Source organism: Megascapheus bottae, chromosome 19, assembly GCF_031878675.1.
Source record: "Megascapheus bottae isolate mThoBot1 chromosome 19, mThoBot2.hap1, whole genome shotgun sequence".
NCBI classification, from domain to species: domain Eukaryota; kingdom Metazoa; phylum Chordata; class Mammalia; order Rodentia; family Geomyidae; genus Megascapheus; species Megascapheus bottae.
In genome coordinates, this window is record NC_143527.1 from 38,316,565 (window position 1) to 38,388,653 (window position 72,089).

The 72,089-nt window shown below is 41.5% G+C and overlaps 1 protein-coding gene and 1 pseudogene across 1 annotated transcript; one reads left to right on the plus strand and one right to left on the minus strand.

Moving 5' to 3' along the window:
• Nucleotides 1–4,066: 4,066 nt before the first annotated feature.
• LOC150049868 (2-methoxy-6-polyprenyl-1,4-benzoquinol methylase, mitochondrial pseudogene) lies at nucleotides 4,067–21,768 on the minus strand (annotated as a pseudogene).
• Nucleotides 21,769–52,632: 30,864 nt separating this feature from the next.
• Nucleotides 52,633–58,506, plus strand: Adcyap1 (adenylate cyclase activating polypeptide 1). Its single transcript, XM_090353595.1, has 5 exons — nucleotides 52,633–53,260; nucleotides 53,597–53,707; nucleotides 55,770–55,889; nucleotides 56,319–56,417; nucleotides 57,527–58,506. Exons 2-5 carry the CDS (start codon nucleotides 53,598–53,600, stop codon nucleotides 57,714–57,716), a joined length of 519 nt encoding a protein of 172 aa, XP_090209721.1. The 5' UTR covers nucleotides 52,633–53,260; nucleotide 53,597; the 3' UTR covers nucleotides 57,717–58,506.
• Nucleotides 58,507–72,089: the final 13,583 nt, after the last annotated feature.

The window sequence follows — 72,089 nt, forward strand, 5'->3', positions numbered from 1 at the left end:
GCCAGGCCCCAGGGGCTCATGCCTATCATCCTAGCCACGTGGGGGGCTTAGTCCTGGAGGGTTATAATTTGAAGCCAATCCAGGCAGGAAAATCCACGAAACTCTCGCTGCAATAATAATAATAATGATGATGATGATGAGCCAGATTGGAGACAAAGGTCAATTGGGAAGGCCATGTACAAGGTGAACTAGAAGTGGAGCTGTGGTTCAAGTGGTAGAGCTCCTGCCTTAAGTGAGAAAACTAAGTGATAGCCCTGAGTTCAAGCACGCGCGCACGCATGCACACGCACACACGCACACACACATGCACGCACACACACACACACACACACACACACACACACACTGAGCTAAGAACAATAAGTTCCAGCCATGAAACCAGAAAAAAAAGTGGGGGAGGGGAAGAAAAATTTGTGACAAATATCTTTTAAAATTTATGCCAGCTAGAAAAAGTCTGAAATTCTAACATAAAGTTTCAAGGTGAGGAAAATGAAGATTAAGAACTAACCAAGGGCTGGGAATTTGGCCTAGTGGTAGAGTGCTTGCCTAGCATGCACAAAGACCCAGGTTTGATTTGTTGGTACCACATACATAGAAAAAGCTGGAAGTGGTACTGCAGCTCAAGTGGTAATGTGCTAGCCTTGAGAAAGCCCAAGGACAGTGCTCAGACCCTGAGTTCAAGCCTCAGGACTGGCAAAAAGAAAAGAAAAGAAAATAAAGAATGTAACCAAGCCCAATTCTGGTAGCTCACATCTAATCCAACCTACTTAGAAGGCTGAGATCCGAAGATTGTGATTCATAGCTAACCCAGGCAGGAAAGTTCAGGAGACCCATATGTCTAGTTGATCACCAAAAAGCTGGAACTGGAGCTGTGGCTCAAGTGGTAGAATGCTAACCTTAAGCCAATAGCTAAGGGAGAGGGCACAGGTCCTGAATATTGGTACCAGCCCCAATACTGGTATATGTGTATGCATACACACACATATGCACACACATACCACACACACAATGTAATAGCTGGGTGCTGCTGCTTATGCCTGTGTTCTTAACTATTCAGGAAGCTGAGATTTGTCTGAGGATCCCAGTTCAAAGATAATTGGGGAAAGAAATGTTTATTTTTATGCAGCAAAAAGCCAGAAGTGGTGTTTTGGCTCAAGAAGTAGAGCACCAGCCTTGAGTGAAAAAGCAAAAGGAGAGCACTTAAGGGTGGAGTTTAAGCCCTAGTCCCATCTCAAAAGAAAAGAAAAAAACCTTTTCTGGCAGCAATACATATAAATGGTTTTTTACAAGTATGGTAATATAGTCAGGTATAGATAAAGGGGAAGTTTTTGTCTCTGAAATTCTAAGGAAAACAACAACATCAATAATAACAAAAAATCACCAAAATCCCCAAATGAATACCAGGAAACAGAAGACAGTTGGGGGAGAAGAAGCAATAATAAGTGATAGGAAAACGAGCAGAGGCAGGCAGGGAAGCGTTCCATGGGAATAAAGGCAAACTTTGACCAGGAACCCAAAGGCCAGTGGGGGAGGGAAAGAGGGGGTGATGTCATGAGGACCACAATAGGGGAAGATAGTTTTGGCTGCAGCCTCTGAATAGACTTTGAAGAAAAAAATTAGAAAGAGGGGAAAACGGAAACGGGAAAAGGAAGTCTGCAGAGAACAGCAGCAGGCCATTTGGAGTGGGTGGGGAGCTTCCTGTAACAGCTTGATGCTGGGAACATCTGGTCACCTCTTAGAATAAGGAAACCTTAGAAACCTCAGCTCTTCCAAGTAACCTGGCTAGACAGCCTGGAGATTTCACTCCTGAGCAATCTTTGCTGGCAAATAGGAACAGCCAGGGAGAAAACAAAGCTAAGATTTTAGAAAGCAAAACATTTTCTTATATGGAGAACACCTTCCAACCATTTTTCCTTGTCAGTATTAATGTTTGTAAATATATGTTTTACATTTAGAATATTGCTGTCATATTAAGATGATACATCTGTTTTAATTGTTGGAAAAGGTATTCAAGTCACTTAGAAAGCAATTGTTTTCCAAGAGAATTATTTTCCATACGTATTTTCCTGTTGTCTTGTTTCCTGCAACTCAATTGTGCCCTCTAGTGTTTCTCAGTATTGAATGAAAGCTATATTTGAGTTTTTATTTATTTATTTTTGCCAGTCCTGGGGCTTGAACTTGGCTTGAGTGCTGTCCTTGTGCTTTCTCAAGGCTAGAGCTCTACCACTTGAGCCATAGCACCATTTACAGCTTTTTTTCTGTGTATATGGTACCCAGGAATTGAACCCGGGTCTTCGTGCATGCTAGGCAAGCACTCTACCACTAAGTCAAACTCCTGGCCCACGTTTGAGTTTTAAGTAGTGTTATACTTAGAACTGAATTCTTGAAGTAAGTTAGGAAGCTGATAATGATTCCCTCATTATCATTTGTCACTCATTGTATTGGTCAGTATAAGTGTGGTTATGTTCTTGTAACAAACTGAACTTCCAGAACTCAGGGGCTTAGGAAAACTTTGGGCTGGGAGCCTAGTTTAAGTGGTAGAGTACTTGCCTAGTAAACATGACATCCTGAATTCAAGACCCAGTACTGCAAAAATAAACTAGTAAATTGGCTGAAGTCAATGTTTCTTTTTCACAGAAAAAATTCAGTGAGGCTTACTCCACAAGTAGCCTTTCCAGGCTTCCAGTATTCTGTGATACCTAAGCATTTCTAACCTACCAAGGCCACAATGAAGTATAAGAAGAGATGGTTCTTAACCTGCTATAGCCTGAAGTTGACCTTTTTCTCTTTCTCTCTATTGGTGACAGGGTCTTGTAATGTTTAGGCTGGTCTTGAACTTTTGGGCTCAAATGATTCATCCAATTAGGACTATAGTCCTGTGCCACCACATCTAGATTATGGTAGTGTGTGTGTGTGTGTGTGTGTGTGTGTGTGTGTGTGTGTGTACCCCAGTCCTGGGGCTTGAAACTCAGTGCCCTAGGAACAAAAAAGCTCAAGGACAGTGCTCTCTCACTTGAGCCACATTTCTACTTCTAGTTCTTTAGTGGCTAATTGGAGACAAAATGTCTCATAAGCCAGGTACTAGGTGGCTCAGGCCTGTAATCCTGCTACTCAGGAGATTGAGATCTGAGGATCATGGTTCAGAGCCAACCTGAGCACAAAAGTCTGTGAGACTCCTATCACCAATTAATCACCAGAAAACTGGAAGTGACACTGTTGCTCAAGTGGTAGAGCGCTAGCCTTAAACTCAGGGATAGCCCAGGCCCAGAGTTCAAGCCCCATAGACCTTACTGCTTATGCTAGTTTTGAATTGTGATCCTCAGATCTCAGCCTCTTGAGTAACTAGGATTATAGGGAGGCATGAGCCACCAGCACTCAGTTTATGGTAGTTTTTGTTTTGTTGGTAAAAGTCTGAAAGAATGATGAAAACATTAATTTTCTCACCCAGGTCAAGAAAAAAAAGACAAATATTACCCCAAATATAGACTCATTTACTCAGTCAGTACACAATTTTTTTTCCAGTCCTAAGGCTTGAACGCAGGGCCTGAGCACTGTCCTTGGGCTTTCTCAAGGCTAGCACTTTTCCACTTGAGCCATAGCACCACTTCTGGCTTTTTCTGTGTATGTGGTACCAAGGAATCGAACCCAGGGCTTCATACATCTAGGCAAGCACTCTACTACTAGACCACTCTCCTGGCCCCCTACCCGCCTTTCCCCCACAATTCTTTTGTTATTATTTTGGTGCTAGTTTTTTTTTTTTCTTGTCGATTATGGGGCTTGAACTCTGGGCCTGTATGCTGTTCCTGAGCTCTTCAGCTCAAGGCTAATGCCCTACCCCTCGAGTTGCAGCCCCACTTCCCGTTTTCTAGTGATTAATTGAAAATAATAGTCTCATGTCCTTTAGTACCCAGGCTGGCTTTAGACTGTGATCCTTAATCTCAGCCTCCTGAATAGGATTACAGGCATGAGCCACTGTGCCTGGCTTTGGTGATAAGTTTTGAACCTAGCACCTTAAATGTGCTAGGCATTTGTTCTACCAGCAAGCTATATACACCAGCCTATAATTCTAGTATTGATTTAGCATCTGATGGGAAAGGAGTTGAAGTTTGAAGCCAGAATGAATGGCTACAATGCCTGAAGTTAGACTTTCATAAGTGACCTTCTGAAAACCTGAATCTTCAATCACCTCCTTGAACTCTTCCTGAGATGGAAACTTCTGGATGCTCTCCACAGGGTACTGATAGGACTTCCAGCCTCCTGCAATGACCTCTCCCAGGACAGGGATGACCTGGAAACTGTAGAGATCATAAAGCCTGGATACCAGGGGATTGTTCACTTGGCTAAACTCCAAACAAAGAAAACCCCTGGCTTCAGGACCTGATCAGCTTCCTGGAGTGTCCAATCTATGTGTGTGACATTCTGGCGATGGTGTAAATGTCAAATTTGTCATCATCAGAGCGTAGCTCTCTAGCATCTCCTAGGATCCAGGCAAGTCCAGTTTTGTAGGTCCAAGGCTTTCCTCTTCTCAACCTTCAGCATCCTCCTGTTGATGTTTCAAACCATGACATGGGAACCACCCCAGGAATCCTCTTCATTTTTGTACTTTTTGGCAATTTCTTCCCAGGATAAATTTTGCTAGGCCCTTAATTGTCTCTTCAGCTTTCTCTGATAAGGAGCCGGACCTGTGCCTCCAGCCACATGAAGCAGTTGGGTTCCTGGTAGTGGGTGCATCCTCGAGAGCAGCAAATCCTTCCAAATGCGATGGATGCCAATGCTCATCATTTCATTCATCACATTATAATTCTTGGTCACATGTTCAAACACCTGATAGACTTTGCCCTCCTTCTCCTCCTCCAACACTGTCTCAAACCTAAAGTGCATTTCCATTGCTGGCTTCTCTTAAGACAAGGGCCGAACACCTTGCAGACCCCAGGGCCAAGAGTTCGGAAGCACCGCGCCCCCCCCCCTCCCGCCTCGCCCCAGCTGCTGGAGAGGCTCAGAGCACAGTTCAAGGAGCGCTTATGGTAGTTTTTATATATTGATACACATTGAGCATTCATCCACTTTAAGTGGCATTAAGAATATGCATATTATTGTGCAATCATCACCATTATCCATCTCCAACATTATTTTTTTTCTGAGCTCTAACTCTTTGGCTGGAGGTGTGGGTCTGTGGTAGAGTACTTGTTGGCATGAGCCAGGGGATGGGCTCCAGCTCCATCCCCACCCCATAGCCATTCTGTAATAAGTTTTGTTTCTCTTCCAGCCCCTAGCAATCTCCATTCTATTTTCTGTCTTTGTGAATGTGATTAGGTTACCTGCCTGAAATAAATAGAATTTTTTTTTTTTTTTGGTCAGTCGTTGGGCTTGAACTCAGCCTGGGTGCTGAGCTCTTCAGCTCGAGGTTAGTGCTCTACCACTTGAGCCACAGTGCTACTTCTGGTTTTCTGGCATTTAATTGGAGATAAGAGTCTCATGGATTTTAGTGCCCCAGCTGGCTTTGAACCTCAGTCCTCAGATCTCAGCCTCCTGAGTAGCTAGGATTACAGGCATGAGCCACTGGTGCCTGGCGATAGGATTTTTTCCCCCAGTATTTAGCCTTTGCTGTCTTATTTATTTCATTTAACAACATCAAAACTTTTTCATGCATGGTACTGGAAATATAAACACAACTACATAGACATAAAAACTTATGACTCTATAGACATAATGTTTTATTACATAGATTAATATGTATATATGACATACAAACCCTCAGCCTAATTTTAATTAGGTTCTAAAATCTAAGTGCCAGTGATTGTATATAGAGATTCCCTTGTTGAATACTTGTTTGTCATTTGAAATATGGTGTAAAAATCAATGTTAATAAATATTTAATAAAAAAACACACCTATTCATGCAGCACATACCAGAATTCCCTTCCTTTTGAAGATTGAATAATATTCCATGGTATCTATTCATAATGGCTTGTCTTTGACAATGTCATATTTTTTTAAAAAATAGTCAAGTGATAATGCATAGATTAAGTGCTTTGTATAAGTCTGTAACACATCTTGATGAGGGGGGCAGAAAGTTGTTCACCATGTAGTCATTGTATCCTTAGATTACAGCCTATATATATATATTTTTTTTTTTTTGCCAGTCCTGGGCTTGAACTCAGGGCCTGAGCATTGTCCTTGGACTTTCTCAAGGCTAGAGCTCTTCCACTTGAGCCTTAGTACCACTTTTGGCTTTTTTTTTTCTATGTATGTGATACCGAGGAATCGAACCTGGGTCCTCGTGCATGCTAGGCAAGCACTTTAACCACTAGGCCAAACTCCCGGCCAACAGCCTATATATCTTATACATCTTGCCATTCCTACCTTACACCTTGCAAAGCTCCACTAGACCTAGTGTTCTGAATAATATAGACTTCAATACCAGCATGCTCCTAAACTTGGCCTTTTCTACCTTGAATTTTTTGTTCCAGTTCTGGGGCTTGAATTCAGGGCCTGAGCACTGTCCCTGAGCTGTTTTTTGCTCAAGGCTAGTACTCTATTCACTTGAGCCACAGTGCCACTTTTGGTTTTTTCTGTTTTTGTGGTACTGAGGAATTGAATGCAGGGCTTCGTGCATGCTAGGCAAGCACTGTACTGCTAAGCCACATTACCAGACTCTACCTTGATTTTCAAGATTTTTAGAGTTGGAAGAACTTCACAGATTTTCCATGTGTCTGAAACTCCTTCTTATACTTTATTACTATAATCCTGTTGTTATTAGTATTATTCACCTTCACATAATAATGGCTTGTTTTATGTACTTGAGACACACAGTGCAAAATGGTGCTAGATTTCAAAACAGGAATCACAGGAGAAAAGCATGGTAGAAAATGTGAAAATTGACAATTTGAGTTTTGGATATGTTTGGTTTATGCCTGAGGGAAAGCAGGTGTTGCTAGGAAGACAGGTGGTGCTTGGTTTGAGTCTGAGCCAGAGTTCAGAGGGACCTCCAGGCTAGGGCAGAGATGACAATCAATAACAAGTAGGTGACAGCTAGAGCTAAGTCATCAAGAGAGAAGAGAAGGAGGAAAGAGTGTAGAAAAGGAAGGAAGAGGGAGAGGGACATGGGAGAGAGTAGGGGGAGAAGAATATGAATGCAGAGCATCCAGCCCAGTTGGGAGCTGAGTGCTAAAAGCCAGGGGACTTAGTCAGCCGGGAAGATGGGCTAAGGCAATGTTATTTCAGGGACAGATAACATAACCATTTTTTCTTCTGTCTTGTGAGTTTTGTTATTCTAGTCATCTCACATAAGTAGAATTACCCAATATTGATCTCTGTGTGTATGAATGTAGTGTACCTGTGTGTGTGTGTGTATATATATATATATATATATATATATATATGTATATATGTATACACATATTAGGGCTTGAACTTAGGGCCTGACTTTTTCACTAAGGCTGGCACTCTACCACTTGAGCTATGGCTCCACTTCTGGCTTTTTAGTGTTTAATTGGAGATAAGAGTCTCACTGTCTAGACTGGCAGAGGAGGAAAGGGAAGTTCTGTAGTAGGAGGAAGGGCAGTGGGCAGACTGGATGCCAGATGGTTTCTGCTTTTGTTTTTGTTTGCCAGTCCTGGGCTTCAGCTCAGGGCATGAGCACTGTCCTTGGGCTTTCTCAAAGTCAGAGCTCTACCACTTGAGCCATAGCACCACTTCTGGCTTTTTTTTTTTTTCTATGTATGTGGGACTGAGGAATCGAACTTGGGTCTTCGTGCATGCTAGGCAAGCACTCAACCGCTAGGCCAAACTCCCGGCCCCAAAATGAGTCAACTTTTCTTTTCCTTTTTTTTTTTTTTTTTTTTTTTTTTGCCAGTTGTGGGCTTGAGCTCAGGGCCTGAGCACTGTCCTTGGACTTTCTCAAGGTTAGAATTCTACCACTTGAGCCTCAGCACCATTTCTGGCTTTTTTCTATGCATGTGGTACCGAGGAATGGAACCCGGGTCTTCATGCATGCTAGGCAAGCACTCTACCACTAGGCCACACTCCTGGCCCCTACTTCTGGCTTTTTGTCTGTGTATGTGATACTGGGGAATCAAACCTGGGTCTTTGTGCATGCTAGGCAAGCACTCTACCACTAGGCTAACCTACTGGCCCCCCATTTTTGCTTTCTAACGGAAGCTCCAGGAACAGTCACCAGTGGTCATATGGATTTTAACTAAGAACACAGGCTTCGGGGCCAGCATTCCAGCTCTGTCATTTCTCAGCACTGATCTTTGAGGCCTCAGATTTTCATCTTCAAAATTGGGATTGTTTTCTTTTCCTACTCTTGTTGGACTGCAGTGAAGGTGACCTTGAGCTCCATTTTTTTTTTTTTAGAACAATAAAAGGCAGGCTACAAGGAAAACTAAGATGGGCTGGATGGCTAGACTACCTCTGTGGTGAATAGATAAGAAATTTACTTGCCTGCAAAGGAGTGCTGAGCCATGCACGGCCACTGGCTAACATTGAAAACCAGTTAGATGCAGTTAGATTTTTATGGCAGCAGGAGAAGCGAAGGCAAGCTATTAGACAGAGAGGAAGTAGGGCAGAAGACCATATGGCCAGCCAAGTTCAAGTGTTCCCAGGACTGGGACTAAGTGTGTGGACTGTAGTCCAGGGTGGAACTGGTAAAATAGGAGTCAGGAAGAACCCCAGCATCAATGAAGCTATGAGTGACGTGACAAGGGCAGGCTTAGCAGCTATGAGTTATGGCCAGGCAGAGAGAAACCAAATGCATTGTTCTGGGACCCTTAGTTCAGTTTATTCTATATAATTTTCCACACCCCCCGCTACCTGGGAATCATGTGCTTCTCCAGTGGTTCCTCAGGGACAATTCTTACAATCAGAGTAACTCCACTGTCATTTGTCTAGACCAGAGAGGAGGAGTGCTCAGGTGGTGGAAGAAGTAAATTCATTTGTAAAATTTCATTAGGTGAGAAAAGGTGTTTCATTGTTTACTATTTTCTTTTGGTTTAGAAACAAACCATTTGAAGGAATGAACTTGAATTTGGTAGTGAGAAGACTTATTTGGGTCTTGCAAAATAGTGTGTGTGTGTGTGTGTGTGTGTGTGTGTGTGTGTGTGTGTGTGTGTGTTGATACAAGGACCTTGCAGTATCAATTGCTAGGCTTTTCTGCTCATGGCTGGGACTCTACCTCTTGAACCATACAGGCTATTTGTTGGTTAATTATAAAAGAGTCCCAAGGATGTTTTTGCTCAGGTTGGCTTTGAACTCAGCTGTGTCTCCCCTCACTTCATGTATCTAGGAGTGCAGGTATGAGGCACTGACACCTGACTGATCCTGCAAAGTCTAGTCCTTCAAAATAGTGAGGTTTGGGCTAAGTCACTTGCCTTCTTGGGGGTCTCTGGGCTGGATCTTTTGCTAACATTCATTCTTTCTGGCTTGCAAAGGGATGGAATCAGCAATTTCTCCATAAAGTGCCAGAAAGGTTTTTATATGCCACCTTGTGTTCTAAGTGTATAGTGCTATCAGGAGGCTCAGGCAGGGGGAAGGGCAGCTTTTTATCCATATCTGGGAAAATTTTTTCCAAGGACATGAGGCCCTGTTCAGGGTAAGAGTACTCTATTGTTAGAATAAATTGAGGATGAATTAGATATGGCCCCATAGCCAGAATCTCATCATGACAACCAGCCTTATCTCATTGACACATATGAATAATTTATGGTGTGCTTAGCTTGTTGGAAAGAAAGTTGAGCATAGTAGCCAAAACTTGCTTGCAATCAGGCTACTTCAATTAGAGTTGGTCTTTCATTTTCAGGGATCTTGAAAATGACTCCATTTTCAGGTTCAGATCTAGCTTATGTTTCCCAGTATAGTTATAAAAGCACTCCAATGTCTGTGCTGCTTATTTAGCAGCACTACTTGTTCGCACAGAGAAGAGGTCAGAGGCACCCCTACAATGATCCACCATGGTTTCTTTTATCTCTCTAGGACTTTAAAAACTAGCAATGTAGGAGAGCCCGGTGTAGGATTCAGAAGGGTTTTCAGAAGAAAAGTGTCTGGAAATAGCCTTGAATTACGAATTACCTACCCTGCGCGTACAGGGTGTCAGCAACAATGGCTGTCACAAAACATGAACTAAAGTGATGACAGAACACAAGCCACAGGGAGTTGTTATTGTTTTGTACTTGTGTTCATTCTTAAACCCTTCAGGATATGGAGGCAAGGTCTCTCCTGGAACTTTACATACCCATTCCCTGGCTTAAATCCTTACTTTTATGTTTTTCTAGGACTTCAGACTAAAATTTCACCTTCCAAAAGATTAGTTTTAAAATTTGCCTGGAATAGCTAGTTGTGTGCTTGGCTCAAGTGGTAGAGCACTTGCCTAGCCAGTATGAGGCTTTGAGTCCCCAAACCACCAAAACAAATACATGGTGACAAACAAACAAAGCTGCTTAGAAGAGCATTGGTTCTTTTATATTTATAGGAAATTATTTAATCCAAGGTATCTAAGCATCTGTGTATCTATGCATCTATGTATGTGTGTATATGTGTGTATGTATCTAACTATGTATGTATCTCTACCTATCTATCTATTATCTATCTATCTATCTATCTATCTATCTATCTATCTATCTATCTATCTATCTATCTATCTATCTTCTAATCATTTTGTGGAGCTGGGCTTGAATCCAGGGCCTCACAAATACTGGCTAGGTACTCTACCACTGATTACATTGCCAGCCCCTGTTTATAGATTACATTCATGGATTAAAATATGGATTAAGGGGCTGGGAGTTTGGCCTAGTGGTTAAAGTGCTTGCCTAGCATGCATGAAGACCCAGGTTCAATTCTTCAGCACTACATACATAGAAAAAAGCCGGAAGTGGTGCTGAGGCTCAAGTGGTAGAGCTCTAGCCTTGAGAAAGTCCAAGGACAGTGCTCAGGCCCTGAGCTCAAGCCCAGGACTGGCAAAAAAAATATGAATTAAAAACTTATGGATGGGCTGGGAATGTGTCTTAGTGGTAGAGTGCTTGCCTAGCATGCATGAAACCCTGGGTACAATACCACATACACAGAAAAAGCCAAAAGTGGTGCTGTGGCTTAAGTAGTAGTGCACTAGCCTTGAGAAAAACCCAAGGACAGTGCCTAGAACCTGAGTTCAAGCTCTAGGACTGACAAATAAATAAATAAAATTGTAGTGCCATATATAGATATCTAGTATCATATATTTGTACAGATATCAAATATATACATGGGTACATATGTATATACTTATATTAAACTACCAAAACATATTATAATAGTGTGAACACTTTAAACTTTCTGCATTCTTTTCCTCTTTAGGTGGTCCTTGGGCTTTAAGATTGCAAGGCAGATGCTCTATCACTTGAATTATGTCCCTGGCACCTTTTGCTTTATATGGTTTTTGAATAGGGTCATGAAATTGTGCCTTAACTAGCCTGGACCATGAGCTTCCTGCTTATGTTTCCCAAATAGCTAGAATAACAGATCAGATACACCATGCCCAGCTTTGTATTGGTTGAGATGGAAGTCTCATCAGCTTTTTGCCTACATAACCCTCAAATCACACTTTTCCTGCTTTCTACTTCTTAAGTAGGTGGGGTTACAGAAAGAAGCCACAGTGGGTGCTTAGTTTCTACTTGTGTTCATGAATGTCTACCACATTTGAAGCCTATCACAAAAGACTAGCAAAGTCTGGCAATATGACTCACACTTATAATCCTTACTACTTAGGAAGCAGAGATCAGGATGATCGTAGTTTAAGCTTGGACAGACATTTGAAATCCTATATGAAAAAATTAAAGTAAAGGGACTGGCAATATGGCTCAAGTGCTTGCCTAGCAAGCTTGAGGCCTTGAGTTCAAATCTCATTTGTATTTCCATGCCATTTCAAAACAAAAGCATTTCTCCTATCTCCTGTGTTTTAGGCCCTACCCCTATGTATCTTCACGTTTATAAATCAATGGTAATTTCTCTTCTCTATTTCCAATGTGCCTTCTAGCACATAATGCTTTCCTTTTGGAGGTACCGAGTTTGAATTTAGAGTCTTGAACTTACTCAGCTTGCTTGCCTGGCTAGATTATATCATTTGAGCCATACTTCCAAGTCCCACATTTTTCTGATTAAAGTCTCAATGACTTTAAGTCTGGACTAGCTTTGAATTGAGGTTTGCTAAATCTCAACTTTTTGCATGGTTGTGATTACACATGTGAGCCATAGCACCCAGCTTGGTTTGATTGATTTCTTTTTTTTTTTTTCTTTTGCCTGTTCTGGGGGTTAAACGCAGGGCCTGAGCACTACCCTTGGGTTTTCTCAAGGCTAGACCTCTACCACTTGAACTATATCACCACTTCTGGCTTTTTCTATTTATGTGGTACAGAGGAATTGAACCCGTGTCTTTGTGCATGCTAGGCAAGCACTATTCCACTAGGCCAAACTCCCGGCTCTTAATTTGACATTTTTAAGGAGTAAAGTTGATCTAATTTTCACCTCTTATTATTGGTTTACTTAGTTCCCTGTCTGCCTGAGTTCTGTATCTCCATCCCCATATCTCATGATGATTCCCCAACTACCTTTCTACTAGAAAGGCCTCCAGCCCACACATACTCTGGGACTGCTCTTGCTAAAATTACCAGTGCTAAATCTAATGTACTTTTTTTTTGGCTCCTCTTATGTAACATCTTTGGGAGGCATTTAATATCACTGCCTCTTTTGCCAAATTTTAATCTCTTTGTTTAGCTTCTGTGACATTATTTGTTTCCTTCCTCTTTAGAAATGACTTCTCAGGAAACATCTAGCACCTGTCAGCATGCATGCACGCACTTGCGCAAATGCGTCTGTGTGCACATGCATGCACGCACACACTTGCGCATGTGCATGTCTGTGTCATTGTGCTTATCACTCTGTGAGTCCCTATGGAAGGACTTATCAGAGACTTCCACACTTGTGAATGGATCTTTTCATATAATCCTCATAATAGCCTTCTGAGATCAGGCCTTTGCATCCTTATGGGTCCTAGCATCCCAAGGGTCAGAAGACTAAATACCCTGCCCAGGTCACACAGCTGATGACCTGCTGTGTTGCAGAGATGCTGTGTTCAGAGTGCTGCCCCTACTCTGATGTGATATTGCCTCTTCTTTAACTTTGGAGCTGAGCCTCCCTGAAGTTACTATTATATCTCCATTTTTTTTCCTAGAGAAAAGTCTTGACCTGGAGACCAAGTGATTCTATTAATGTATTTTTTTTTTGTTTGTTTTGGTTTTTTGCCAGTCTTGGGCTTAAGCTCAGGGCCTGAGCACTGTCCTTGGACTTTCTCAAGGCTAGAGCTCTACCACTTGAGCCTCAGCACCACTTCTGGCTTTTTTCTATGTATGTGGTACCGAGGAATCGAACCCGGGTCTTCATGCATGCTAGGCAAGCACTTTAACCACTAGGCCAAACTCCCGGTCTATTAATGTATTTTTTAAAAGAATTTATTAATGTTGATTTTTACATCATATTTTAAATGACAAGTTTAACAAATAAGTGTTCAAGGAGGGAATCTCTATTTACAATCACTGGGACTTAGTATTTAGAACTTTATTAATGTATTTTTAACACTGGGTCTTGTTAAGTCACCCGGTTGACCTCAAACTTTTGATCCTCCTATCTCAGCCTCCTGAGTGCTGGGGTGGCAGGTGTGTACTACCACCTTGTCTCAATCTTTTTTGTTTGTTTTTGGTCAGTCTTAGGGTTTGAACTCAGGGCCTCGGTGCTGTCCCTGAGCTTTTTCATTCAAGACTAGTGCCCTATCACTTTGAGTCACAGTTCTATTTTTGATTTTCTGATGGTTGATTGGAGATAAGAGGCTCATGGAATTTCTTGCCCAGACTGGCTTTTAACCACAATCCTCAGATCTCAGCCTCCTCAGTGGCTAGGATTACAGGTATGAGCCACTGGTGTTCAGCTCAATGAATTTTATTTTGATAGTAATGGGGTTTGGAACTCAGAGCCTTATACCAGTCCTGGGGCTTGACCTCAGGGGCTGAGCATTGTCCTTGGGCTTTCTCAAGGCTAGAGTTCTACCACTGGAGCCATAGCACCACTTCTGTTTTTTTTTCTATGTACGTGGCATTGAGGAATTGAACCTGGGTCTTCGTGCATGCTAGGCAAGCACTGTCCCACTAGGCCAAACAACAGGCCCTTTAGTTAGAGTTTTACACATTTTGCCCATGCTGGCCTCAGACCACTGTCCTTCTATGACTGGGATCATAGGCATTTCTCTCCACAGTCAACATGTTCCTTGAGATGAAGTTAGCTCAAGTTAACCATGGACCTCAGTCTTCTTGTAATTTCTAAAGGAGCTGGATCTGCAGGCATTAGCCATCTCACTTGGCTCAATGAATGTTGTAATGAGGATACTCGGGAAGTTATTGTATGCATGGTAGTCCCAAACTGACTTCCCAGTAGTCCTCTTATGGTCCTATAGGATGGAAACTTGCATGCAGCTAGGATTGCAGGTATGAACCACGACACCTAACTTCTTAGAAAGTTTTCAGCATTTAGACAGCTTCAGCTCCACTCTGTAATCTACTCTAAGCTTCCTAGGTAGCTAGGATTACTGTGCAGGCATGAGCCACCAGTACCCTGCTTAAACTGGGCTTTTATTTTTGGTGTAGAGGGGAATTGAACTCAGGGCCTTATGCTTGCTATGCAGGTGCTCTACCACTTGAGCTATGGCTCCAGCTCCCAAATTCTTTATATGATCCATAATGCTGGGCACTGCTCACTTCCCGCCCAAGTCTGCAGCAGCTTCCTTCTTTATCATTCTCACCATTTCTTGGATGGCAAGTTGCTGCCGCTTCGACGCATTTCTCAGAAGACAGAGACCCCAGATACGTTTTGATAATCAAAACTCCATTACAAACCCTAAGTCTACTTAACCCAGGGGATGTGCTGTTTCCTGCTATGTCTCAATGGGTGTGAAGGAGCTATTTGTACCTGGAGACTTCACTGAAGATACTTGGAATGCCTACCGTTTCCTCTCTACTCACAAGTGGTATTTAGGAAAACTCTTCACCAGAAAACTTCCTGGTTATATTAGTAGCCACTTCCTAACAGTTCATGGGATCCAAACCAAAGTTACCAGGGAATGCTTCCTTGTCACTTTTCTTTCTTCTTCATCTCTCCTTCCCTCCCTTCCTCCCTCCCTCCCTCCCTCCTTTTCCTCTTCTGGCTCTCTGGCATTCTGGCTCTCTCTCTCTGTCTGTCTCTGTCTCTGTTTCAGTCTCTATCTCTGTCTCTCTCTGTGTCTGTCTGTCTGTCTGCCAGTCCTAGGGTTTGAACTCAGGGCCTAGGCACTATCCTTGAGCACTTTTACTCAGGGCCAACACTTGACCACTTGAGCCACAGCTCCACTTCCAGTTTTTTCTGTGTAGGTGGTACTGAGGAGTCAAACCCAGGGCTTCTTGCAGCCTAGGCAAGCACTCTACCACTAGGCCACACTACTGTCCCCCCTCTCTCTTCCTTTTTCTCTCTCTCTCTTTCTTTCTAGCACTTTTGGACAAAAGTTATCCTTTGTGCAACTTAACATTACTTTAACTATGAAGTTGGGTCAATAGGAACAAAATGTGTATACAAGATTGGTGTACTTGAGGCTTGAGGGATATTTAACTTATTTGTAATAGTATATAAATGTAGATTGTGTTAACATTTTGGTCCCATTATTAATATGGGGTAAAGTATGGTTTAATGCATTAAGCAGTGGAGTGACCATAAGGCAGGCAGCCCTGTTCATCCTGGGATCCTGGGATAGATATGAGCAGCAGCTTGTCATAACTTGGAGCATTATCCCTTTATGTTAAGATAGGATGGGTGAAATGTTGTGCTTCTTATTTTCAATAATCTGAGATGATTTATTAAAGAGGAAACACCTTTTTGTTTGGCTGAAAGCAACAATTTAGCAAACAACCACATGACGGTTTTTTTGGTGCCCGGGCAGAGGAAAATTTTAATGACTGTAAAATGACTCTGTTTTATGGTTTTAAGAAATTATAAATGGCAGGGTGCTGATGGCTCATGCCAGAATCCTAGCTACTCAGTAGCCTAAGATCTGAGGATCAAAATTCCAAGCCAGGCAGAAAAGTCCCAGTGAGATTCTTATTTCCAACTAACCACTCAAAACCTGGAAGTGGAGCTGTGACTCAGAGTGGCAGAGTGTTATCCTTGAGCAAAATTGTTCAGGGACAGCACCCAAGCCTTGAGTTTAAGCCCTACAACCAACTAAAAAATAGTTATAAATGAACTAAACTGGAAATGAAAAAAATAGTATTAAAGATTATTTTCTACTGGATGTGGTACCATACATTTAACACTAGAATTTGGGAGGTAGAAGCAGAAAGATAATATAGTTAAGGTCAGCTTGAACTAGTGAGACCCTGTATATAAAAAAGATTATTTCTCAATAAAAGGGCATATGAACAAGGATTTTAAAGAACTTAGACATTAGTCTTGATGATAATGATATATATATATACATATACATACATAATTATGGAATATATCAAAAGATGCATAAGAATAGAAATGAATGCCAATAATGTACCTACCTAATTGCCCACTAGCTTTTATAAAAAAAAATCAATGAACTTTACAAGAAAAGAAAAAAATGCTTCAAAATTAGATTTTCTTTTTTGCCAGTCCTGGGGCTTGAACTCAGGGCCTGGGCACTGTCCTTGGGCTCTTTCAAGGCTAGAACTCTACTATTTAAGCCACAGCACCACTTCTAGCTTTTTCTGTGTACGTGGTACCGAGATTCGATCCTGGGTGTTCATGCATGCTAGGCAAGCACTCTACCACTAGGCCAAACTCCTGGCCTCAAAATTAGATTTTATGATATAATAATAATATTATATAATGAACCTGTTGAAAATGCAGGTATTTGCTGATAATTTCTCCTGAAAACAAAGGAGAGAGGAATAATTTTTTGTGGGGGGCTTAGTCAACCTAATTTAAATAGGTCTCATCTCAACAAAGCTATTGTATGCAGATATTTCCAGGAGAAGTGATTTTCTTGACCAGTTTTTGAAGCTAAAATTAGTTTGTTGAACTTCATTGTGGCTCTGTCAGATTGCATGCACTCCTTTACTCCCAGATCTCATTTTTTTTTTTGGTAAAAGCAAGAAATCTGGCGTTTGTTTTATTAGAGATTTTCTGGTTTTTAATTGTGACTCCATTTTTATTCAGTCCTTTGGTACTTGAGAGGCTGAGGCATGAAGATCACTTGAACCTGGGCTTTTGAGGGCAACCTGGAAAATCTCTATCTCTTGAGAAAACAGTATGTATGTTTCCACCAGAGGAAATGTTTCTAATCCCAGAGGGGCTAGAAGAAGAGGAGGTTGCTCTGAGTTCTGATGGAATAGAAGGAAAGTCAGATCCACCATGTCTTGGCCTGCTCTCCCGTCCAATTTCTAACCTAAGACTATCTCTCAATTACACACGTCTGTAACTTTTATACTCTGAAGAATTGTTTTTCTGGTTTCCTACTAGTGACATGCCGTCGATGTGTTTCTTGATGAAGTTTGTATTTAATACACAAGCTCTGTGTGTGTTATTTCTTGTTTGTTTTTTTAATGCTCTTATCTTTCACGCTGACCCTGAGTACAGCCCCTCGCATGGGAACCATTGTAGCCTGTTGTTCTTCCATTTTTGACATTTTAGGCTTTTCAAAAATTATTTCTTAATTTATAGTCCAAATAACAAAATTCATCTAACGTGGACAAAGATAATTAGCTTTATGATTATATTTTCGCTGCTTTCCTTTACATTTTGTATGAAGTTCTTTCTTAGGCCATAGGCAAGCAAGCACTGAATGAAGCTGGCATTAGATGTAGAGTGCATTGTAGATTTTTAGGCAGGTAGGTAGTTTAGTGAACTCTATTTCTGGGTCTGTTTCTCTGGAAGCTGTATATAAAGTCTGCTACAGAAGGGGTGTGGCAATCCCAGCCATACAATAAAGGCTGCAGAATCTGACATTGTTCAGTTTGATTCCTTGGATTCTTGGAATTATTGTTAAAAATCTGGGTTTTGGATGCCACTTAAAAATGTAATATCATTTTAAAATGACACTCACCCTGAAAACCCAATATGAATTGAGCCGCCTCATTGGAAAATTCTCTTCAGTTTCCTGTCCTTCACCTTTTGTCAAGGTCCCTCGATTTCACATTCATGATGAAAATGTATCCTTAGCAACCAAGAGCCTCGGCTGGCTGCATGAAAGAGGACCCTAGCCCACCCTCACGTGAACAGATTCAGCTGATTGACTCAGAGTCTGCTGTTCCTTCCCAGAAATAATAAGCACACAGATGGCATTAGGGAAAAAGCGGGATATGCTTGAGGCTACAGGCTTGGTGGTCTCCCCTTCCCCCTTCTTACCTTTCAGCACCATCTCTTTCAACTAGGCTGCTCAAAAAAAGGAAATCTGGCACTTCATTATAGTTCTAGGGAAAATGAAGACCAAGTCACAATACTCCTAGAATAGTTAAAAAAGAAAACCCATCTCAGTGACAATGAGGATATTGAATTCTGCCTAAAGGCAATATGTATGATCTTACAAATTGCTATGATGGACAAAAGAATAATAATATAAATGATATAATAATAAGATAAAAACTAAAAAACAATAAGATAAATAATGATAATAAGATAAAAGAATGATTAGCCTCTTAAGTGATGATATTTTGGTATGGTTGAAGATGTTTTCTTCCACTCAAGACAATTCCACAGATTAGTTACCTGTGATTAAAAATAGGAGAGTAGGGTGTGGTGGTTCATGCCTGTAATCCTAGGTACTCAGAAGGCTGAGATCTGAGGATTGTGGTTCAAAGCCAGCCAGGCAATGAAGACTGTGAGACTCTTATTTCCAATTAACCACTAGAAAACCAGAAGTGGTGCTGTGGCTCAAGGGGTAGGATGGTAGCCTTGAGCTGAAGAGTTCAGGAACAGTGCCCAGGCTCAGAATCCAAGCCCTATAACTGACAAAAACAAACAAACAAACAGACATAGGAGAGGAAGATTAATAATAAAACAAAAAGCCTTTTTTTTTTGCTACTATTTTGTTTTTGTTTGTTTGTCTTGTCTTTTGACAGCTCCCAGCTTTGAACACAGCACCTTGCTTGTGGCTCATTTTGTTTTGAGAACCCCTCCCACAAAGTTCTGCCAGAGTTATTTCTTCTGCTCTTTAAAACTATAGAAACTGTTTTTAGAATTGGTCGTTTATGTTTATATTAGGGACCACTGCAATGAGAAGTTTGAGAATTTTTTCACCTTTTACTGACTAACTGAGGATTAAATAACATTTGTAATTCAGGCTCTACTTTGTGTTTTTCTTTCTTTTTTTTTTTCTTTTTTTGTGGGGAAGGGGCATGCCTGGAGTTTGAACTCTGGATCTTAAGCTTGTTAAGCAGGCATTCACACTACCACTGCATCATAACCCTAGTCCTTACACTTTGTATTTCTAACCATTTATTTGTTATTTGCTTTTTTTAGGCATTCTGTCTCTCTTCTTCTGATTCTTTCCTCCTTTTCTCTTTTCTTTTTTTCTTTTTCTTTGTGTTGGGATTTAACTCAGGACCTCACGCATGCTAAGTAAATGCTCTATCATTAAGTTACCCCTTATTCTATGTTTCATTGTACATGTATAATTATTGTGCAGAACGTGATATTTTGATATGCATGTGCATTGTATAATGTGCAGGGAGGATAATCTTTTACTATATTCTCAGTTAGTGCAGCCATTTTGCAAAGCAGTCTGCTGAGTGTAAGTCTGTCAGGAGGTCTGCCTGCACTTTCATGAGAGCCCTCCTCACAATAGTGAGACGTCAGTCACCTCCCACTTCTTAGGGAGTAGGAAGCCATTCTGAATGAAGTTGCCCCAGCTCTCTTATTTCACAGAAATGAAAAAGAGAGTAGAGTACAGGATGTGCAAAGAAGTTTACTGGATTTTCTTCTCCTGTTGAACTCGGGTTTTTTTGAATGGTATAAATCACAGAAATGTGTTATTGTTACTTTGAATGACTTTTGAAAAGCTATAATGTAGAGACAGCTCATATTTGGTGGTGAAAATATGCTCTGTCCTTGATACCAAGCATAATCAATGCTAAGATTATCCTTTCAAGGAAAATAATTCATAACTTTTCTCATTATTAAACTCATTTTGTGAGCTTCCACTTTATGAAAACTCACAGTAACTGTGTACACTTTAAGCATTGTGGAATTAAACATTGACAATTGTCTAAAAGACCCACATGTACCCAGAGAGTGGGCGATGGTCTTGCTACAGTAAAGTTTCTTGCATATACTGGGTATGATTTTTAACTTCAGGCACCACTCTGAGTTTCTTATTAATGAGTTGCTCTTAAGGTACTAACATAAGTTCTATTATTTTTGTCTGGAAAAAAATGAATTTATTGTAATATTACTCAAGTGAAAGGTTGTTACAAGTTCCTTTTATGATCTTTCTCAATGAGCCCACTATCTCTTTTTATGTGGGTGGAATTCAGCCCTAAGAGTTAGAACTTAAAGCCCAGAAGTTTGGCTCTGAGGTGAGGTCTATCATCCAGTAAAGATCCCTTGATCTTGATTCTACACGATCAGTACATAGGATGAGATCCCCCCCCCGCCCTGCCCTGCCTTACATCAAGAGATCAAGGGTCCAAGAAAACATATAGCATTAAAAGGAAAAGAAAACCCTGCACCACTTGGCATCTGTGTTTCATGCCTATAATCCTAGTGACTTAGGAGACTGAGATATGAGGACTGCAGTTACAAGCCAGCCCCAGCAGAATTAAACTCCAGAAAACTGGAAGTGACATTGTGACTCAAAGTGGTAGAGCTCTAGCCTTGAGCAGAAAAAGCTCAGGGCAGTGCCCACATCCTGAGTTCAAGCCCCACAACTGACAAAAGGAAGGAAGGAAGGAAGGAAGGAAGGAAGGAAGGAAGGAAGGAAGGAAGGAAGGAAGGAAGGAAAGAAGGGAGGGAGGGAGGGAGGGAGGGAGGGAGAGAGGGAAGGGGAGAGGAGGGAGGGAGGGGAGGGAGGGAGGGAGGGAGGAAGGGAGGAAGGGAAAGAGAAAGAGAAAGAGAGAAAGAAAAGGAACAAACCACATATATTGCTAAGTTCAAGATCTGAATTCTATGAACCCGGTAAAAGTATCTGATTTTCCTTCTTTCCTAATTATATTTAGAGATAATCGAATGCTTCTTTGTTACTAACTTTGGTATGTCCACACTGGTCAAATAAGTATCTTTTCCCATTTTACCTTTATGTTCTCTTTTCTGCTTCATGAAGGTTTCTGGAAATAGTGCAGTGAAAATTGCTACATTTCACTTGCCTTCTTTTTACATAGATGGCAACTAGAAAAGAATCACCGATGTGGTTTAAATAATGGAGATATTTATTTAAAGTGAAAGATGTAATTGAAGTTTCTGCTCAACAATATTAATTGTCTCTGGTCCCAGGTAGCTTTATAATAAATGAGCCAATTTTCTAGATGGATTGTAATATGTGAACCAGAGGATTTCTTGTGGGAAACTAGAAGTCATTTCAGGACTTCATACCTTGGTTCTGGATGCTTTGAAGTAGAACTGTCAAGTCTGAAAGGCTGACAGCTGAGATTTTGGTAGCAAGAAAAAGTGCTTCAAAATTGCCACTAGGTGGTGATGCTACACCGTGAGTGCTAGAGGATGCACCCTGTCCCACACTTCTGGTTAATCTACAGTCAGTGATCATTTTCCCGGGAACTGGTAGATTGGCCTAATCAGAGATGGTTGTTATACACTATGTATCTGTTAAGATTTTGTTGATGGTTATAATACGTTAAGCCCACAAACTATTGTTGTTTTTCTAAAGACTATGAGCTTTTTTTTGTTAATGGGAAAAAACTGTACAGATGAAATATAATTTTCGACCAGTCTATTGGCAAAATGTTGTTCTTAGCCTTAACCTGGGTTTTTCATTGGGTAGTTGAAATGTTTCTAAAACTGAAGATATAGAGCAGCTTAATGGAAAAGGGAAGAGCTGGTGAGGGGCAGAGGGCGTTGTCAGGTGACCCTATCTCCATCCTGTCTCTAAGGATGAAGCTGCAAGTGGCTGGCGAGTTTCTCAGCTGCAACACTAGAAATATGAACTGGAGACCTTTAGGGTCTCTTCTCACAGTGTGTGATTATCTGATTTTTAAGCCATTGCAAAATGATGAAGTGTAAGAGACCATGAGAGGCATTTAATTTGATTTTAATTTTTAAATTTTGTAGATTGATAGGTATGTGAATAATGCTTTGTTTGGTGTCAGAAGACATTTTATTTTCTTTTTGTTTATTTTTTTTTAATTACAGAAGCGATTTTTTTTTTGCTAGTCCTGGGACTTGAACTCAGGGCCTGGGCACTGTCCTTGGACTTTCTCAAGGTTCTATCACTTAAGCCACAACACCACTTCTGACTTTTTCTGTGCATGTGGTGCCAAGGAATCGAACCCAGGGCTTTGTGTGTGTTAGGCAAGCACTCTTACCACTAGGCCACACTCCTGGCCCTACAGACATGGTTTTTCAGTCTTAGAATTTTAAGATACAGAATGAAAATGTAAGATTTTAGTTAATGAGAAAATGCTGGGAGCCAGGGTGGCTCTGCCTATAAACCTAGCAAAACTCAGAAGGCTAAGGCAAGTGGATCCTAAGTTTCAGACTGGGCTACTTCACAAACTGACAAACACATGTTTGGTGAGATGTAGCACAGTGCTAAAGCACTATGTGAAGCCTGGGGTATAATCCCCAGACTAGAAAATGAGAGAGAGATGGAGAGTCAGAGAACTAGGGAATGGAGAGGGAGGGAAGAGGAGGGAAGAGCAGTTGAGAGGAGAGAGGGGAGAGAAGAAGGAGGGCCACAGAAACTGAGAGAGAAGAGAAAATGAAATTATCTTTTGACATTTCAGTGCTTTATCTTTGCTCAAAATGTTTTGAAGCCACCATTCTTTTCTTTTCTTTTCTTTTTTTTTGGCCAGTCCTGGGGCTTGAACTCAGGGCTTGAGCACTGTCCTTGGACTTTCTCAAGGCTAGAGCTCTATCAATTGAGCCACAGCACCACTTCCAGCTTTTTCTATGTATGTGGTAGTGAGGAATCAAACTGAGGTCATCATGCACGGTTGGCAAGCACTCTATTACTAGGCCAAACTCCCAGCCCTAGAAGCTACTGTTCTTAATTGATCACAGATAGCTCTCAGAAGAAATAGGAATGACCAATAAAGTCAGATGCAGAAAGCCAAGTAGTAATATCTCCTTTCATATGTGGAAAGTAGAATTAAAAACAACTATGAATTAGAAGAATTTAGAGAGACTCCTCTGTACTCTGTAAGTGTAAAGAGACTAGCCAACCAAAGCATCACATATGCATGTGTGAAAATGTCAAAGTAAAGCCCATTAATATGTAAAATTAATATGTATTATAATTATAATAAAAAGCACTAGCTTTCTGTTTGAAACATGTAGAGGCACATTAGTATTTATTAAATAAGTAAAAATTTCTTCTGGGGAGATGATTTATTTTGTACTTTATGTAGATGACATTTATTTGAATTGACTTACATCACTAATTTTTTTTTCTGTTCCTGAGGCTTGAACTCAGGATCTGGGTGCTGTTCCTGAGTTCTTTTGCTCAAGACTATTGCTCTACCACTAAGTCGCAGTGTCACTTCTGGATTTTTTTCTGAGTGGTTTATTGGAGGTTCAGAGTCTCATGGACTTTCTTGCCTGGATTGGCTTTGAACCACAGTCCTCAGATCTCAGCTTCCCGAGTGGCTAGGTAGAAATGTCTCTATGTGGTAGTTTATAAAGAAAAAAAAACAAATGCTGGATTAGATTGTATGCACACGTTTATAGGAAAATAATCCTAGTAACACACAGAAAAAAGTACTGTGTTTCTCTGTTACATGTAGTTTTTTTGAGAAATCTGGAAATGTAAATGTTTTTACACCCAGATCATAGTCATTATAGATATGTTAGAAAAATAAAGGCTGAGCTAATATTTTTCCTTTTAGTTTTCAAGCTTTAGAAACAATTTTAGTTTAAAAAGCCTCTTTGAATATGAGTTGACTTTGCCTTCTTTGTGAGACTTCTATTTCTTTTCCTGTTACTCATGGAGAAAATAATTTCTTTAGAAGAAACTTCCTACCTACCTCCAAATTGAAATTTTAAAAAGCAACATTTAGCATTGGCAATATAAGCCATTTCAGGCACATGACAACTTTTGCTTATATAAAAAATAAATACATTGAAATCCCTCATTCATGCTGTGGACAACACAATGGAGAAATATTCCTAGAACCAGTGATTCACAGTTATTTTTGTTAGGATAAAAAATTATATCTTGAGAACAGCAGTTCAATGATAAAATGCCTCCTGGGATGACACAAGCTAGCCTCTTAACTGAATAGAGGAGGAAAAATGTTTTTTAAACAAGGACAGTTTTGATGTAATTGAAATATTGCATTTACAAAGTCCTACTCATTGTTGATGAGTAATTTGATTTTAATGATGGTTCTTTGTTTGAGATACATATATCTTGACAACAACCTTCCCCTTTCTTTCTTCAAACAGAATATTTGAAGTGTTATACTCCTTTATTTCATTATTTTTTTCATGCAGGATCTTGCTAAGTTACCTTGGGTGGCCCTAAACTCACGATCTTCTTGTCCTGTCCTCCCAAGTTCTGGGATTATAGGTGTGTCCCACCATTTCTTGTTTGACATTATTCACAATTAGCAGTTTGTGTAATACATCTCCAGCTTGGCTTCTTTCTAAGCTCCAGATCCAATCCTAGCAATCAGAGTACATTGTGAGCCTTTTTTGGGGGGACAGTTTGCCTAAGGGTGTTATATTGAGCAAAATAATGCTAGAGGTGGGCATGGCTTTCAAGATCAAATTATCCCTCATTTTATAGCCAGACAATTAAATTTCCAGAAGTTCACTTGTAAATCTCATAGGTCCTAGAACATCACTAGAACTCAGGGAATGGTGAGAAGTACTTGGGGATGTGCACTTCTGGAGAATTTGCTGTGATTGCCTCAAGATTTGCTTTAGTTCTTTTACTCCTCACAGCAAACCTAGGTTGAATAAAGGAAAATCTTTGTTATTTTTTTACCCTCTCAGCTTGATTGAGGAATAGCTATCAACAGTTTGTGCATTTAGGCCGTAGAAGGTGGTGATTTGATATGCACGGAATGATTACTACGACCAAGTTGTTTAGAATCTCAGTTAAATCTCGGCTATTTATACATAGATAGGGAATAGCAGCATTTTTCTAGGCGATAGATGGCTCTTTTCTTTAGGAAATATCTTTGTAACCTTCATAGATATTTTGGTCAAGGAAGTCCTAGATTGCTGAAGACCGAAAAATAGAACACTATGGGCCAGGAGTTTAGCCTCGTGGTAGAGTGATTGCCTAGCATGCACAATTCCTTGTTACTACATACGTAGAAAAGAAACCAGCAGTAGTATTGTGGCTCAAGTGGTAGAATGCTAGCCTTGAGAAAGCTGAAGGACAGTGCTCAGGTCCAAGCGCAAGCCCAGAACTGGCATACACACAAAAAAATAGAACTCTCTTGCTCATAAAAAATAATAACAAGGATATTTCTCATTTCTCTCATTAACCGAAGAGGAGAGATTCAGAGAGATTCAGGGAACTCCAGGGCTGAGAACAGAATCCATGAGGCATCCTGGCTGCAGTAGAAAGTGGAGTTGCCTGTAGATCCAGCTGCTAAGAAATTCCACGTAAGTGACCTCAAAGGGTCAAGGATGTCAAATTCTAGGTTCATTCCTGTTCTGTGTCCTGCTATGATATATTCTAAAGTATAGTATATTAACAGAAAATCAGAAGCATAGTAAGGCCTGAAAATGACTGTCAAGGTACAAGAACATGTCAGGCTTGGGGGAAAGCCTTGAGGGAAGTACCAAGATTCATCAAGAGGCAGGAAAAAGGAAGAAGGTATAGGATTAGCTAATTAAAATGTTCTCAGGAACATGGCCTTAGGGTGAGTAGAACAGAGGGACTATGATCTGGAGTGTGAGAGCCTCATAAAAGAGCTGGTTGGAGGTGGGGACTGCTAATTGGTTGGTTTGTATATAAAAAGCATGGCTATGGGAGCATGGTTCATCTCAAGGGGCAGGATAGTGAAGAAGGCAGGAGAGGAAGACAAGGTACTTAGAACATGATTGGGGCTGGGAGTGTGGCCTAGTGTAGAATGCTTGCCTAACATGCACAAAGCCCTGGGTTTGATTCCTTGGTACCACATATACAGAAAAAGCCAGAAGTGATGCTGTGGCTGAACTGGTAGAGCTCTAGCTTTGAGCAAAAGTGCTCATGGACAGAGCCAACACCCTGGGTTTAAGCCCCAAGACTGACAAAAAAAAGTCAGAACATGATTGACTTGTCCAGAATAAGACATATCAAACACACACATGCAGGGAAAATGTTAAAGTACCAAGTTCGTAGGAGCTAAGGATGTGGTTAATACATTATCATTCTCAGTTTCTTTAAACTTTCAGTAAATTTATATTATATGCAATTTTCTTACATTGGTAAGATACATTGGAGATTAAAGAAAATAGGGCTATTTTACATGTTGCAGATGTTACTAAAGAAGTGAGTTGAACAATAAACCTGGGTGAAAGGTAACTAGGAGAAATCTTATTTATCCATGCCAAGAAGTCCCAGAAATACTGAGGAGGGCTATAGAGATCCAATGGGATGGAAGCCATGAGACTGAAGTCAACTTACTTGGAAAATAAATACCTTGAGAAGGCAAAAGGAGTTAGGAACACTAAGTATCAGTCTCTTGGGCTATGATAGACCTTTTAAGTATTTTAGGAAGTGGGTCAGGGGCAGACTTATTTTATTTTATTTTTTTTGTAATTAATAGAAGGGCAGACTTCTTTTTATAAAGGTTGTTTTCATGTATATGAAGACCATGGTCTTAGATTTTTGATGGTCTAAAGAAAATGATTCATTATCTCTCAAAAATTGTAGGGGATTTTTATGTCATTTGGGGAGCTTAACAGAAGCTCTACCCCTTCCATAGATGCAGGTCCATGGACCTTGGGTGAGATGACTCTTCCTTAAAAGTCACAGGGAAAGCCAGGAGCTGATGGATCATGCCTGTAATCCTAGCTTTTCTGGAGGCTGAGGTCTGAGGATCCTGATTCGTTGCTAGCCTGGGCAGGAGTTCCAATAAGCTACTCAGAAAAATTTGGAAGTAGCTCTGTAGCTCAAGTGTAGAGTGATAGCCTTGAGCAAAAAGAACCTGAGAGACAAAGCCTAGGCCCTGAGTTTAAGTCACACATTCACACACACACACACACACACACACACACACACACACACACACACACTGATTTGTTTATGTCTATAATGAGACTCAAAATAAGGTTGAGTTTTCCTAGCCACTTAAGGGACTGAGAACTGAGGACTGTGCTAGCCTTGAGCAAAAAGAAGCTCAGGGACATCACTCAGGCCTGAGTTTACGTGTCAGGACTAGCACACACACACACACACACACACACACACACAAGATGAGTTAAAATGACATTAATAATTTTTTGTTGTAAATGTCATGATAGCTTTCTAATATCTATTATTATATTTTTATGATTTCTATCTATAACCAGTCAAGAAGTTCTTTCATAGCCTTGGTTTACAAGTCTCCAAGAGACAGTAAATGTTTGTTCTTATTAATTTTCTTCTAGTTATATTATAGATTTAAAGAAAAACTAAACATTTGGATCACTGTATAAAACCATCAATTAATGTATAAAAACAGGGGAAAAAAAAGAATGTTTCACCTTAAAAAAAAATCTAGTTCTTTTCTGTTCTGATAAGAATGGAAGACATAGGATTGCCAGAAAAGGTTTTATTTTCAAGTGATTGAAAAGTTTTCTAATTCAAAAGGAAAATAAAAATCACATAGCAAAATAATAGAATATTGTCATTTTCTTAAAATAGTAATACAAAGTAATTTAATGCCAGCCACTAAATGGCTCTAGGACTGTGAAGTAGAAATAATGTCACTGGTTAAATAATACCTAGAGGGAATACAAGAAAGCCGTCTACTAGACAAGTTTTATGAGTCTCCATTTATTTAATGCATTGTCTTAAGTCATATAAAATAGTGTTGTATAATAATTTGTCTGGTCTTTCTTACAGTTTCCTGGGACAGAGATTGAAACCTTTGGAATTTATTCAGCAATAGGAATGCCTGGAGCCATGGTGAGTCCCTCAGACCAAATCTGAGTTTATGTTGATGAGGTCACTACTGGTGGATCCCTAGATAGTTATATTAACACCATGTAGTTATCATGGAAATTGTCCTATCAAAAGAGTTTAGAGAACATAAGAAGAATATCCTCCAGGAAGGTAGACACTGGAACTGGCTACTCACTGATGGATGGATACCTGTCATTTTCAAAGTGGCCTTGACTAGGTCAAAGAGATGTGGATTAAGTAAACTTTAACAAAGTTTTATGTGGCTATGCACCTTGTAGCCAGCCATTTGTTTCTATTTTTGTTCTCACTAGCACAGCTAAAAAATTACCATGTCTTTTGCTGTTAAAGATTTTTAATAATGATGCAGTATCTCAAATTGCCCCAAGGGCTACCATACTTAAGAATACATTATTTTTCTTTTCTACTTTGATAGTGATCCTTTTTGTGACATCTTTTACACTCAGTCTGCCATTTTTGGATTTCAATTTAGGAGTACATCTTCCACGAACTCTAGACTTAGGTCATCTCCCATGATAGGGAGACTGTGGGCAGCAGTGGAGTGTAGGATAGAAACAAGACTGAAATAGCAGAGGTGAGTTTGGAGTTGATCTTGAGAATAGATCAAGTGATAAATTCCCATTAGAAGTGAAGAGCAAGTATGAATTCCAGAGCAAGCTTTGAGTCAGAACATAATCCCAATAGGCCAGAGAAACTTTTAAACCATAGAAAACTTCTTATATAATCCCAGATGCAGTAGGACTTAGCATTTGGCTTTTTTCAGGCCATGGTCAAGTCGATATTTAAAAGCTGCTTCTATGAAGGAACTTACCACTTTGGATAGATGTTTTGCTCTACTGGGCTTGAAGTAGAATTACAGAGCACATATAATGTATATGGACTTGTGTAGGCTTGGCTAGAGGTGGTAAGTGATTAGCTTAAGAAGACATCCAGAGCAGGGTGCCAGTGGCCCATTCCTATACTTCTTGCTTCTCAGGAGGCTGAGATCTGAGGATGGAGGTTCAAAGCTAGCCCAGGCAAGAAAGTCTATGAAACAATTATCTTCACTTAATCACAGAAAAAGCTGGAAGTGGAGCTATGGGTCAGGTGATAGGTAGAGTGCTAGTCTTGAGCAAAAGTATCTCCCTCTTTCTAAAAACGTTTTACTCCAAAGAATCTAGGGCTGTGTTGCTGCTTGGTTTCCAAAGACAGACATGGGGAGGGAATCCAAGACTCCTCCTCCTAAAGTATGCTATGCAGATGGCAGATGCCAACGAGGAGCACTGTGTCGAGGAAGAAAGAGTGAGGCTGCTCCCTCTTATGGTACCAGAAGAGAGCAGAGTGTGTCAGAAAGTTACCCTCACTTCTCAAAAGAGAATACTGATGTCGTGATGTAGGGAGATAGTCTATAGGCCAACTGAAAGAGACCAAGACTGGAATAAATATTCAGCACTGAAGATCTGGGACAATCCATGTGGGTCTTAGGAGAGTTGAGAAAGATGAAGAACCAGATTTAGGCTCTTCCAGAGCTGTCTGGCTTTTATACTGGTAGGTAAAGATGGAACAGGGTGGGTCCTTCAAGTTACTGGGAAAAAGAACATTCCTCAGCTGAATGACTAAAACCATGCAAGATTGAATAGTCATTGATTTGACTTGAGTTTGCCTAGGAAGTATCAAGTTAAACTTCCTGCAATTAAGTAGCCACAGAAGCTCAGGTTAGAAATGAAATTCCGTTAGAGATAAATGCAAATAGTTTTGCACATTTAAGTTTATGACTATAAAAATCTATTATTCCCCTCTAATAATAACAAAACAAATCAGTGTATTTTCCATCCGCCCACGTTTCCCATAGTTTTCCACTGATGGCTCTTATTTCCTCCCACACAGGCTGAATTGCTAGGCTATCCCTGTCAGCTTTCTCAGATTTAGTGGTGAGGTGCTCCAGGGAACTTGGAAGATGTCAGTTCGTTAGTTATTAGTGCAATAACTGTTCAGTTAAATAAAAGCACTGTGAATTTGCATATTGAAAAGCTTCAGATAGTTTCAATTTATTTTAGCTCCATTTCCTTTACAATAAGAGCCTTCTATTTAATTATTAATTTGGGCTGTTACTCCTGGCAACTCTCAGCTATAAACAAATGTTTTCAAAACATTATCCAGAAAACAACAGCTCTACTACTAGTAGAGCTATTGTATATGAGTTTGCTGACTTTGTAAGTAGTGTACAACCATGAGGAAAGACTATTACTATCAACTAAGTTTAAAGGATAGTTTCTTCCTGATTTGGGGAGGGTTGGAAGCAAAGAATACAGTTGAGATGAAAACTTTCGGTGTCACATTGCAAAGGAATGACAACAGAAGTTGCCTTATTTGCTAATGATAATTGTATTAGCTTTCTGTCACCACAAATACCCGAGATAATTAACTTACAAAGAAAATAGGTTTATTTTGACTCATAGTGTTTGAGATGAACCCATGGTTTATTGGTTCAGTGTTTTTGAGCCTGTAGAAATCAACAAATCATGGCATGAGCAGGGAGGGGCACATGGTAGAGCAAAGCCACTCACTCACGACTGGAAAGTGAAAGAGCGGAACAGGAAGAGACAGGTTCAGCTGCCCTCAGTGAGGACATGCCCAATGACCTGAAGGCCTACCACTGGGCCTTAGGTCTTAGATGGTCTATTAACTCTTAGTGGTGCCACAGACTGGGAAAGAAACTTTGCAAACATAGGTCTTTGGGAAAACATTCCAGAGTCAAACTATAGTAATAACAAAAAAAAGTTACTGGTAGAGTGCCTACCTAGCATGAATGAGGTTTGATCTCCAACACTGAAAAACAAAACAGTATTGGAAATTGTGATGGGTGGTTAGTTTTATGTGTCAACTTGATTTAATTGCAGTATTAGTTTTTCAATCACAGATCAATCTAAATATGGCTATGATGCTATTTAATAAATGGGGTTCATAGCTATGTTTAATTGATTTTAAGTGAAGACAGTGTTTGGGTTTCAGTCGATTGGAAGGCTTAACAATAAAGCTAACATTTCCCTGAGAAGGCCAGGAAAGAGTCTGTCTAAAGACTGTAGCATCATTTCCTGCTTCAGATTTCCCCCGTTTCCCAGCCTATGCTGAGATTTCAGACTTGTCATCTTATTCCCTGAAACTTCTCTTCATTACTCTATGTTTCTGTCTAGCTCTGTCTGTCTGTCTTTCTCTAATTGGTGTTGTCCCTGGAGGATCTTTTGATACAGATTTTGGTATTAAAAATGATTCCATAAGAGCTCACTTGAAGGAAAAGAGAAAGAGAGAGAGGGAGAGGGAGAGAGAGAGAGAGCACTTGAATTGATTATCTAATACCATTAGTTTTAACAGCTATTTTCAGTGGTAAAGAGTACAGTTATAGTCTAGGATGTAATGCAGCAGTTGGGATATGCAAAATATCACAATCAGATTCTTCTAGTCAGATAGTTATAAGAAGGAAAGTATTAGGTACCTATGTCTTTAAAACCTTAGTCAAACTAATGAGTGTATTGAGATTGGCTATATGAGGCTAATTTCTTACATGTCCACTTAACTAGGGCAAAAGGTACCCAGATATTAGCTAAGTGGGCTTTTGGCTGTATCTGTGAGGGTGGTTTTAGATGAGATTAATATGGAATCATTAGAACTTGTAAATTTCCTTTCTCAGCAATGTGGGTGTATACCACTCAATCTGTTGAGGGCATGAATAGAACACAAGGTGGACACAGGGACAATTTATTCCTTCTCTGTCTGAGAGATGGGACATCAGGTTTGTTTTTTTTTATATATAACAGAAGCCAGTTATTTCATTTTGATTTTACATATAGAAATCTGCAACAACAAACAAAACATAAGATTATTTGAAAAGAACTTTGGTTACGATTGTGATTATTATGAAAGAGAAAAGGATGAAAAGTCTTATTTGCATCTGGGACATCAGTTTTGTTTTGTTACTTTTTACTTATTTTTGCATTCTGACAGCATTTATATCATCTGGAAAGAAGAGAAAGTTGCATTAGGTAACTTTCAAGAAATTTTGTATTAGGCCAAATTTATTGATGAGTGAGACAATAGGATTCCAACTTTGAGGCTAGCTGTAGTAGATAGTTGAGACCTCACCACAAACAAGGAAGCAATCAAACACTGAAACAGGAAACATGCTCTCTTCCACTACTCCCCTCCCCGCAATACATCAGAACCAACAAAAAGAAGACATTCTGCCTGAAAATGATAGCATCAGTTCTTGCCTGAGAGTACCTGTCTTGCCACCCTGCTTTATTATTGATTTTGGACTTGCCAACTTCTACAATGATATAAACCAATTGATTTAAAAAAATCTTATTCTTTGAAGATTCTGGAACACACATACGTATTTGTAACTTGTAAAATTTGTTTGTGTCTGAGACTGGGATTCAAAATTGGTACCTTATGGTTTCTCACTCATTAGTTGGTACTTTATCACCTGAGCACCTGAACCACATTTCTTCCAACCCCTGAAGAATGAGAAAGTGCACACTTACACACACACACACATACACACACACACACAAATATCATAATTTTGTTATCACTTAATGAACTTGTATGTAACTAAACAAATCACAAGCCTCTGAAGATATTGAAGATGGTTTGGGCTTACATTTGTCAGAAAAGAACTGTCTATGAAAATGTTTAGGCAGCTAAACTTCACTGATGTGATGGATTTCATGAGCCTGCAATGCTGTACAGAGGAAGATTATGAGTGTGGGCTTGGGGAAATGAGTGCCATAATTAATCAACTGTATCTGCCATGGGACAGTGAGGGAAAGTATAATGCATGAGTCAAGCACTTATTACTGCCTGCAATTCTCTTGTTAATTTATGTGTTGATTTATTTGCTTTCTGTCACCTTACCTCCAGAAATAAACTCCAAAACGTCATGGGCCTTGTCTTTTTTCTTTATGGATTCATCTTTGGAACCCAGAATGATATCTATGTTTGTAAAATATTCAGAAGCATAAGAAACATTTATAGCTGTCCAAAAATCCCCCCAGCTTATGCTGGTTTTAATGTAATTTAAATAAGAGCCGATACTTAAGTTCTTATTTCCAATATTGACTATAAAAACCTTATTTTTTCCTGGGGAGAGGCCCAGGGCTTAAATTAAGAGCCTGTGCTTACTAGGCAGGCATTCTACTAGAGAGCAGAGTACACCTTTAGCTCTTCTATTTTTTTTGTGTGCTGGTTATTATTATTTTTTTTGCCAGTTCTGAGGCTTGAACTCAGAGCCTAGGCAGTGTCTTTGGGCTTTCTCAAGCTAGAACTCTACCACTTGTGCCATAGCACCACTGCTAGCCTTTTCTGTGTTTGTGGTACTGAAGAATTGAACCCAGGGCTTTGTGTATACTAGGCAAGCACTCTGCCATTAGGCCACACTCTTGGCTCCTGTGATGGTTATTTGTTTGTTTATTTATTTATTTTGCCAGTGTGAGGCTTGAACTCTGGGCCTGGGCACTGTCCCTGAGCTCTTCAGCCCAAGGCTAGCACTCTACCACTTGAGCCACAGCACCACTTCCTGTGCTGATTATTTTTTGAGTTTTATTTCCTGCTTGGGCACATGCTTGAACTCTGACTCTCCTTTTTTTTCACCTTCCACCATAGATTTATGACAAACACACATTTTGTGATAGATACTTAATAGGGCTACAATTATGGTACTAGAAATGATACAAAATGAGGAATTATCAACTTTTACTAAAGTTATGGAAAAACCAGGTCTCAGGGAATTGTCATTATAGATTTTTGAGAAATGAAGGGAAGCATTTTGGTGAAGAAGATAGCATTTGAAAAAGAGAGAGATAAGGAACTAACTTCAGAGTTTATGGTGGGATGGAGAGAGTCTCATGGTTGAGATGAATATAATAACCCATAATGAGCACATGATCTGTGGTTAATTCAAACTGGGACTTGCTATTAGTATGAAGTCAGTGAGTATAATTATGAGTTATCTCATTAAAATTTTTTCATGTTTTTTCCCCTAGATTTTCTTTCCATAGAACATGAAGTTGTCTAGGCTAGCATGTGGGGTTATGCTTCAAGGTTGTTCTTCTTTCCAGTGATAGCAATGGTGGGAGTGATTTGTACCCAAGGGGAAGACAGGTTCTCTTCCATGCTCACCCTCTCTTTTAGGGCTCAGGGTGGATATTTCCCAGGGTGCTCTGCTTTTGAATCATCATTCTGATGAATTCAGAATGGCTCTGACAAATAGCCATTTGTTTTCAGCAGCTACTGCCTGAGTGTCAGTGAGATTCAAGTTCCAGGAGCAGCTGCAGGTAACTTTAAAGGTGAGGTGAGTCTGATGCTCAACAGGGTTTGGCCTTGTTCCTTCTACAATGGTAAGAAATTCATCTTCAGGAAGCATTTTTCCACCTTGTCCTTCTTACAAAACCATTGCTAGCATTTTTTCTGGGTATTTGGTACCAAGGTATCGAACCCAGTACTTTGTGCATGCGAGGCAAGCACTCTACCATTAGGCTACACTCCTAGCCCCTATTTTGATAGAGAGAGTAGGCAAAACTTTTTTCCCTATTGATACGGAGGTTTGAATGCAAAACCCTCCTACTTGTTGGGCAGTCACTTACCCACTTAACATTCCCACTTTGATTATATTTCAGGTAGGGGTTTGATCTCTTTTGCCTGGGCCAGTCTGGCCTTACAGTCCTCCTACTTTACACCTCCCCAGTAGGTGGGATGACATACATTCTAACATACCCATCTTTTGTTGTTGTTGTGATGGGGTTTCACTCTTGTTGTCTGAGCCAGCCTCATACCATAATCCTTCCAATCTTTGCCTTCTAAGTAGGATTGTAGGCATGGGTCTTCATGGTCAACTGGAAAAATGAAAGTTTACCCCTGTGTATGGCAAATAAATACACATAGAAATCTCTGAAAGTACCCACCCCCCAAAAAAACACTGCCAGAAAATAGGCTTGCTTTTTACAGCTAACCCATATTCATGGCATGTGGTGGGTATTTAAAGATTACATATGGATTTCAAGGGATGTCATGACTTCAATAATACAGTTACCTTATTAATTATTTGTGGTGTTAAAGACTGAATCCAAGGGCTTGTGCATGACAGGCAAGGGCTCTACAGTAGAAGAGCTATACCCCAGCTAGTTATTTTATTAATTCTTATTAACTTATTATAATGTAAATTTTAAATAAAATAAAATACATTTAAATACAACAATTTATTAATATAAATGATACCTATAACAATGTATTTCTGTAACAGTACATTACTGCTTTACCTAATTTTGACCAGGATGTAAATATATTCAACAAGAGAAAGAATTTATTTTATTGAAGTATAGCTAAGCAGGAAACACAAGGGTGCCCAGAATCTGGCCTAGTGGTAGAGTGCTTGCCTAGCATACATGAAGACCCAGGTTTGATTCCTTGGTACCTCATACATAGAAAAAGTTGGAAATGGTGTTGTGGCTCAAGTGGTGGAGCTCTGCCCAAGGACAGTGCTCAGGCCCTGAGTTCAAGCCCCAGGACTAGCAAAAAGAAAGAAGAAGGAGGAGGAGTAGGAAGAGGAGGACAAATCTTAAGCTTCTGTCTTAGTGATTTCTTTATCCATGTGTATATCAACGTAGCAGTCACCCCAGTGAAGATGTAACACTGTTCCAAAAGGCTCTTCCTGGTCAATATTTCTCCTTCAAAGGTTTATCATTATAATTGTTACCATAGATCATTAATATCATTATTTTTAGCAACTTTTAGAATGAGCCAAGGGCTGGTGGCTCATAATCTTAGCTACTCAGGAGGCTTAGATCTGAGGATCATGGTTTGAAGCAAGCCTGGGTAGGAGAGACCTCGAGATTCTTTTTTTTGCCAGTTCTGGGCTTGAGCTAAGGGCCTGGGCACTGTCCTTGAACTTTCTCAAGGCTAGAGCTCTACCATTTGAGCCTCAGCACCACTTCTAGTTGTTTTTTTCTATGTATGTGGTACCGAGGAATTGAACCTGGGTCTTCGTGCACTCTAGGTAAGCACTCTACTATTAGGCCAAACTCCCGGCCCCAAGACCCCGAGATTCTTTTTTTTTCATATATTTTTTATTGTAATTAATAGAAGGGTTACATTATATTCGCCAGGTAGAGGATGCATTAATTCACATACATTGATATCCTTTCTCATGTCTTAAGACCCTGAGATTCTTATCTCCAATTAATCACCAAAAAGCCAGAAGTAGAGCTATGGGGTAAGTGGTAGAACATTAACTTTAAGCAAAATAGCTCAAGGACAGCACCAAGGCCCCGAGTTTAAGCCCAAACCCAGCAGAAACAAACCAAAACAAAACAACAACAAAGAACTTGATAAGTTCTGTTTATAGGCTCTTGCATGTTTTATTTCAAAGCAGTGTAGCTTTCAAAGAAGTGGTAACATCATGAAATCATTATTCATGCCCTTCAAGATCTTGGACGTATATCTGAGATAAATCAAGTTGCAAGTGGATGTTTTTCTACATATTCTAATGTAATTATTCATCTACAGTGCAAAATCTGCTACATGCTATGTATGAGCAGTGAGAATGGTGTGTGTGTGTGTGTGTGTGTGTGTGTGTGTGTGTGTGTGTGTGTGTATGTGTGTGTGTGTGTGATGCTATTTGTAACAGAAGGCTCTATTCCATTATTCACCATTGTGGGATGGAAAGAGATTAGCTTAAGAAAAATTTATGGGAAGCACATGATTGAACTCAGAGCCTTGTGTTTTAGCCATGCCACCATCTCCTCCTTCTTTCTTTTTAAAAATTCTCCAGATAGAATCTCATGCTTTTATTCAGGTTGGCTTTGTTTTCCTGAGTAGGTAGGATTTGTAGACCTATGCTATCATACCTGGTTTGCTTTTGAGATAGAGTCTCACTAACCTTTTTCCTTGGCTAGCATCAATCTGCAATCTTTCTTGTTTCTACTTCCCAAGTATCTGGCATGACAGATGAGGTTACCATGTCCATGCCTTCCATCTGAATAGTATGATGGTCTTCTATTGCTTTCCCTCTTGGAGACTCTGAGTCATGCAGTTTTCCTAAAGAAATTTTATTCATGCGGCTAAATAGTTCCCTTTCTGGGATAGCCTTATTGACTAGGTGTCTGTTGTGTGAACTTCTAGGGAATGGATGGCTGTCACACACCATTGCCTATGGAGTAAGTAAACATCCAGACAGCTCAGTCCAGATCATCTGTATACCAGACAGTCAGCTAGGGCAGCAGTTTGTTGTTTTTAAAACACTAGACAAATCGTAAGATTAAAGACCATGTGAAAAGTAGTAGAGTCAGCAACTGGCTTAACATATTATGCCCTGTGGCCACTTCTGTTCAGCATGCCTGGTATGGCTGTCATCTTATCTGGTTCTATTTATGGTTGTGTTCCTCTTAAAGTGCTTCTCAGTATGTCTGAAGACATTCATTTTGTGTAGTTACCTTGTGAGGGAGGGCAGTCTTTATTTATTTATTTCTTTTTTTTTTTCTGCTTTGCCAATACACATAAGCAGGAGCAGACCCTGGATTCTTTACAATCAGCTTTACATTACCATTTCAACTGAGTGCATTAATGGGTCCAGAACATTTCCCAGCATCCTGGAGAATTACTACCTCTCCACTACCCCTAAAGATGATGTTGGTGAGCTAGGCTTATCTGTGTTTGTTTCACAGGATAGCTATAACAAAGTATCCTATAAACTGGGTGCTTCAGGTCAACAGATATTTATTGTCTCTGAGTTCTGGATATTAGAATTCTGAAATCAGGTGCTAGAATGACCATGCCTTTCCTCTATCTGAGAGGAAGGTCCTTCTGTGCTTTTATTACTTTCTGGAAGCTTCAGATATGTTTTGGTTTGTAACAGCTCAAGTCTAGTCTTAATCTTTCTTTTGTACAAATCTAGTTTTTCCATTCAAGGTTTTCCTCTTTATAGGGCACCAGTGGTGTTGGGGTGGGGTCTATTCTAGTGATTTGACTTAAACCCCTCTACTTCTGCAAAGACACTAAAGAACTGGATCATAAAGGAGCCAACTACTAAAAAATGAAAAAAGTGGCCAGGAGTGTGGCCTAATGGTAGAGTGCTTACCTTTTATGCCCAAAGCCCTGGGTTCAATTCCTCAGTGCCCACATACAAGGAAAAAGCCCCAAGTGGTGCTGTGGCTCCAGTGGTAGAGCACTAGCCTTGAGAAATCCCAAAGACAGTGCTCAGACACTGAGTTCAAGCCCCAGGACTGGCAAAAAGATAAATAAATACAAATAAAGCAAAAATAAGCCAGATGAGCTGCCTCTAAGCTGCCTCCCTTTCAAGATAACAGCTCAACATCATTCAGCACAAATTGGATTCAACACATTCAATTCATCTTCTCAGTGATGACTTACACACAAGATGAGGCAGTATGTGCCCTGACAGCCATGCTTGATAGCTGCATCGACTGACTCTCCTCTTTCCTGTTTTAGATGAAACTTGCCTTTGCTAAGCTTGATTAACAAAATAGGTTGATTTGGTTTTCTTTCTGTTGACCTAGTTTACTTTTAGCTTGCCTTCCAAATGGAGGTCAAAGGTCAGCATGATGAAAAATATCCAATATCCGAACTGAGTATAAATCAAAAAGAAATTTTAATGAAGAGGAAGTGAATCTTTAGTGGAAATGTAATAAAAATGTAAAAAAAAATATCACACATGAGACACCCTGAAATGAATGTATTGATTTGTTAAAGTGTGTTTAAATTACTATCTCAGGGACTGGGATGTAGCTCAATGGCAAAGTGTATGCTTAGCACGTGCAATGTTCTGGGTTCACTCCCCGGTAAAAATTAAAACAACAACAACAGCAACAAAAAAAGAATCTCAGATTTTTTTTTTTTTTGCCAGTCCTAGGGTTTGAACTCAGGCCCTGGGCACTGTGCCTGAACTACTTTTTGTTCAAGGTTAGCTCTCTCCACTTGAGTCACAGCTCCACTTCTGGCCTTTTCTGTTTATGTGGTATTAGGAATCGAACCCAGGGCTTCATGTGTACTTTGTAAGCACTCTACCACTAAGCCACAGTTTTTTGTTTTTTGTTTTTTTTTGGTGAGGGCAGTCATGGGGCTTGGACATAGGGCCTGGGCACTGTCTCTGAGGTTTTGTGCTGAAGACTAGTGCTCTATCACTTGAGCCACAGCATCACTTTTGGCTTTTTGCTAGTTATTGTAGATTTAACACACTTTTCTGCTTGTGCTGGCTTTGAACCAGATTCCTCAGATCTCTCCTTCATTGAGTAGCTAGGGTCTAGATATGAGCCACCAGCTGGATTTGCTCTTTTTAATGATATTTTATAAACATATTCTCATGTCATTAAATTTGGAGGGGCTTGACCTCAGGGCCTGAGCACTGTCCTTGGGCTTTCTCAAGGCTAGAGATCTACCACTTGAGCCACGGCACCACTTCCAGCTTTTCCTATATTTGTGGTAATGCGGAACTGAATCTGGGTCTTTATGCATGCTAAAAAAGCACTCTACCACTAGGCCAAATTCCCAGCCTAAAGATTTTTGTTTTTTTCAGTATCATTTCTTCTTGTCATCTTTAATAGATATTGTGCTTTGTTGTAGGGTATATTAAAAGAACATTTAATGAATTCCTTATTGTAGGAAATTTTACATTTGGTTTCTAATGCTTTGCAGTATAATCAACAATGCTGGGAGATTGTAGTTGTTGGACAGATTCATCCTTGCTTATTTCCTCAGCATAGATTCATAGACATAAGATCAGTGGGTTTAATTTATGTATAATTGACAAACTTCTCTGGATAAGTTGGATCAATACATACTCCTGCCAGTTGTGCTTGAAGGCTTGTTTCCTAGTGCGTTTGGTGATGTAAATAAGTAGTCCCAATTTTCTACATTAAAGATATATTTTTGTGCTTGTCTACTATGTTCAGGGCCTTGGGTTCATTCTCTAGCACTGCACAAATCAACCAACCAACAAACAAAAGCAAGCTTTTAGAAACAATATAGTCTGTGTAAACATTAGAGCTACCTCTAATAGATCAAGAGAGTAAATGAAAAGTACACAGATGTAAAGGAATATGACTAGTATGTTATTTTCTGTGAAAGGGCAGGACACTATCTACCCATTTGGAAAAAGAATAATTTATTTTTCTTGAAGAAATTTTTTTGAGAATTTACTGGTCATTCATGTTTCTAATTTTGTTTATTGGCTGTTGATGTATTTTAGGGCTTTTCATTTACATGTGAATATATTTTCTTTTTGAATAAATGTTCTTCAGATTATTCCAGATTTTGATGTTTAAATCCATGGTATTTAATATGTAATGCTAACTCATTCCCTAAGTTTTAATATGTGCCATTTAAATCTATTTGTAAATGTTTCTTTTTGTTTGAAACAAGATCTCACTAGTTGGCCTGGATAGCTTGTAATTCTTGTGGCTAAAGGGGTCTTCCCACCTTAAACTTCTTAGCCTATGATATTAGCTATGATATTAGCTATGATATTAGCTATGTGTGCTATCATTCCTGGCCATGAATTTTCTTTGAACACAGAGAAATGTTGGGTTTTTAAAAAATATATATTTATTTATTTATTGCCAGTCTTGGGGCTTGAATTGAGAGACTGACCACTGTTCTTTGGCTTTCTCAAGCTCTACCACTTGAGCCACAGCACCACTTCTGGCTTTTTCTATGTACGTGGTACCGAGGAATCAAACTGGAGTCTTTGTGCATGCTAGGCAAGCATTCTATCACTAGGCCAAACTCCTGGCTCAACACAGAGAAATTTAATAAAAAGTTTTATTCAATTCATTAACTTCTTCCTTTATGGTTTAATTATCAGCTAAAAGTTTTCCTTCTAATCAGACACCCTGAAAATATCACAGGAAACAGTAGGGCTCCTTGGCATGGGTTGAAACTTCCTAAGTTAAGATTCAGAATCACAACAAATCAAAGAAAGGCTGAATAAATGGAATGGGAGTGCATCAGACTGAAGAGTTTCTGCACAGCAAAGGACATTTCTAGCAAGATAAATAGAAAGATCACAGAATGGAAGAAGATCTTTACCAGCTATCCATCAGACAAAGGCCTCATATCTAAAATATACTAGGGTTAAAAACCTTAACCCTTCCTAAAACAATCCTCCAAGAAACAACAACTCAATTAATAAATGGACTAAAGATTTAAAGAGACTTCTCAGAAGAATTAAGAATGGCCAATAGACACACAAAGAGATGTTTCACATTTCTGGCCATAAAAGAAATGCAAAGCAAGGCAACATTGAGATTCCACTTCATGATGTGAGAAACTATTTTAGATCTAGCTTAAAGGAAAGCCTTCTTGGCTCAGCAACCTCCATCCTAGGCCCTCAGCCCTTTCATAAAAACCAAGAGGTCACAAGTTCTGACTATAGTTGTTAACACCCCATCCCCAGCCCCCAAACTGCACATATTTCCAGCCTCCACCTACATGGGTGGAATGCTGTTTGACCAGGAGTGACCACAGCTATTGACTCCCTGTGCTGCATGTTATCTCAGTCCAGTGGCAGCTGTAGAAGTGTCCTCCTCCCCCTAATGGCTCCAGGATGTGACCTTATGAAATTGCTCATGAAAATTGCTTATGAAATTGCCTATGATAAGGCTAATGGCAAACTCAGCTTCTCTGAATCAGCTTGTTTGCCTGTGAAACTGCCTTGTCACCTGCATGTGGTTTTTACCTTTACAAGTCCTGCCCTGCCAAAGGTCAAGGATGCTCTCGGTTCTGAGACACCATTTTCCCCTATGACCTAGCAATCTCATTCCTGAATATTTATACAACTGACCATAAACTAGGCCACATTAAGCCACCAGAACAACCATGTTTGTTGTAGCATTGTTTACTATAGATATGATATGGAATCAACCCAGATGCCTTTCCGTGGATGAATAAATCAAGAAAATGTGGTATATATGTACAATGGAATTCTATGCTTCCATCAGAAAGAGCATATATAAGGAAATGGAAAGTATTGGAAAAACTTACATTAAACAAAATAAGCAAGACTCAGAGAAATATAGATTGCATGGTTTCCCTCATTGGTAGTACTGAAAATGTACCTATAAATCTACAAGAAAATCCAATGGATAGTAAAAGACAGAAATTACACTTGGACAATAGGACTCTTAAACATTCACACAGTGAAACTGAAGAAGGATCTTTTTAGGAGAGGATCACAAGGGCTCAATGGCTGTATGCTTATGATCACATAAAATGATGCTTATCAAAATGAACTCTAAGAAATGGAAGCAAGAGGCTCTGAAATTGTACTGTTTGTGGTTCCTTTTTGTGTTTATCCCTTTTGTCACTTCTTTTGATTCCTGTCATGTATGTAAGTTTATCTATTTGAGGGGTGGACGGGGAAGAGGAAGCACAGAAATGATGGGATAGAGGGTGAGCTAATTCAGCATTGAGACTCATTAGACACTATGTTGGAAATGAACTAAACAAGTTGGGGGTGGAGTCGGGAAGTCTGGAAGGAGAAAACTGGATGAAAATGAGGGAAAATGAGGGAAGGGGGTGACACTTTTCAAGGAGAAATGTACTAAGTCCCTGACTCATGTAACTATAACTCCTCTGTACATCACCTTCACATTAAAAATAAATAAATAAAAATTCCCTTCTAGTACTAAAATTAAATATATATGTATGAAATAGGTAAGTATTTACATAAAATATATTTTTAGTTTTTGTGATTTTATTTATGAATTTATATGTCAATGTATTTTACATTATTTTAGAATATGAAGTATCAGTGTAATTTTTTTCTTTATTCCATTATTCTACTCTTTGCATTGGAAATTAGATACTTGTAATAATTTTTTATGTTTATATAGTTTGATCTATTTTTTTACCAACATCACGTTTTGTGTGTGTGTGTGTGTGTGTGTGTGTGTGTGTGTGTGTGTTGGCCAGTCCCAGGGCTTGAGCTCAGGGTCTGAACGCTATCTTGGGGCTTTCTCAAGGCTAGAGTTCTACCACTTGAGTCACAGCTCCATTTCTGGCTTTTTTTCCCATGTATGTGGTACCAAGGAATCGAACCTAGGTCTTTGTGCCTGCTAGGCTAGCACTCTACCACTAGGCCAAACTCTTGGCTCCACCTTGTGTGTTTTGTTTTGTATTATGAGGCTAGATATTGAGTTCAAGGTCTCATGCAAACACTCTACCATTTGACCCATGCTTTCAGCCTCTTGGACTTCTACTTTTTGGCCTTTTTTTTTTCTTTTATAAGAACTGAGGTTTGATGAGGGTTGAAAGTAAGCTTGTTAGGCAGGTGCTCAACCACTTGAGCCATGCCCCCAACCCTCTACAATATTTATATTGATGAAACCTTATCACATTTAAAAAATACCTGTGACTGAAACCATGTTTATTACTTAGCTCTGTTAAAATGCTCTTGGAAATGACACTTAGACATGGCTTCATTTATTTTATAATGTCAGTGGAAAAGCAAAAACAGTTCTTCAAACGTATGTTAAATCTGATGCTTTGTTAAGCAATCATGGTTTCAAAACCCCCCAAAAAACTATACCTCTTTTCCCTTTTTAAATGATGTTAATTTTATAGCAACAACAGGGAGGCCAGACCTTAGGCAAAAGCACACTGACTTGTGCAATGGTCAGTTCCAGGTCTGAAAACTTTCTTTGTCCTTTGTTAGCTGTGGGTAAGTTAATTAACCTTTACAAGTTCCAGTTTTGCATTAGTAAAACTAGGGAGAAGACTACTATACCTGTCTCACAGGGCAGACGATTAAATGAGAAAACATTTGCTAAGACAGAGACTATTACTGCTATGATAGGAGCTGAAGAAATATTAATCTACAATCTATTGTAAAAGATTTTCATATACATCATCTCACTTGACTCATCAAAGTCTTGACTCATCCTTGATCATATGACTCTGTGGTATTGAATTATGCCATGATTTAATATGACATGATATCTGGATTTTGAATGCTGAGCTTAAACTATTGATTGTTGTATTTTACTGAAAACATCACTAAAACTTTTACTGCATTCTTAGGTATGAAATTATTTTAAATGATGAGTTGGGGCAACAAGACATTTAACCTTTTGAGCAACTTGGTATATGTACAAATATGCAGTATGCTATTAATGTATATTTTTAAAGAAAATATTATAAATCAATGTCCATAAGTATAGGATATGTTTCTTGTTGAGTACAGCCAGTTTCAACTGTGTTAATTGCATTAAATATACTTTTTATTTGGAAAATTAGTAAACAAAAAACAACCAATTTACTTTCCAGTTGAGTCAAGTCAGATTAAAGCTGATGTGAATAATTTCCATTTATAAACAACTGTAGAGAAAATATATAAGCCAATTTAACACACTCTGGAGTTAGTAAAACTTGAATTTGAATTTGGGTAAATATCTGCTCTCTTTGAGTCTTAGTGTCTTATCTGAAAAATGGAAGTAACCACAGTGTCTATAAAGAAAGTCCCCAGGTAGCAATGTTCGCTAAGTCATTATTTTGTTGTTGTTTAAAGCAGACCAAGCAGGTTTATTTGAAAGTGGGAGAAATAAGGACTCCTTATCCAAGGAGGAGTCCAGGAATTGGGTGACACAGTTTTTCTCAGGGATCACTAGATATAGGGTCCTTTCCTTCTTCCCCTTAAGCGTGATCTCCTTGTCTGGTTGGTTGAGAAATAGAAATGTGCTCCACCAGGTCTTCTGAGTACAAGCATGGAAGTACCCCTATGATTGGATACTGTCTCCATGTGTGAGTATGAAAGGGGATTTTGATCGGTTGGAGGCTGGAGATGCTGCTCTAGCTGCCTTGAGGGCATGTGTGCCTGTGTGCATTTCTTTCTGCATCATTTCCCCTGCCATGTTGGAACCTGTCCCAGCTGCCAGCTTCTATCCTTAACTTCCAACTAACAGGTCTAACTTCCTTGCTTTGCTCCCTCTCAAATGGTATCCCAAACTGCCATTAGAGAATGAGGGTGGCCACTGTTTTTGCTGCTTGCTGCTTAGAGAGGGTGAAGTAGAATATGAAATTTGGAGCCTTTGGGAAGTTCTAGGTGGACAGGACATGATTTGTGCATTGTTGTAGTGGACCAGGGTAAAACTTTGGAGAACAGTTTATATGAAGCTCCATTTTCATGACCAACAAACTTGGAAGGCAGGTTGAGAACACAGGGGCCAAATACTGCCAATTTCAAGAAATAGTTCTTTCTTTCTTTCTCTCTTTCTTTCTCTCTTTCTTTCTTTCTTTCTTTCTTTCTTTCTTTCTTTCTTCCTTCCTTCCTTCCTTCCTTCCTTCCTTCCTTCCTTCCTTCTTTCCTTCCTTCCTTTCTTTCTTCCATCTTCTTATCGGTCATGGGGCTTGAACTCTGAGCCTGGGTGCTGTCTTTGAGCTCTTCAGCTCAAGGCTAGCCCTCGTGAGCCACAGCACCACTTTTAGTTTTCTGGTGGTTAATTAGAGATAAGTGTCTCATGGACTTTTGTGCGTGGGCTGACTTTGAACTACAACCCTCACATCTCAGCCTCCTGAGTAGCTAGGATTACAGGTGTGAGCCACTGGTGCCTGGCTAGAAATAGTTTTCAAATAGTAAACTCATGAACTCCTGAAAAATATAATTATTTTCTATGAAGATGCCAAGTTGTTGTTGTTGTTTTTTGTCATGGGACTTGAACTCTGGGCCTGGGCTATTTAGCTCAAGGCTACCACCCTAGCCCTGGGCCTACCCTTGAGCCAAAGCCCCACTTCCTGTTTTCTTTTTTTATATATGTTTTATTGTAATTAATAGAAGGGTTACATTCACCAGATAGAAAGTGCATTACTTCACAAACATTGATACCCTTTCTCATGTCTTGTTCCCATTTCCCTCCCCACTTCCTTCATTGTTTTCCCCCCTTTCCCTATCTTATTTCAAATAACCAAATAAGCATATATACAATATATCAGATAACATGGTAAAATACTGCAACAATATGAGATAACCAAGGGACAGCAAAAGAGATGAGAGATAACATAGTACATTAAGGGCAACAATCACCCATTATATGGCTTTTGTTTCTATATCCTGGAGGTCCTTTCATTTCCACTTTCTGTTTTTTAATGGTTAATTGGAGAAAGGAGTCTCAAGTTCTTTAGTGCCTGGTTGGCTTTGAACCTTGATCTTCAGATCTCAGCCTCCTGAATAGCTAGGATTATAGGCATGAGCCACTGTGGCTGGCTGAGGATGCCAAGTTTCAATAAAATAGTCATACCTGTATATATTTTGTTAGAGTTTATTTTAAATGTATTTGTATGGGTTGACAAGGTAGCTCAATGGTAGAATATTTGCCTAGCATGCATAGGTTTGTACTCAATTTTGAGTACTTAGAAAAAAGTATCACAGCTGGGCATGGTGGCTCAAGCCTGTATTGCTAGTTACTTGGAAGGCAGAAATGGGGTTTTCTCTTTCAGACCAACCCTAGGCATAAAACTTGTTAAAGCCAGAATGCAATGGCTGGGTGCCATCGCACGCACCTATTATTCTAGCAACAGAGGAAGCACAATGGTTGGGTATAGTTGTGGGAGACTATCATTTCCAGCTACATGGGGGAGCATTAGTAGGAGGTTTGTAGTCCCAGCTCACCTAGACATAAAGCAAAACCCTATATGCTATAGCCAGAAAGGGCTGGAGATGTGGAGTGCCTGACTTGGCAAGAGTGAAGCTCTGAGTTTAATCCCCAATACTGAAAAAAGAAAAGAAAAGAATAAAAGTATTTACAGATTAATTACCACATGGTGCTAGAAATAAGGATCATGAAAAGCAACATCTACAAAATGATTACAAATATATTTCTACTCATTGGTAAGACAGCCTGAGTGCAGACAGCGGAGATTTGGGATGCTGTCAAACTCATAAGTGGTCTCATCTTCTGGTTTCTACATAAATGCCTGGTTTTATTTTTCAGACAGTTCCCTCTTTCAACAATTTCAGAAGCTGATATTGGATTTCATGGATACTTTCCAAGTTTTTTCACCAGTAAACTGAAGAAGAAAAGAAGAGTTTCCTTCATTTTTTTTTTTTTTTTGTGGGTCATGGGGTATGAACTCGGCATGAGTGTTGTCCCCAAGCTCTTCAGTTTAAGGCTACCATCCTACCCCTGGGCCAGGCCATTGTCCCTGAATTCTTCAGCTCAATGTTACTGCCCTACCCTTGAGCCAAGCCCCACTTCTTGTTTTCTATAGGTTAATTGGAGTCTCAGGTCCTTTTGTGCCTGGGCTGGCTTTGAACCTTGATCCTCAGATTTCAGCCTCTTGAGCAGCTAGAATTGCAGGCGTAAGCCACCTCACCCAGCTCTCTTCATTCTTAAGAGGAAATATTCTGGAAATCTCAGATGATTTGGGCAGATTCTACCCAGTGAAGTCTGGGGTATGTGTTTACAGCATTTAGTAAATTAATGTTCAGATAATTAGGCCTAAAAAGAGGCATCTATGTGGGATAGTTGAAATCACTCAACCCCACAGGAAAAGTTACAACCCATCTTTTCTTTTGCTATCTATGCTGTGTCTTGAAACAACTGACAAAATCACATGGCCCATTGAGGCCCAATGAATTTGCTATTCTGCTATGTGGGTTAGAGAGAAATGCTTTGCTCATATAGTTTGGTTGTTTTCAGAGCATGTGAGGCATCATCAGTTTGAAGGTCAGAAAAGTCATGACTCTCCTCAGTTCCTTCCTTCACAGTGCGTTCAGAAGAGCATGAGGCATGCAGTCCAGTAAGTGATGGTCATGATGTTCTATTACAAAACATCTGGGTTTCCCTCCAGGTGTAATGGCTTGGAGTGAGTCATTAGTCATTGCATTTGCTGGAAGAGTCAGAGGAGAAAAAGTTGAGAGTGGAATTGAATACAGGGTCATAATTCACTTTGTCATTCAGAGGAGAGGAGGATGTTCTACGTTAAGCTTGTTCACCAAAATCCCTCACTAGAGCCTAGTACTTCTAAGTACAGGCTACAAAAGAAGAGAATGATGGTTTCCTATGATTTACACTAGGAGGATGGTTGGTGCAAACATTTTCTTTTATATGGTCAAGCACAATCTGTTGGAGTAGGTGGAGAAGGGCAGTGTAAGCTGGCAAGTAACCAAAGGGAGGGAGAGTGTCTCATGTCAACTATGGGAGTTATAAGTGACTGGGCCCTAAGGAAAGAAGTCTTTTTTTTTTTTTTCATGTGAGGCTTAAACTCTGGGTCTGGGCACTGTCCCTGAGCTCTTTAGCTCAAGGCTACCACCCTACCTCCAGAGCCTCAGCCCCACTTCAGGTTTTCTAATGATTAATTTGAAATAAAAGTCTCTTGTTCTTTAGTGCCTGGGCTGGCTTTGAACAGAGATCCTCAGATCTCAGCCTCCTGAGTAGCTAGGATTACAGGCATGAGACACTGTGCCCAGCTAGGAGTAGAAATCTTAACTAAAGGGCTGAGTCCTCCACTCGTCTTCACAAAGGTGAAGATGGTTTGGCTCACCAGTGATTTGCAAATGTGGTCTGGAAAAGGATGATCAGGATGAAGATACCTACAAAGCCTTGTATTTAGGTTGAGGTAAATAGGTGGCCCAAGTGGAGATGATTCAAAGAGCTTGGGAGACAAGACAATACCAATACTAGAGCAGTGTGGGGAATGAATTAAAGACTCAGCAAACCGACTAGACATATTCTTCCTGTTGAATATAACAATCTACTCCAAAGGCTAATTATTTTAATTGAGGGTTGATTCAAGGTTCAGGGCTTATACATCAGAAAGGGTATCTCTGGGACAGGGGTGGATGGGGTGGAGAAGGAAACAATTTAGGGAAATGGTTAGTTTGATTTTTACCTACCATTTTCCATATCAGATCAGAAATTGTTTCCCTATCTGAAATGATTAAGGAAATACAAAGGAGCTGGTACATAGACACGTTTTTCATCATTTCCAACAAGTTTTTCCATATACTTTGGCCCAAACATCTTCAGTCACTCTGACTCAGGGAGCACACAGGTGAGGGTTTTCTCTCTGAAGAGTTTCTTGGTTCCTTTAACTTTTCCATCTGGCCATTATTCCAGCTATAATACTATTGCTGACTTGGCTTTCATAGTTGGGAGAGAAATGATGAGGGGAAGGAGTGGGGTTGCTGGGAAGAAAGCTTGACATTTCCTTTGTGTTCTCTGTAAACAGGAAGTTCCACTTCTGGCCCCCCCATACCTGCGTCATTTATAGTTTAGTTATATTTAGGAAATATAACTAAAGCGTGGAGGTTTTACCACACTCTTAACCTCAGTCACCGTAGGAGGATATAAAAATCCCTTTGTGTGAGAGAAACTGGGTAGGAATAAAATAAAATTAGAAGGCTCTTTCCCCTGTTGTGTTCCTCCCCATCTCCTCTCCCTCCGTCCCCTCTCCCTCCCGTCCCCTCCTCTCCCTTCAGCTTCCCTGCTTCTCTTCCTTGCTCAGGATGCTTTTTTTTGGGGGGGAGGGGGTCTTTTGGTTCATGGCTCTGCCCAACACCTCAAGCCAGGTTTCCTTCTGCCTTCCTAAGGATTATAATGGACGCTTGTAGCTGCCATCTGGTCAGGGCTAGCTGGGAGGCTGGTGGTTTCTCCAGCCCCGCAGTCCAGGAGGGCGGTCATCTCCTCTGAGCAGATCCTCAGAGGTCTCAGAGAGCAAGTCCACCTCCCTTCCCACTCTCATGCACGCCTCAGGGCCTCCCAGAGATGGGAAGCAAATTCCCACTCACCCGAGGGGGAGTTAGGGAGGCGGTTTTGGGTCTTTTGAGGCTTTACACATTCCAACCGAAAGAAAGCTTAAAGGGCCTGTACTCTTGGATCTTGCCGGTGGACTTAGCAAATGAGGTGCCATGGACTTAGTTGTGCAGTTGTTAAGGTCACCACCCTTCCCGCCTCTGGGCCACCCGCACGTTTCTAGGAGCAAAAGCTTCCCTGCTGGGACCAGACAAACTGGTCCAACTAGAAAGTGCCAGTGATAAGGGGCGGAGTGAATCTGCCTCCTCCCAGGCTGGGTTCCCGAGCTGCGGGGAGTGGGGCTGGGTGGGTCTTTAGATTGCACTGTCCGGCCAGGCGGCACAGCTTTTCTGCAACTCAGTGATCAGGAACCGTGAAGTTCTCGGCTGAGTCTTTCCATTCTGTGGGGCTCAGACCTACAGGTTTCTTAGCTTGGGGCGCTGGGCCCGAGGTTCCCACAGAAAGTGCCCGCGTCGTGATGAGCGCAGGAGGCGCAGGCTTTGCAAGCCTCGGGCACTGAGCCGGCTCCAGCAAGGCCCTCCAATCCTTGCAGATTTTTCCTTTTGTGGTTTCCTCTATAATAACAGGCCGTGAACTCAACAAACTCCCCACACGGTGGCTCCCTTTACTAATGCTGAGTGGAGAATCGTGCAAGGAAATCTCGAAGATTTTTCCAAACATTTCTCCAGCTCGAACTCATGTCGGAATTCGCGTGGGAGGACTGAGCAAGGATTTTTAATGGGGCTCACCTTTGACGCGAAGCGGGGCGGAAGTCAGGAAAGCCACAGCAGCTTCAGGCGCTTTAGTAAGAGGGATTTCTGGGCTTGTTTATCTCGTCCTGTTCACCGAATGCTCTTTGTGTGAAAGCTGAGGCTGAGGTCTGTAAACTCCGCACCGCAAACCAGCCAAGATATGCAGACCACACAAAGAAATACACACCCGTGTATGATAGGAAGCTGTCTTGAAAATGGGCCATCATCTACAACGTGGCTATGCGGGGAGTCAGAGAGAAAGAACAAGGTTGGGCCATCCATGGCTCTAAGTAGGCAAAACTTTGCCTTCTTGGAAGAAGCACTAAATCAAGAGCGGGGAAGTCATTAAGAATGGAAAACATTATGTCTTGGGAAAAAATGATGCCGAATTAAAAATAGCTTATTTAAATGTTAGATCCAAATCACAGTAACGGGAAACACTCCTATTTAATTGTAATTTCCTCTAATTTTTGTGTAAGAACCACATAATGAAAAGGCTCACTAATGGTTACTTTTCCTTTAAAAGAAATAGAGCCATGATTTCTTACTGGAGTAGATATTACTTTCCTTGAATTGCTCAGGGATTTGGAAGATCCAGCATATATGTGGGTTTTCCTTATTGCTGTCCCCTTCCTATGTCATTTTAGTTAAAAAAAAAAAGAACAGTTCCCAAGGAAGGGATTTCTGTTAGACATCCTCAGTGAGTAAACTGAACTTTGGATTCTTCTCCTTTCCCAGCCTGCCTGTATTTCTCTACAGAATCCAACTTGTAAAGAAAGTGTAATAATCATATTTCTCACTTTCAAAATCTTAAACTTTCAATGCTTGTGGAAAACACCGTGCCACCATTTCAATTTTTAAAACCAGTAAGAGCCACAGAAAGTGTGAAGGTGTGCAAACAGGAAATTGAGAGATCCAAACATATGGACTGAGAGACCAAAAGGTCTTTTCTGAAATCAAAGGCAGGACATGACAGGGTGGCCACATTAGGGTGTTCATGGATGCAGCAAAGGGGGGGGATATGTGAACACTGGGGTGATTTAGACAATGAACTGCCACATTAACAACACTGTTGCCAATGCTTCAGCTTTAGAGACTCTGGTGAAAATTAAAGCAGTGGCAATTTCCAGCATTTGGAGCATCTGCGCCCCAACAATTCAGCACCAAGGAACTGGATAGCTCCACTGGCTCAGCTCTCGGGCCCAGCCTAAGCTCTATAATCAATCTACTCCTAGCCAGACTGTCAACGACAGCCAGACTCATTAGAGATTTACTGAAAAAATTCTCCAAGACTCCCCTTTAAAAACAAAACGACTTCCACATTTAATTGTCTATCTGAAAGAACATACGCAAGAAATTAGGAGATCTAAATTAAATTTATTAATAGGATAGCTTGATGGTGCTTAATTCCAGAGACCAGAACTCTCATTGGTAGGGCTTGATGAGAGAGAGAGAGAGAGAGAGAGAGAGAGAGAGAGAGAGAGAGAGAGAGAGAGAGAGAGAGGTTTTTTTTTTTAAAAAGATCACTTTTACCATTCTCCAATTTCTTTGAATTCTTTACCTGTCCTTTAAAAGGGGTTAAAATGGAAAACCATCAAAATAATTGGACTTCTTAAAAATTGGATTGCATGAGTGAAAGGTGTTTATGAGAAGTCGATGACTCCGGATTTTATCATCCTAGAGGACAGCACAGAATAGTTAATATGTTCCTTGAGGGACCAGGATGCTGACGTCTTTTACTGATACTCGATCATTACGTGACTGGGGTGGGGGGGAAGGAAGTCATTTCATGAATAAAAATCGGAGTGCAACAGTGCAACAAAATAGTCTGTACTGAAAGGCAACAGGCAGACAGATGTTGACACAGAGAGCTCTCCTGAAACCCTGCTCGGATAGATGGTGTGCTAACTGCACATATAAATACCAGCAGAAGGCCGGTCACCTCTGCTACTGCAGGCAGCAGCAACAGAAGCAGCTGCACCTCCAGAGGCAGCCAGACGGACCTTAGAGCAGAGAAGGCACTACGGACTCTTACAGCTTCCTGACCCGGTAGAGGCCGGCCAGCCCTCCTCCCCCTTTCCCTTCCTTAAACTCCTTTTTTCCTTAAACCCGGTTCTTTCTCCCAGTGGACTTAGGGCCACTTCCCTTCCCTCCCTCCCTCTTGGGCTCCTCATCTCTTCTCTTCTCCATCTCTCTCCTCGCCCCCTTCTGTCGGTGTCAGGCTCCCTCTTAGTTCCGTGCGTGTACAAACTTTTGAACAGAATACTAGCCTCAGCAAACGAGTCCTCCCAGCTCCTCCTGCTCGTCCCTGCGGCTTCTCCTCACACACCAGCGCCAGACGGGGGATGCTTCTTGGGTTGTGATTCCAGCGCAGAAACTCCAAGGAGCCCTTTGCCCGCCGTCCTACTTGGCAGCAAACCTTCGCCAGCAGGGGTAAGAGTTGACTAGTGAGTGGGAAATTATCTCACCAAACCCAGCGACTCTTTTGCTTGCATATGTATGTTTTTCTCTTTCTGATATAGGCATAGGATACGAGTTAGCTTTTCCAGGGCTGGCTAGTTATTGGGCGCTGAGTATATACATATATTTCTCGCCCCCCCCCCCCAAGTCTAGCAAGTGGAAAGGTGCACACGGACGGTCGCCAAGCCGTATTCAATTCGAGCAGCCGGGAGCTGAGCTGTGTCCCCTAGCTCGGGAGTTTCTTGGGGCAGGTGGGTGGGCGGCCAGGGCACTCTCACCATTGCGTGCCCTCTTTTCCTTCCTGCGCAGAATGACCATGTGTAGCGGAGCCAGGCTGGCCCTGCTGGTCTATGGGATAATAATGCACAGCAGCGTCTACTGCTCACCTGCCGCCGCCGGACTCCGGTTTCCTGGGATCAGGTAAGTCTTGGGCATCTGGGCTGGGGCTTCTCTCCTCCAGATGCTTCACGGACGTCTTCCGTGCAGGTCCCAGGGTCCAGGTTCCTAAGCATCGCCCCCTTCATCTCGCCCAGTTTAGGATTTGCCCCCTTACTCACCCTTCCTCCTCCCCCCCAGCCCAAGCCTAGCGGGCGGATGGGACGCACTGGGGCCGGGCGCCCCTCCTCCGGCCCCCCCAGCCCAGCGGCTCCGCTCAAGCGGCGGAGCTGCGGCCCCTCCCCCAGCCTGCTTCAAACGGTGGGGTTGTGCGGCTGGCGGGGGGGGTCCCCAGCTTGGCTTCTACGGGGCGAGTTGGAAGAACTTGGGGCTCCCAGAGCTAGGCCTGGGGTTGGGCGTGCAACTTGGCTTTGTTCCGGCTGGTTCGGGACTCTTGGGGCGGGGTCTCCCGCTCTCCGCCCTTTCCTCTGCCTCTCCATTCCAATTCTTTCTCCTCTGAAGAGCTTTCTTTTCAGTGATCCGGGTTCCAGCCGGAGTTTGAGTCTCACAGTGTCTTGGGGCGCGGTGTGTAGGGGGTGGGGGTGTTGTCCGGGTACGGGTTAGAAAAAGCGATTTGAGAGCTCGAGGGAGCGAGCGGGCGCGTAGGAATCTCCAGAACGGCTGGGCTTGGGGGAGAATGCCCGGGAGGAAGAGGGAAGGGCGGCAGGCCGGGTGGAGAGCACGGTAGCGTGCAGCGCACGGTCAGGGAACCTTGGCTTGTTTTGTTTTGTTTTCTTTCTTCCCCCTCCCCCCCCCAACCCCGGGTTTCTAAACGTGCAGCTCGGCTCGGGTTCCTCCCACAGCCCCAGACCCCCCTTCCCAAGCCCCCGCCGGTGTGCGGGACGGCGGGAGCGAGTTAGGCAGCCTAGTGTAGGCGCCGCCGCGAGGCGCTCGGGGCAGGGCGGAGCCCCAGAGCCTGGGGCGAGCGCCGACCCCGGGCTCGGCGGCAGAGGTGGACTGCAGGTCGTGTGTGGGCACGGGGCGAGAAGCGGCTAGGAAGATCCCGTTGTTGAGGGGTGAGCTAGTCTTGCGCTGGCGTCTCCAGGGATGGAGGGCGAGCCGAGGCACTTCACCCGGGGGACTCCACTGTCAGCGCCGCCCCGATCGCTTCCGCAGCGGCCTGAAGAGCTTTGGGGCTTGGAATTTTAACCCATATCTCTTTCCGCTTTGTATCGTGGATGGAGGAGGCTGGTGTGGGGGAGAGAATGTGGGTTTACCCCTGTCAAGTCCCTTCCCCTGCTCTGGGAAGAAAGTGGGATCCAGTCCCCCCACCCCCACCCCTCACCGCCCTCCCCCGGCCACTCACCTTTAACGGATGAGCGTAAACTGTTTATTTCGTGGAGCTATTTTCAAAGCTCCACGTGCCTGGCACTTTTTACCCCGGTGGAGAGGCATCGGAGTGCTCCGACACAACGAGTCGCCAGAAAGGCTAAGTTTAAGGGCATCTATTATTCATGTTCCTGCTAGATTTTCTCCAGCCCAGAATAGAAGCTTGGAGCTTCTCCGTGACCTACATCTGCGCGGGGAAGGGCTCCCCTGGGCTCCTAGGCTTGGGTGGGGGTGGCTGGCGGATCAAGACACCGCACACACCCGGTCCACGCGTCCTCTCCGTTCCGATTTCGACCCCCTCACCACCAGCCCAGCCTCTGCGCGGGCCGTTGCTTCCCCGTACGACCTTTCCAGACCCTGTTCTCTCCGCTACCTGGGGGGAAAGCCGGGCGCCAGGAGGGGTGGGGGACGGTCCCTTTCAGGGGTCGGGGGCGCAGGGCTGGCTTGGACTTGCGGTTCCTCGCGACTCGTTGAGTCGCTGATCCTGCTAGGGTAACCCTTCCCCGGTCCAGAGTCGGGGTGGTCTGGCCGCCCGGCGGGGCGGACTTGGAAATGGGTTAATTCCTCCCCACGCTGCCCCACCCCCGTGGTGAAAGGAAGGACCGTTCTCCGCTGGGGACTTGGCTGGAGAGGCACGGTGGGTGGCAGCCTCTTTCCTAGGGTCTTGGCAGAGCTGGGGAGGGACTTGAACTGACCACTCCTTTGGCTACCCCCGCAGGCCGGAGGACGAGGCGTACGACGGGGACGGAAGCCCGCTGCAGGACTGGTACGACGCCGAGCCTCCGGGCGCCGGGAGCCCCGCCTCCGCGCCGCGCGCTGCCTACGCCCAGCTCCGCAGGTAGGGCCCGCTCCGCCCGGGGCCCGCGCGCCGCAGGGGCCGGGATGGCCCGCGGTGTGTGTGGGGGCTGCTTCCCCCACGACCCTCAAGCCGCTCTCCTCCGGGACCCGATCCCAAGGGAGCCACAAGAAATGAGTCGCGGGTGGATCTGGGTGGACCAGAGGGCCCGAGGACTCAAGGTCCGTGGCCCGAGGAGGGTCCGAGAGGGCGAGTCTCGGTGGACGGGGAGACCGGAGGCTCCCGCAGAGGCCAGGACGGATTCTGGATCTTAGCATTTCATCCATCTCGGAAACTTCCAGAGAGGCGCTCCTGGGTGTTGAGCTTCCCGGGGTCACCCGCGATGCTCCAGCCCAGCGGGAGTGGGGCCCTCGGCTGTGACCCGGGGACGGGGTAATGACCCCTAGGCCCGCACTTTTGTCTCCCCGTTAGAGATATCGCCCACGGGATCCTTAACCAGGCCTACCGCAAAGTGTTGGACCAGCTGTCGGCCAGGAAGTACCTGCAGTCCCTCGTGGCCCCGGGTGTGGGGTAAGAGTTTGGGAAAGAGCTCGCGAGCGCGCGCGCGCGGGGGAGAGGGCGCGCGGGGCGCGCACCAGGCGGGCGGGGCCCCCGGCTTCTAGGTGTGCGCGTGCTCGTGGGGCGGGGATGGGGGTGGGAGGGTGCGTGTGCGTCTCGGGAGTCCGGGTCGACCGGGGACGTGGAAGCCCGCCGCGGGTTTGGATTTGGAGGAAGATCTGGAGAGAGGTCAGGAAAACTTGGGGATTTCGATCCGTTTCCGATGGAAAAAAAGAGAAACTGAGACCTGTCTCACCAACACTCGGGAGGATTTGCTGTCCTTTTCTTTTTCTTAAGCATGACACTATTATTATTATTATTATTAATAATTATTTTAAAGGAGGAGCATGGCACTTGCTCTCAATTGAAATCGAAGTAAACAAATTCATGAAATCTGGACACTTAAGGCAAACAGTTTGTGCTCCTGCCAGACAAAACCAAGAGCCTAAGGCTTCTGTGAAGCCGATGTCAGCACCAGGCAACATTTTAATAAAGCCCACGGGAAAACAGATTACATTTTCGCAATGAATAATTCATGCGGTGGGAAAAAAAAATCTTGCCCACAGCCTGTCGACTTGTACGACGAGCACGTTTTTCAAGTTGGCGTAGGGAAGGAGTGGGGTAGTGGCTTTGGATTTGGCGGGGTCGATCTCAACTCCAGGGCGGCCGCCCCCGGGGCGTTTAGGGACCTTCGATCCTTTTCCTGCTAGACCGGGGCGTGTGGCGTCGTTTAAAGACGTAGTTAGGACAGTTTAGCGCCAACGCACGGGTGGTGAAATCCGAACCAGGCAGCGTTTGGAGGAAGGGGAGGGGGTGCGGCTTTTCTGGGTGTGGTGGTGGTGGGAACTGAGAGAATCTGAAAGTCCCGAGTGGGGCGGGAGGAGCCGAGGGGGTGGGTATCTCCGTCCCAGCCCCCTCCCCACGGCTGATTTCGCTGGTCCAGGGTGGCGGTGGGCGGGCAGTGCGCTCCTGCGCGGGGTGGGGTCCGCCTGCACCCTGCAGCTATTGAACTTGTGTCTCACGCCCGCCTCCTTCTCCCCCTCCGCCTCCCCCTCCCTGCTCCCTTCCTCCTCTCGGCACAGTGGGACCCCGGGCGGCGGCGCCCAGGACGACTGGGAGCTGCTCTCCAAACGCCATTCGGACGGAATCTTCACCGACAGCTACAGCCGCTACCGGAAACAAATGGCTGTCAAGAAATACTTAGCGGCCGTTCTAGGGAAAAGGTATAAACAGAGGGTTAAAAACAAAGGACGTCGAATAGCGTTTTTGTAGCTGTGAGCTACCAGCTACCCCGTGTATACACAACCCTGACACAATGAAAAGTCGTTTTCCAAACTGAACAGTCATCATCGCTCTTGTGTTCTATCCAAACATGTATTTATGTATGAAGTAAAGCCATTAAATGAATATTTTGATAATAATATTGTTTTTTTCTTTTTACAAAGCACTAGAGAATGCACAGCTATACTTTGTGGACCAATTATTGATATATATTATAAATCTATATATTAAGAATATAGAGAAAAATATATAGAGAAAAATTCATACAAAGTGTGCACACCGATTGAAAATTTGCCTGAGCTGTTTATGTTTTTATATAAAATAAATAGAAAAATAGACAATCATTGTTTTGAATATTCCTCCTATTTTTGTAAAATGGAATTAAAAGGATAGTATTTTTATCCACCACAGGCCTGAGCATATTAATATGGACCATTTGCTACTGTACATAAACAAATGCTGCCCTGTTCCACGGAGATTTCTGAGGTGACGATTTGGAAAATTGCTGAAGGGCATCTTTCCCAGCGAGTCTCTGGAGCAGGCTGCTCGAATCCCAGCTTAACTAACTCAAGTGGGCATTGTCCCACTTGGCTGGGTGGCTTTCTTTGAATCTATTTTTATGTGTTTTTGTCTCTCTTCAGACTCTCAGCCCGGAAAGTAATTCTAATAAAACAGCAGCTCGATCCAAATTATGTTTCCCCCCAGAATTTACACCATTCCACTGTGGGAAGAGATGAGGAACTGCACAGAAGAGAGAGAGAGAGACAGAGAGAGAGAGAGACAGAGAGAGACAGAGACAGAGAGAGAGACAGAGACAGAGAGAGAGACAGAGACAGAGAGAGACAGAGAGAGAGAGACAGAGAGAGACAGAGACAGAGAGAGAGACAGAGACAGAGAGAGAGACAGAGACAGAGACAGAGAGACAGAGAGACAGAGAGACAGAGAGAGACAGAGAAAGAGAGAGAGAGAGAATATCAGACAGACAGACAGACTTGGGACAGACAGCGCTCTCTTCTCCATACTTCCCCATCCACCAGGGAACCTAATATCCCAAACCTAGGGCAATTGGATCCAAGTGAAGGTGGTACAGTGAAAGAGGAAGAGGTAGAGAATAGGGCAGTGTGAGGAGCTTGGAAGAAGGACTGGTGTCCGGATGCCCAGGTTTGGAAATCTGGGGACAAGTCCAGTCCTTTCTCAGATCTAATGCCTAACTGATTTTGGGTGCTGGGTTAGTGGAAATGGATGCAAAGTACAATGTGTTTTTCTCCAGTGCTGTCCATGCTTCTCATCTTGTGAAATGGCTAGGATCTTCTCTGCCCTTCCCCCCCCAACCTTGACCTCCTGCTCTGTAGAAATCACCCTTTTCCTTTAGACTCCTCTTTCTTATCCTCTTGCACTCTTTAAGTATAGTTCACCATTTTTCATTCACTTCTCTTAAACTTGTGAATGCTTCTTATGTGAGTTTTTTCCTTGTATGTGTGTGTGTATGTATGTGTGTGTGTTTGATGCAAACAGTTATTGTAAAGTTTAGGAACCCTTGTGTGGCTATCACTAAGTAATTCTGCACTAAATATGTTTGTTTTCTTTTGTTTCTTGTTTCTTGAGTTTGTAGGTAAAAATGTATTTTTCTATATTATGGCTTTATTGCTTAGTAAAATTTATTTCATAAAATGAAATCTTTGTCATATTAGAATGTGTAGTGTTTCCTACGTTGCTGTGGCTTAGTTTGATTAACTGATAAACCACTTAAACCTCATTTGCATATGTATGAGTATTATCTTATATCTGTGGTCAGGAGTGAGGTGAGTAAGCTCCCACCACCCACCCTTGTAGCCCTTGGCTAAGAAAGCATGTCTGTTTCCTGTCAATTTCGTGAACATATAGACTAATCTTTAAACAAAAGAACCATCACCCAGCAAACCAGATCAAGCAGCAACAGACAAACCAGCCAATCTCCCCAATGTCAGGCACAATTTTTGGGGGGAAAAAAAGAAGGAAAAAATACTAAGCATTAGTTTGTAAAGTTCAAAAGGACCTTTCTTTTTCCTATTTGGATCTGATGAGTATGAAGTCTTACATCAAAGAACACAGAATCGTCTTTGCATTCCCAGGCCAGATGGACGCTGCCAGGAGATCCCCATTGCAGACAGTCAAAAACAGGCATTCGATCTCGGCCTGAGTTTTGCTACAGGATCAATCTTTCTTTAATTCTGCAGTCTCCTCAGGCTATGTGACATGGGATGCGGTTTGCAGCTTTAGTGCCTTTCTTCGCCTTTTAAATCGCCACGAATCACAGATGGCTATTTAGTGGCCCTACAATGCTGCAACACATCAGCTTGCATTTTAGTCTTAATTATTTATTTCTTGGATAATGGGCAGAGTTTTCTGTATTTGTGTCAGCTGTTAGTGGTGAAATAGGGCTCTAGTTAACCTTTTATTTATGAAGTCTCATTTAGTGTGCCCGCGGCTAGTTGCAAGCATTTTATAGTGATCATCCAGTTAAATCTTTTGTATACTTTTTAGAAATGCCAAGAGCCTTACTACACTGGAGCAGATTTATGATATAGTGATAACTTAGGTAGATGTTAGTCTTGAAGCTCTTATTTTGTGTGCAACTGATTATAAAAAGCATCTTAAGTATTATTACACACAGGATATCTATAAGTAGGACTTTGATAACTGTTATATAAAGTGTGTAAAATTTGTATGAATAAATTTTTGTAAACAATGCAACTTGGTCTAATGTTTGGAGAAAAAGGACATTGAGGAAATAACTACTTTAAAAATCTTTTAAAGTATTGTATTTCTTTAGCACCCATAAAATGGTCCATGTCTGGAATAGCTATCTATCTAAACATCTATGTATTTATTTAATCAACTCTTCTCTAAAATCTGCTTGATAGATGACTGGATTCAACTAAAATTTTATTGCAGTTGCTCTAATGGAAATGCCCAAGAAGATATTAAGCTCATGTATAGGGGCAGATGTTGGAACATTTATGAGACACACAACTTAGTTTTCCTCACTTAGTGTTCAGAATTCAGAAAGTTACCAGGCAATAGTGGTAGACTCTAGGGAAGGAGAGCTGTTTAACACTGTTTTTTAGCAACTGCACACTAACTGAAAGACCTGGAAAAGGTGTTTGTATAAAGATGATCGAAATAATCACTTCAGGGAGGTGTTAGAAAGTTGCTAGAGATATAGTTACCTCTGACTGAGGTGTTTTGGGCAAAAGGTAAAAGAATATGATTAAGGAAGGACTTAACTAGATACCTTTAAAATAAAATGCACTTTGGAGCTCAGGACAAGATGTAAAACGTCATTTGTGGATCATTTATTGATTCATATTAATAAGCTTTAAAGAAAAGCTTTCATATGAAATTCCCATAATTCCCCAGTGCTGTGTTTTTGGGTTAAAAATGTAATGGCAGTCACTAATAGTAACATATCATTTAATTTAAAAATGCTAATTTTACCCTAAAAACAAATGTCCTCAATAAATCAATAAATATGTCAAAATAGTATTAAAGTAAGAATTCAGAATTTTCTTAGAGCTTAGCTTAGTATTTGAGACCCATAATTACATAGTAAAATTTAAAAAGAGTATACAAAGTTCATATCTATATCATATTTTCTTGAATAAGAAGTTTTTCTTTTCCATTATTTTGTGCCAGTACTGGCCTTCAACATAGAGTCTTGTACTGCCATTTGGCTTTTTTGCTTATGGATGACTGGTACTATACTACTTGAGCTATGCATGTTTCCATGCATGGCATTATTGGTGGTTAAATGGAGATGGAGTCTCTAACTTTTTTGCCCTGACTGACTGTAAATCTTTGATCTTTAGATCTTGGGCTCCTAAATAGTTAGAATTAACAGCCATTAGCTTCTGGAGCTCAGTTTCTTTTCCATTTTTAACTTGCCTTCTTCAGCCTTCTTCATGGATTCATAGTGTGGCAAATGGAAAAATGAAGAAAGATAATTTATTTTGTCTAAGGACTAATGCTTTGTGTAGAAAATAAAAATGAGCCCATATCTGGCTGACATAAAATGTATATATATATATATTTCAACATTCTATATTTTTGCATATAAGATAATTCAAATTATGACTTCTTAGGAAGACTTGATGCAGTTGGTTATTCAAGAAGTCACAACATTTGCCTTATTGTTATTGAGGTTGGGAACACATTGATCCAAAATCATTCATTTTCATTGAGCACTTGGTATAGACCAGGTACTATGACACAAAGAGCCTGAATAACACTTTGGAAGAAAGTGATATTTTTCTAAAGTATTTTTCTGTGACAAGGTCATCTGGGGGATATGTTAGTGACACAAATTGTAGGGCTTCACTAGAACTAATGGTCATGTATTTTCAATAAAAACCTCATGCTAATGTGCACTAAAGCTTGAGATCACCTAGGTTTGAAGTTTGGTGCCACCTGTGGCAGGTATGTATGTATACTGAAGCTAGCTATGTTTTTGTATTAAATATGCAATCAGTCATATACTCCCTGTCCACAGTAACTAAACCATGTTTCTCCAGAATGGACATGAGGCTCCTGGAAAACTGCAACATTTTCTTTATACCACTAGTTGGTATTATTTTCCTTGTATATTTTAATGGGACCTTGTGTTAAAGGCACTTGTGGAAGAAGAGTGAGGTGAACTCTGAAGTATTCAGTCACATGGCTAGAAAATCAGAGATACTAAAGCTAGTTGGCATTAATTCTGGGGATCCAGAAGTCAACTGCCAATTGTATTCTATTCTACTTTGGTTTTACTGGAGTCCCCTTCTCAAGTGTTTAAAAGTATGATTTTCCTTAGATGTTCCACTGTAGCCTGCAACTCAAATCCTCTGTGGTTCATATGGTTACAAGATTAGAAATGAAGATGAAGCCAGTCCTGTTCTCATTCACTGTCAACCCTGAAGAAGGAAGAGGCCTGTCTCCCTGGGTTTCCCTGGCAGGGCCTCACCTGGATTCTTCCTTTGCTTTGTAGCTGAGCAGTGGGCTTTGGTCAGACAGCTTTCATTCATGTCCTTTTAGTTCCAGAATCACCTCCGCTGTTGCAGGGCTCAAGGTCCTTCAGCTTCTCTCTCTGTATTCTGACATTTTTTTCTCTTTTAAGGGATACATTCTTATCTGACTTTGTAGTGTGAACACTTATTTTCCACTCCCATCAATCCCTCAGTTCTGCCTGGAATGTTCTCTACCTACCTATTGTCAATAGTCTCTAAAGTCCAGCCACTCACAGTTTCCTTTTCTAGAATTTTCCCATTGCCTCTCCCAGCCACTGTTGTCCTCACTCCCCTAGCGCTGACCCCTGTACTAGTTCCCTGTGACCCTTCCTGTCTCGACTGCCTCTGTAAGCTTCCATTTCATGTTGCTCTGCTCTATTCCTTGTTTCCTAAGGGCATAGATTGTTCCTAGCTGAATGACCTTTCTGGGAATGTGCAACATACCTGCTTTTTATTTATTTATTTTGTATGTCACAGGGCTTGAACTCAGAGCATGGGTACTGTCCCTGAATATTTTCACTCAAGCCTAGTGTTTTACCACTTTAAGCCATCTTGACCCTTCCAGTTTTCTGGTGGTTGGTTGGATAAAAGAGTCTCACAGACATTCCTGCCCTGACTGGCTTTGAACCACGATCCTCAGATCTTAGACTTCTGAGCAATGATTATAGTGATGAGCCACTATATTCCAGCTTAGAAATATCTTTCTTCAGTGAAGAAAAAAGCCAGAAGCAGGGTGCTGGTGGCTCTTGCCTGTAATCCTAGCTACTTTGGAGGCTGAGTTCTGAGGTTTATGGTTTGAAGCCAGTCTGGGTAGAAGAGTCTGTGAGACTCTTCAGTTAACTAGCCAAAAGCTGGAAGTGAAGTATGGCTCAAGTGCCAGCCTTGAGCAGAAAAAGCTAAGGGATAGTGCTCAAGCATAAGTATTGGCACAAACAAGCAAATAAACAAATGAACTAGAAGACTTGAAGATTTCTCCATAATGGTCCCTTCATATTCTAACAGGATAGCTGCAGAGAATATATAGGAAGTAAACTCAATTCTATTCCATCTCTTTAGGAAAAGCTATGTGGAAAAGAATAGGAAATTAATTAGGTATGTCATGAGAGAAAATGAACTCTAGATACACTTATAGACAAAAGACCACAATGTACTAAGCACACAGACCTTGTTTTTGGGTTCGGAAAGAGAAAAGAAGAATTGTGCTTTCAAACTAAAGAGAACTCGTCTCAGGCCTCAGGACAGTAATCCTTTTCCCTAGAATGGAAGAAAGGAGGTCTCTTGAGACACAGACAGAACCAGGCTGCCCTGGAAAGGGTAATTCACAGAACATATACCCAAAGAAGTGTCCTCCGGATAACTGAAATGCAATTGGAAACCTAGGTTAGAGACAGGACAAAGGACATCATGGGATGACATTTTTCTTTTAACACAGTTTGCATCGTAGTAGGTGATATCTGGTCCAACTTAATTTTTTTTCTTAGCTATGTCCTTATTATATGTGACAGAATTCTGATTCAGGCAGTAGTAACTACTTATAAAGCATAAGACCTATTATTAAAAAGTGCACCCCCCTCTCTTGTGCATATGTCTTCTCAAGCAGCATCTTAACTATTAAACCGACATGGGCCCCACTCCTAATTATCCTGCCTACCAGTCTGCTGAGTGCTGGGATTACAAGGGTGAAGCATAACACCAGGACTCGTCTCTGTAACTTTCTTGCTTCTCCCCCACATCCCAGACAAGGGTTTTATGGGGTTTTCTTTAAGGATCCCTGTCTTTTGCTATCAACGATACTGCTTTGAACCATTAGTGCCTTAGAACTCTATACTGAAATTGAATTTATTTGATTTTTATTTGAGGCACAGTCTCATTGTGTAGTTCAAGCTGGCCTAGAACTGATGACATACCCTCCTCAGAGTTCTGACTGCTGGAAATACAGGTATACGACACCACACCTGGCTAAAATTCTGTACATGATTCTACAGAGTACAAACTACAAATCTGCCACCACTGTCATTGTGTAACACCCACAAAACATGGGTTAAAACTCCATACAGGCTCCAGGCTCTCCTGGCTGCCCTCTAATTCCCTAGGCTTCCTGTTGCTTTGTCTTTCTCCTGCTAACCATCCTCCAATCCTCTCCTTGATGTTTGTTTGTTTGTTTGTTTGTTTTTTAATTAACCCTCTCAGTCTGACACTCCACCAACTCCAGGCAGTCCAGTGGGTTTTCTCCCAGTGGCTGAGGGGAATGGGGAAATGGATCTGTTTTACTACTGCTGCATGCACATTTATGATTACTAATTTTGGTGTGATAGGTAGCAGCACACTCTCTTCTAATCAGCCATTACTGTTTCCCAGACTTGTTCACCCATTATTTACTCTTCAGGGTCCCCAGCCTATCCCACCTCTCAGACTTTGCCTTCCATATTCCGGAAAGCAAACAAACATGGAGCAGATTTCTTATTCTGCACATTTTTTTCACTTCAAATATTCATCTCAATTTCTTGCCTGGTGTATGTCCTCTAACAGTTCCTCAAAACTTCTTTGTATTCAGTTGTCTCATCCCTGGCCAAATCTAATTATCTTTGGAGTTCTATCCTATATTCCTTTCTTCCTGGACCTAGTTCCTGGGACTTAACAGAGTTTTCTCTTCCCTCAAACCTTTCCTTCACCTCTCTCTCTTTCTCCCTCCCTCCCTCCCTCCCTCCCTCCCTCCCTCCCTCCCTCTCTCTCTCTCTCTCTCTCTCTCTCTCTCTCTCTCTCTCTCTCTCTCTCTCTCTCTCTCTCTCTCTCTCTCTCTCTCTCTCTCTTCCCCCCTCTCTCTTCTGTCTCCCTTTCTCTCTCTCTCCTTTCCATCATCTCTTTTTTCTTCTTTAATGTGGCTGATCTCAAATTTCCCTTCCTCATTTTCTTCTAGAAATGTGCTTCATTTGGGAAGATCTAAGACCTGTGGTTTGCTGGTCTGATGGTTTCCAGTTCTGCAAGCTTTGGGAGAGAGTCCACATGCTCTAGACACTTTTACTTGCATGTCCAGTGGGCACCTCAAACTCACTGTGTCCTCTACTGAAATCATCGCCCACAAAAACCATTCCTCAGCTCCTCAGTACTTCTACCTTATTACCCCATCTGTATATTTCTGAGAGCATTATTTGGTTTCCTCGCCTTTCCTCCACATATTTAACCATCAGTCCTCATAAATCTAATTTCTGCAAAAGTGCACATTGACACAATCTCTTTGATTGCTTTTGCCATAGGCTCACAATATTTCATCTCTGACTACTATTCAGTCTCCTCTGCCCCCATACCCATTTACCTAAATAAGACGCTGGTCCTGTGATTCCATGTACTTGATTTTAGGAAAAATCTATGATTTCTGGTCATTCAGTGGATGGAGCCCAAAGTCTTTAGGAGGTGTTTAATAATTTCCTTTCAACATACTTTTCTGTTCTTATCTACTACCTTCTATTTGGGATCCCAACTCAGTAGAATGTCACTAATATTTAAAGGAATGATTAGCTAGTTCTGTTTTCCTGATGTATTTCTTTATATATTCTTTAATATTTAGTCATATACATGATTTTTGCTAATAAATGAGGACCATAATTATTCAATTTCTTATTGTTCTGGCTTGTTTTTTTAAATTTTTTATTGTAATTAATAGAAGGATTACAAATATTTGCCAGATAGAAGGTGCATTCCTTACCATCATTGCTACCCCTTGTCATGTTTTTGTCCCCATCTCCCTCCCCCACACTCTCCCTCATCCTGTTTTTACCCTTTTCCCTGGCCTATTTCAAATAAATATCTATACAATATATCAGATAACAAGGTAAAATACTGTAACAATATGAGATAACCAAGGGACAGCAAAAGAGACGAGAAATAACAATACAGTAAGAACAGCAGTCATACCTTATATGGCTCTTGTTTCTATATCCTGGAGGTCCTTTCATTTAGTGTCATTTTGGTTCATAGAGGAGCTCTATGTTTAGTCTTTTGAGGAACTGCCATACTGCTTTCCATAGTGGTTGAATGAGTTTACACTCCCACCAACAGTTAGTGATCCCTCCCGGCCACATCCCTGCCAGCATCTGTTCTTATTAGATTTCTTGATTATGACCATTCTAACTGGAGCGAGGTGGAATCTCAGAGTTGTTTTGGTTTGCATTTCTTTTATGGACAGATATGTTGAGCATTTCTTCATATGTCTTGTTTCTTCTTCAGAGAAGACTCTCTTTAAGTCTTTGGCCCATCTTTTAATGAGATGGTTGTTTCTTTGGAGATTAGTTTTGGAGTGATTCATTTTTTTTTAGCTGTTGACGTATTTTATATATGTGGCCTTTGTCTGTTGTATGGTTAGTGAAGATCTTCTCCCACTCTGTGGGCTTTCTAGTTAGTTTGCTAGCTATATCCTTTCTCAGTTTAATGCAGTCCCACTTATCAAAACTGTCTTTGATTTGTTGTGTTTTGGGGTCTTTATTGAGAAAGTTTCGACCTGTGCCAACGAAACCTTGTGTATCTCCTATTACTTCTTGTAAAGTTTTCAGTGTATTTGCTTTTACCTCGAGGTCTTTGATCCATTTGGAGTTAATCCTGGTGCAGCGTGACATAGAAGGATCCAATTTTAGTTTTCTACAGGTGCTTAACCAGTTCTGCCAACACCACTTGTTGAAGAGGCAGTTTTTCTTCCATTCTATTTTTCTGGCTCCCTTATCAAAGATTAGATGGCCTTAGGCCTGTGGGTTCTGGCTTCTTATAGACAAGCAATAACTAACTGTTGAATTGAAACCCATTCTCCAGAAGTTGATGAAGAGTTATCCTCCATGAAGACAATAGGAAAAAAATGTAATGTAAGGCATAGCATAAAGGATTTTGATTAATCATTAAGAAGGATTCGGGCAGCAACCAAGAACTGTTGAATAATTGAGACAAAGCTTACGCTTTTGACTATCCAGTGGGTTTCCATGCTGAGGTTGTCTATGTGTGGAAAGGTTGCTGGTCTTCCCAGTCTTCTTCTTCCCTGTTGAGTGGATGGTAAGTGTTGTGCACTCAGGCGACAGGTGGCTTGCTCACCTAGATAGACTGAGCTCTCTAAACTAATGGACTTTGTTTCCTATGAAGATATTAAGCAAACTTAAGGCTATGATGGAAAGTATGTAAAAAAGGTCTTCAAACACTACACTGTTCTCGTGGTTGGGGATTCTCCATTTCACTTGTAGAAGCAGACCTTCTTGGGCAATCCCCTGCTAAGCTTTCTTCCATGAGGGTCAATAGCTTTACCAGAAGGCAATCTGACTTACTGTCATAGACAGGCCGGGTCTGAGCTTGTACCTATTTCTTATTTTCATTTGTTCTTAAATGCTCTACCATCTCGTGTGTGTGTGTGTGTGTGTGTGTGTGTGTGTGTGTGTGTGTGTGTGTCTAACATCCTTATAGTTTATTTCAACTCACTTTGACAGGCATCTTACAGAGAGGAGAGCAGAGTTTAAACAACTGTAAAAGTAGCCGGGTACCCGTGGTTCACACTTGTAATTCTAGTGACTCAGAGGTTAAGATCTGAGGATCATGTTTCAAAGCCAGCCTGAGCAGGAAAGTCTGTGAGACCTTTATCTCTGATTAACCACAAAAAGCTGAGAAAGGAGCTATGTCTCCAGTAGTAGAGTGCTAACCTTGGGCAGAAAAACAAAAACAGAAACAAAAGAAAACAAACAAAAACCTCAGGAACAGTGCCCAGCTCTGAGTTCAAGGTCCAGTAGTGGTGCATGCACATATGCGCGCGCGCGCGCGCACACACACACACACACACACACACACACACGCACGCACTATATATATATATATATAGAGTATATATTACATTTATTTACATATTTGCATATATACACACATACGTATATGTATGCACACATAATCTTAATATCATAAAACCTACTCTCTTAACAAATGTTACTGCACAGTATATCTAGTTATCTATGAACACAATGAGCTACAGTAGATCTCTAGATAATTTTCATCTTGTATGCCTGAAACTTTTCATCCTTGGATCGTCTTTCGGTTCCCCCTTCCCCAATCCCCATAGCCCCTGGCAACTATCACTGTACCTTGTGTTATGTAAGTTTGACTCCTTTACATTCTTCAAATAGGTGGAATAGGTGACTGGTTTATTTCACTTAGCACTTCAAGGTTTTCTGTGTTAGTAGCATATGATTTCTTCTTTTTCATACATATAATATTCTATTATATGTACAGATTCGCAGTTGATTATTCATGATTAATGAATGATTGTTTGCATTTCTTGAATTCTGTGAATAGTGATTCACATTATTAGAATATTAAAAAAACTGATTTTTATGTTGATTTTGGATCCTGCTATTTTGTTTCTCAGTCCTAAAAGTCTTTTGGTAGGATATCTTTGGGATTTTCTAAGTATATATTTAACTCATCTGTCAACAGGGATAGTTTTATTTCTACACCTATTTTTTTTGCCAGTTCTGAGTCTTGAACTCAGGGCCTGGCTCTGTCCTTGGGCTTTCTCAAGGTTAACCCTCTACCATTTGAGCCACAGAACAACCTCTGGCTTTTTCTGTTTACGTGGTATCAAGGAATTGAACCCAGGGCTTTATGCATGCTAGGCAAGCACTCTACCACTAGGTCACACTCCCAGTCTCTCCTTTACCTATTTTTAACCTTCCTTCCTTCCTTCCTTCCTTCCTTCCTTCCTTCCTTCCTTCCTTCCTTCCTTTCTTCCTTTTTTCTCCTTATTGCTCAGACTGAAATTTCAAGTAGCATATTGAATAAGAGCAAGAGAGTTGGCCTTCTTGTCTTATTTCTGATTTTTTTCATTTGATACATGTATTGGAATTTTTTTTTAGGGTGTTGGATAGGACACTTGTTTTAAGCTTCTGTGATTCTCTAGTCATCTGTGACAATGAGAAATAGGTACTCTTCTATTTTAGCCTTGTGAGCTCCCATGGATCTCTCTTCTGTGTGGTGCTGTGTGGGGAAGGTCAGGACTGAAACACTCACTCAGAGCTCCAGAGGTGCGCCAGGGAAGCAGGCAGCCAGCAAATGGAGAGAGCATTCAGGATCTCAGCAACATGGTGCAATGTGTAGGAGTGATATTCTGGCTTGAACATGACCTTGGCTTTTATTGTGTGATCTCTCAGGAGCTAGGAAAGCAGCCTTTTATTGTTCTGTTCTTCAGAGTATTGCAACAGGGTACTGGGTTGAGGTTTCCGCATCTTAAGGTGAATGTGGTGAGATTGGAAAGGGACCACAGATGAGCAATGGAATTGATTAAAAGCATGAAAAGAAGCCTCCTGCCTTTGGAGATGTAGCTATTTTAAGAGAGAAAAAACAAAACCCCTTGAAAGTATTCTTGGTAGGCTTTAGAATATGATCGATTCTTGGAAAGGTGTAAGAAAGATGATGGAAAGAAATACTAAGTTAGGCCTAGCTCCAATTCCTTTAAGTAGGAAAGATGAATAAACATAGGAATGAGTGTTGTAAGAAAAATCAAAGAAGCCAGTTGCGTTTAGTGGTGGCTCAGGCCTGTCAACCTAGCTGCTCAGGAGGCTGAGATCTAAGGATCATAGTTTGGAGCCAGCATGAGCAAGAAAGTCTGTGGGACTGGAATCTCCAGTTAACCACCAGAAAATGGGAAGTGGTGCTGTGCCTTAAAGTAGAGTACTAGCCTTGAGCAAAATAATTTAGGGATCGCATCCCCCCTCACACATACCATTATATATGGGCAGATTTTATGACCACATGGGCTGGACAGTTGAAGTATAGCTTTCTCTAGAGTCAGGATGGTCCTCAAAGGCCTTTCCCAGAGCTTATATTCTGTGACTTCACATCTTTCTTTTTCTTTTTTTTTTTTTTTGCCAATTGTGGGCTTGAACTCAGGGCCTGAGCACTGTCCTTGGGTTTTCTCAAGGCTAGAGCTCTACTACTTGAGCCACAGCACCACTTCCAGTTTTTCTTCCCTCCCCTCCCCCATGTATGTGGTACTGAGGAATGGAACCTGGGTCTTTGTGCATACTAGGCAAGCACTCTACCACCAGGCCAAACTCCCAGCCCCTCAAATCTTTCTTTCATTCACGGGAAGATATGAGTCACATATTCCCCTCCTTAGAGATTGTTGGGATATCTTAACCGTCGTGAGATTCTTTAAGGTTCTCCTTCAGCCTGTTGTTACCTGTTTGCTGGAGATGCACAGCACAGTTGACTGTTGCTAGGTGTTTGGGTCAGTTCTGGCTACAATAACTGGAAATCATGTGATGAATGTGTATTGTGAAGGGTCCAGACATCTGTGGTACATCCAATACTGGGCTGGACATACAGAAAAAGAAATAGGTAGCAAGAAGACTTTTGAGGACTGGGTGGTAGGGTGTCCAGGTCATCTCAGCTGTGTGGAAGGCAGCGTTTGAGAGGATCACAGTTTGAGGCCAGCTTGGATAAAAAGTTAGTAATATTCCATCACAATTACCTGGCATGGTGATATGCACCTGTTATCTAGCTACATGGCTAAGAGGGTCACTAACTTTGGTAAAAATTGAGACTCAATCTGAAAAATAGCTAAAGCAAAAAGGGCTGGACGCATAGATCAAGTGGTAGAGCACCTCACTAGCAAAGTGAGACTCTGTGTTTTTTTTAAAAAAGTGGCTTGATCTTGAAGACCTTGATTTGTGGCCCAGTTAATAGCTGAGGAACACTGGGTGAGTTACTGTTTCTTTGTTTTCTTCCAAATGTCCCATTCTTTTCCATATAACATAATAGTGAAAATAATAGCTAACTCACTGGGATTCTATAAGGCTTCAATGAGCTGGCAGAGTCCTCTGCAAACTATAAATGTCTATGTAGTGATCAGTTTTGATCACTGGCCAGCTAGTCTTTTTCCTATAGTTGCTTGGCTTCTCACATCTCTGTGACTTCTGCCTGCTATTTTTTGCTTAGAACTTTGTGTAGCTGCTGGGTTGTCCAGTTTTCTAACTTCTTCCTTTCAAAAGAGGTGCTTTTTGTTGTTGTTGATTGTGGGGCTTGAACTCTGGACCTGAGTTCTTCAGTTCAAGGCTAGTGCTTTACCACTTTGAGCCACAGTGCCACTTGTGATTTTTTGGTAGTTAATTGGAGATAAGAATCTCACGAATTTTTGTACCTGGGCTGGCTTTGAACTGTGATCCTCAGATAGGATCTTGAATAGCTAGGATTAAGGGTGTGAGCCACCAGTGCCCAGCTGAGACTCTTTTTTTTTTTTTTTTAATTCTGTATACAGCATTTCCTTCTCCCATGTCTTCAGGATCCTAATCTTAAAGAAGTGATAGTAAGTGATAAGTAATGG

Bases quoted from the DNA above. Each gene is read 5' to 3' on its own strand.
- Adcyap1 (XM_090353595.1), top strand. From the start codon at position 53,598: ATGACCATGTGTAGCGGAGCCAGGCTGGCCCTGCTGGTCTATGGGATA. The intron at 55,890-56,318 runs GTAGGGCCCGCT...TCTCCCCGTTAG, and splicing joins GCCTACGCCCAGCTCCGCAG to AGATATCGCCCACGGGATCC. The intron at 56,418-57,526 runs GTAAGAGTTTGG...CTCTCGGCACAG, and splicing joins CTCGTGGCCCCGGGTGTGGG to TGGGACCCCGGGCGGCGGCG.